This window comes from Agelaius tricolor, unplaced genomic scaffold, assembly GCF_023055355.1.
Source record: "Agelaius tricolor isolate 1412-34295 unplaced genomic scaffold, bAgeTri1.0.p SCAF_18, whole genome shotgun sequence".
Taxonomy (NCBI): domain Eukaryota; kingdom Metazoa; phylum Chordata; class Aves; order Passeriformes; family Icteridae; genus Agelaius; species Agelaius tricolor.
The window spans coordinates 6,820,164-6,890,433 of record NW_027269278.1 but is presented as its reverse complement, the minus strand read 5'-3'; the positions used below and the strand labels follow the sequence as shown (position 1 = coordinate 6,890,433).

At 42.1% G+C, this 70,270-nt stretch overlaps 4 protein-coding genes across 4 annotated transcripts; 3 read left to right on the top strand and 1 right to left on the bottom strand.

The window, feature by feature from the left end:
* The first annotated feature begins 20,113 nt into the window (after positions 1-20,113).
* CCNG1 (cyclin G1) lies at positions 20,114-25,646 on the top strand. Its single transcript, XM_071443133.1, has 7 exons — positions 20,114-20,299; positions 20,673-20,936; positions 21,952-22,205; positions 22,796-22,874; positions 22,957-23,055; positions 23,301-23,495; positions 24,105-25,646. Exons 2-6 carry the CDS (start codon positions 20,673-20,675, stop codon positions 23,490-23,492), a joined length of 888 nt encoding a protein of 295 aa, XP_071299234.1. The 5' UTR covers positions 20,114-20,299; the 3' UTR covers positions 23,493-23,495; positions 24,105-25,646.
* Positions 25,647-28,416: 2,770 nt separating this feature from the next.
* On the bottom strand, positions 28,417-32,759 carry NUDCD2 (NudC domain containing 2). The gene is made up of 4 exons (XM_071443134.1): positions 32,422-32,759; positions 30,973-31,021; positions 29,608-29,759; positions 28,417-28,754 (listed from the first exon to the last, which is right to left on the bottom strand). The coding sequence occupies exons 1-4, from the start codon at positions 32,608-32,610 to the stop codon at positions 28,671-28,673; spliced, it is 474 nt and encodes a 157-aa protein (XP_071299235.1). The 5' UTR covers positions 32,611-32,759; the 3' UTR covers positions 28,417-28,670.
* A 51-nt stretch (positions 32,760-32,810) lies between these two features.
* HMMR (hyaluronan mediated motility receptor) lies at positions 32,811-45,013 on the top strand. Its single transcript, XM_071443132.1, has 18 exons — positions 32,811-32,971; positions 33,434-33,532; positions 34,114-34,190; positions 34,727-34,807; positions 35,508-35,696; positions 35,933-36,019; positions 36,299-36,399; positions 37,471-37,545; positions 37,679-37,857; positions 38,625-38,773; positions 39,067-39,281; positions 39,892-40,008; positions 40,809-40,967; positions 42,115-42,267; positions 42,377-42,476; positions 42,725-42,901; positions 43,399-43,561; positions 44,186-45,013. The coding sequence occupies exons 1-18, from the start codon at positions 32,917-32,919 to the stop codon at positions 44,203-44,205; spliced, it is 2,196 nt and encodes a 731-aa protein (XP_071299233.1). The 5' UTR covers positions 32,811-32,916; the 3' UTR covers positions 44,206-45,013.
* A 3,683-nt stretch (positions 45,014-48,696) lies between these two features.
* Positions 48,697-59,848, top strand: MAT2B (methionine adenosyltransferase 2 non-catalytic beta subunit). Its single transcript, XM_071443131.1, has 7 exons — positions 48,697-48,862; positions 51,812-52,006; positions 52,868-52,982; positions 53,271-53,423; positions 56,044-56,237; positions 57,207-57,320; positions 58,322-59,848. Exons 1-7 carry the CDS (start codon positions 48,800-48,802, stop codon positions 58,490-58,492), a joined length of 1,005 nt encoding a protein of 334 aa, XP_071299232.1. The 5' UTR covers positions 48,697-48,799; the 3' UTR covers positions 58,493-59,848.
* The last annotated feature ends 10,422 nt before the right edge of the window (positions 59,849-70,270 follow it).

Sequence of the window (70,270 nt, the reverse complement as noted above, 5' to 3'; positions counted from 1 at the left end):
TTAATATTTTTAGAATTTCCTTTTTGCCTGGAGAAAAAAGACAAAACCAGAATCAGTCCTGGATAAAGAAGAGGTTCAGAATCACTGCCATGCAGGCTCTTGTAAGACAGCCATGGCAGGGAAGCAGTGAAAGTATTTTAGTTGACTGGCTTCAGGTGGGGTTTTAAACTGAGAGCCATTTCACAATGTGATAAAAACAAATCCATAGCAGCTCCTAGGACAAGGCTACTGAATGGTATAATTTAAAACAGCTGCCCATACAAAGAAAAAAAAAAACCCAACATTTCTCTCCACTGTGGCACTAAGATAGGAAAATGGAGTTTATTTTTTTCCTTCTATACTAGCATGCAGGTGTACTGAAAACACAGCAGTAATAATAAGCTACAATGCAAATTGGTAAGCAAATTTCTGTGCTCAGGATATATCAGTGATATGACTGAATTTCCTCCCCTACCCCTCTGGAAGAAGACTAAGATTTGAATAATTTCTTAGGCATTAACCAAACATGGATTCTAAAAATTCCTAGAGGTACTAATAACTTTTCAGATTGTTTGGAGAAACATCAGGAACACTTCATTCCCCTCGTATCCCATTCTTCAGCTGGGGTGCCATACAGCCACTGCTCAACAGGCAATAAGGGGAGACATGAAAAATATAATTCCAGGCAATTATACAGATACCTGAGACAAGGGAAATGAAATTACCAGAGCTACACTTTGATCAAGTTACAAAGATGCCACCATTGGTAAATGTTTTGTGATAAATAACTAACAGTCTGAGGGTCATTCTCTTCAGCACCAGCTCCTTGAAAATGTAGGGCAAGATGCAAAAAGAGAATTACAATTGCAAATAGCAGCAGTTGCTTGAAAAATGACAAGAGGCAACATGCCATGGATCACTGCAATGATTCACATTTATTGTGTAATTCACAAGTTAGAAGATGAAAAATTATAGAAAGGCATCTTTTTTAATACCCTTGACTATTCAGTCTTTTCCAAAAGTACAAATAAACAAAATCAAGCTCCCCATTCTTGACTATCTCCTTTAGCCTATGACAGTGTAAAATGATTCAAAAGTATTTAAATGAAGAAAGATCTAGTAAAGAGGGCAATGATTTAATATTGGTGCTTCAAATCTAGATTTGAAACACCAATATTAAATAATTTCACACACCACACTGTGTTTCTGTAGAGGTCTTGCACTGGTTGGTAGATGACACATGAAATTAATTTCCAGACAAATAAGGGTACAGTGCAAGCCAGTGAGAGAGAAGGAAAAGGGAAGTACCAGTGTGGCAGCCTGACTTTGTTCTTGCCTTGGCCATGTGTCAGACAACCTTTGTAAGGTGCCTGAACTGTTCATGTTACACCTCCAGCCTCAATCTTCTTTTCCAATGGTGCATCAGTCAGTATTCAACCTACAAAAAGGCACTGGTGTGTTTCTTTTGATTCTCAAAAAAAAAAAATCATCCTCTGAGAGTGAATTGTCAAGGCTTTTGTGTCATAAACTGCATCTCCCTTAACACTAGCTACTCCAAATTTTTCCACTTTTCTTTCCACACATCTAATGCTGTCTTCCTACTTCCTCATTTACAGATTCAGAAAAGGAAATCCTTTGTCAGCCTCTACTCTGTGCAGGCACTTCTAAATCTTCAATAATTAATTAACTGACATAATTAACATAAAATACTGGGAATTCAGGACAAAATCCATGAGAAACTTGAAAACTTGCACAAAAAAAAAAAAATCACTTAGAGAGCTTCCTCCCCTTCTCCTGTCCATAATTTGATGTGTGGTTGGTTTGTGTCTTGAACACACTTAAGATAAATGCTTGCTAAACATAATTACTGACTGTTTTCAAACATTTTATCCACACAAAAAGCTGAAATTTATGAAATTTAAACTGAAATCCTTTGCTGTTCAAGAATTGCAATCCAAACTTTGCATAAAATAAGCACTCAAAACTGTTCACCACTGCAATTTCTCTTTGGAGTACCTAAAATTACCAATATTCCAATGTCCATGTGAAAGAGCTTAACTTAACAGACAGTACCTCCTTTGAGAGCAAGGGGCTTCACCTGAATTACAGGTTAAAAAAAATTGGACTAAGTGTAAGGCAATTTTTGGTGGTGGTTTAGTGTAGGTTTAAGTTAAGCCTTCAGTGAAATTACAGCAAATTTGCACTTAAGTATCAAATCAGAACTTCATCCACTATCTTCTACTGAATTCAAATGAAAGTTTTTGTTTCCAAAGACAAGCAACCATACTTCCATGCTACAGATTAAGTCAGCACCTCTCCTACTCCTTCTGATACCACTTTCATTACCAAGATATTTTCACTAAATAGAAAACATGTGGACACACAAATCACATATTCATTCCCAAATCCCTTTAACATTTTAAGTTCCTTAGTTCTGTAGTTATTAATCATTGATTTGTACTTGCATTATCCCTAGCCTTTGGAGCTCTGGAAACCAAATACAGAATTTCTACTGCCTATCCTACTACTTTTACTGCTGAAATAATGAAACCTTAAATAAGTTAATAATTTCATTATAAAAGTTTATTTCACTCTATCTTCCAGAAAAGCCATTCAAGAAAGAAATATGCAGTCAATTATCCAATAGAATGAAATGGTAATGCTAATTATCAAGTTAATGTTCAATTAGATTTAACAAAAATACTGCTGGGAACCTGAGAAGAGCCATAATACTGATGGCTCTTTATTAATAGAATCATAACATACAACAAAGCAAAACCTGCCAGCAATGAGATGTCAGACTATAAAAGAGTCCCAAGAACAGATGACTTTTCCTGAGATTTAAGCTTCCTACAATCCTCACAGCTCCTTAGGGAGCCATGTCAATTATACCATCATCAATGCAAATGGCATTTTAAAGAGTGTCTGCAATGAACAGGGAATGCAAACGCTGATCAGAGGTGCTGGTGTTCACACATTGCTCCCAAAAGCTCTGGCACCTCTTGTGCGTCTGCTCACTGGGTTCTGATGGTGTCATTTTCTGATGAGCCACTGGTGCCCCCTCTGCTTTTGCCAGTCAAACATCACCATTAAGAAAGGCTCATTTCCCACCATCAGAGCAGTGTGGAATGCAGCAGTGGCAGCAGTAAGATCAACTCCTGTACACAGAGTGCGATACTGTGAAATCTGCTGGCTTTTGTCCTTGATAGGCTGTTCCTATTCAGATAAAACGTTTTCTAAGTTACTATCATAAATAGAAAAGTAATAAAGAACAAAACAAGTGGCAGAGCATGAAAACACAATATTGCTACATGGTACGGGCAGGAAATGAAACTCTGCCTGAAATGTAATTACCACTACTCAAAAAAAAAAAAACCCCAAATGCTCATTTTCAAAGGGCATTTGATCTGCATCCTCTTGATGCTCTACTCAGTATATTACAGGGCTCTTCTGGGAATAGATGCAAACAAGTAAAAGAAGTAGCCTTCCAAGTCAAAAGGAAAACCCAGTATTAATAAAAGAAACTAGCATATAAATCTGAAAATAAATTAGAAACCAGCCAGTCACCACACTGCAAAAACATTCACATGTGATATATCCACTTCACATTTACATATCAAGCAAAAACCAAAGAAACTCCACATCTCCTCTGTTAAGAAATTATAATGTTTACGCCAAATTTTGCAGCAATTCCTTTTGCCTTCATCAAAATTTTGTATTTGTTTTTGAATAATGTAGTTTAGTTAACTAGTATGAGAAGCTATTATCTAAATTACTTGTATGTAATAGCAAATTTTTCTTTTTCCTAAAGGTTATTTCTAATACTGGTTCATCAATGGACAAAGTTGAAGGCATTTTGATAAAACACACATTTCCACAGGAGAATCAAGAGCAAAAATAGAAAGAACTGAAAGAAGAAATGTGGGAGACAGGTGGACTAAGCATTTAATCAATTTTCCATAACGTAGAAAGAGGCTTTTGAACTGCGCAGAGTTAGGAGATGTACAGATACACCCAATTTTAACTGGCTTTTTATTCCATGGCTACTCCCTTCTGATCTGAGCTTTAGTCACACTTGGGTGTATTTCAAGACTGTTTCATCACTGAAAGCCATGGTGGGGAGAGAGGGCAGACAAAAGGGAGTGACTGACATCCAGAGATACTCTTAGAACAAGTGTCATGTGCAGGATGAGGTGTGAGGTCCCTGCAATGCCCCACCTCCCTTGGGGTTATCTGGCTCTTGATTAGCAAAGACATTCAGGAGTTCTAGTTCAAGGACTACTCAACAAAAATAGAATAGGGCACAGGAAGGTGAACTTCAGGGCATGTTTTACCTTGCAGAAAGCCATCCCATGCACACCTTTTCACAACACAGAAAAAGACATGTGCTTGTGCTTTACCCACAGAACACATATTAAGGTCATGTAACTAGCTAGGAACAAATTGCAAGCTCTTAAATTTTCCTTTTTTTTCCCAGCATGCACAGCTAGGCAATGAAGTGGCATAGTTTAAAAATGCTCATGGCCTTCTAATAACTCTGTCTCTTGAAAAAACTATGAAACTAATATAGTGGTAATCTCCCTTCTGTAAGGAATTCTGCCCTGGGAAGCACAACATTTTCCTGGCATGAACTGAACACCATTTTTGATTTTGTTGAGAGTTGCTCTGTTTTCAGCACTGAGGTCTGATACCTCCATCCACCAGCAGCACTGATCAAACAGAACAAGCACCAAGGGTTGCACTCCCCAGGCAGCAGACAAAACCTCATTTCACAGGAAATGAGTTCACTCACTGGCATCTTCCCCCTGCTGGCCCAGCCCCAAAGGCAAACTGTCCCATCCTTCTGGCACACACTTGACTGTTAAACTCACCAATTCCTACATGAAGCTAAGACATTGTTCTTTTCTGCACAATGTGACAGCAATGGTCACTGCTCACAGACTTACACACCAAAGTCTCACTTGGATGTCCACGTGGAGATGTTCCAGGGCAGCCTCAGATTCACCAGTTCATAGCTATCTGTACCTTACAGAAATATTTTAGTTCCCACACAAAGGATTTGATTGGACAGTGATACCATTAGGTATAGAATAATTTTTATGTATATACACCAGTATTTGTCATTACCAAATGCAAGTTAATTTGGGGAGGTTTTAGAGTATCTACCTAATATTTCTAAGGGCATTTAATCCTTTCATCTGGACTTGTAAAGGAAGAAAACAAGTTGAAATTGTACCCAGCTCTCCAATTTGTATTACTGTATTTATAAACATGGAAGACTCTTCTACAAGCACTCCCATTTTTCAGAATCCCAAGTGCAAAAACTTCACCAGAAGCCATATGAAGTGAACTTTGAAAGTCCTCCATGGAACAGGAATCCCTGCTGCAGATCGCTGATTTTAAATTAGTTTTTAAATTAGTGAGATAATCCCTATTTTTAATTTGGTATTTCAGTAAAGGTTTCCATCGATCTCAGTTTTCCAAGTGCACTTGAAAACTTCTAAGTAACAGCAGTAGGCCGATTTTTAATTTTGCTTTCACACCACTTGATTGGATTCAAATTCTGTGAGGCAAAATGATATTTGGCAGCAAATGACACAAGATGCCACTTGGCATCGTATTCTGATTTTTAAGCAGAAACTGTTGGAACACTTAAAATCATTTCCTTATCTTACTAGTGAGTATCTGCAATACAGGTCTAATTTATTAATGACTCCAATGTCAAACAGAGGAAGCCAGCACACTAAAACCTCCTTTTTCTGTAGATTGGAAGGATATTGATTGGATTAACTGGGGGAAAGCTCAAAATAGTGCATAAAACGTATGAAAAATAAGACCTACTACATAATCAGGAAATGCTACAGACAAATAGAGACTTTACAATCCAAGGACTCATGATGTCAGTTCAGGAGTTACATGCATATTTTACAGACCACAACAACTTCAAAACAGAATTTGATCAACCTATGGTTACATCATGAACACCATTTAAATCAGAATATTTGACTTCATTACATTCAGCCCACAAACACTTATTGTATCTCAGTTGAGCTGCAGTACCACTGAGTACTACAAATATTATTTTCATGCTTCCCCCATTCACATCCCACTACTCTTTGTTACCCTCTCTCATCTCAGTGACTTTGCCATTTGTATGGCAATTCCCTCTAATAGCTTTACTCAGATTCCACACTGTGCAAAATGCTGAACAAAGCAGAACAAGTAATTCAAGCACCTTTAAGAGGACTACAGAGCCCTTTAGCAAGCATTAGATAAGCTTCTGAACAAACAGTATTTATTTTGCAAATTATCCCTAAGGTCATTGAATTCCACAACACCCAGAAGCAAACCCAACAAAGAGGAATGCACAAGGAACACTTTTACTGTTGGGGAAAACCTCATTGAGTTGGGATACACAACCAGACTCATACTAACGGGTTTTAATGTTTTAAAGCAGCACTAATTCTTACTAAGGCTTGCTTCTGGTAATCAAGAAGCTTATCAGAAAGAGAGAAAAAAGCACAGAGCAGTGACAATACATCTCCCAGAGTTCCTCTGGTACCCCAGGGAAGGATCCATCACTAGAAACTCACATTACACAAGGTAGGACTGCTTAACATCTCTTGATATTCACACAACACAGTGGTCAAGGGGTACAGGTTTTTGCATTTGTTTTTAGCCGGCATAGATTAGCTAAATAGATATTATTCAAGATGAGACCTTTCAAAAGTAGTAATGGAATTTGGTTCTGAAGCTGAAGAAGGACACAATATTAGTGCATTCCTCTGGTTCATCAGGGATTTAAACAAGGGATTGATCAGAGCTTTCAATCTCTACTGCAGAAATGCCTAAATTGCCAAGGCTTCAAGCCAAGTTCCTCATAACTGGAGGTACAAGAGTAGGGAATATGTGCTGATGATGGTTGGGGCCCAACCTCCAAGTTCTGACCAGAAACAACATCTCAACCTTTTCAAAACAAACTGTCTGTTGAAATTGGCCTATCATAAGAAAAGCATTTTGTCAAAAACATCTTAACCAGCTCTCATTCACCAGTTAAGCATTTAGTCCCACAGAGGCAGATTATTTTGTTCTACTTCTCTTCCATACAGCTTCAGTAAGAACACCCCTGGTTCACTCAGGCAGTTCAACACACCTTCCACTCAGCTGCCTCAATTCAGCCACACATTTCAGCATTAGGCACATTCACATGAAGGAGTGAGAAACAAGAGCCTGGCACTTGTTGGGTTTATAGACAAAAAGCAAGATTTCTTTTTCATAGCTGACAAAACTGTCAAGAAACATAGATTTAGGAGCTTGAACATCACTAAATAAGCAGCAGGAAAGGAAATACACCATCGTTTCAGACTTGCCAAACATCAGCTTCATTTGCGATTCCAAGTTATAAATCTTGGATAGTTTGGGGCTGTGGGAGTGGCCAGACTGTAGTGAAACACTGACTCTTGCAAACAAAGCACAAAATAAACCAATTCTAAAAAAAACCCCAAACAACAAACCCTTGTGCCTACAAGTGACTGGGATCCCATTACAATTCAGCTTATGAGGTGTGGAACAGGAGCTGTCTTCCATATAAGAAGCTCTCAAAGTTACACTGCAACATTTGCTGCTGCATCAAAACCCCTTGCATTCACAAGAGATGGAACAGTTTTATTCATCCACTCCATGGTTTGGCCAAGAGTATTGAGAAGTCCCTTAGGTTCATCTCCTGTAATTACCCTTTTGAACCCTGAGCAGAAGTCCTGGCTCATACACACTGGGTTGAGCAGCACATTAAAGAGAAACTTGGAATAACTGTGGAGGGAACAAGTGCAAAACACTCCCTATGTGATTTTATGTTGGCTTACTCTAGAGCAAGGGCCTGTCTGCTTCTGTGTCTCACAAAAAATCCTAGTGTCCACAATATTCAAACCAAGAAACAGCACACTTGAGTTTTATCATTTTCCCCAGAACACCATCAAAAAGACACAAACAAAACATGGCCACTCACACACTTAGAGAGCTTGTGCCGGAAGGAGCTTTCAAAATGTTACATTTCAGAGTGCTAAAATGATTGTTCACAGAAACAAAGCCAAGCAACAGAGGCACAGAGCACAGATGAGCCAGCACTGGAGCTGGGCAGGAACCCAATATTTCATTACATTCCCACTCTGACTTTAGCCTCAAAAGACTTTTTGTCCTCAGCCCAGCTCACACTGCTGCCAGCCTCTCCACTGGTTTCAGCAAAAGGTTGATTGGGCCTCTGGGCTTAAGTTTCAGACATGCTGGATGTGTGTTGACTTCAGCTGTCGTGGTGAATGCTCAGCAACACATCTGGGAGAGCAAGTCCCCTGCATGCAAAGCAATTCTGGTCACATCATCACCTCACAGGACTCACAAGAACTACTTTAACAAGAAAGACAGCCCTGAGAAGGATGGTGACAGAGAACTCCAACAAATCAGTCAAGAAGAGTAAGCACAGGCTGCAGAATTGCAGAAAGTTTCAAAAATAAATACACATCCAGTAAAGTTCTTCTCCATAAAATGAAGCATTCAGTAAACTTCGAATAGAAACCAAAGCATTCTATAAACTGAAACATCATGAATGAAGATAGGGGAATTTCAGCATACCTTAAAAGCCAAGGCAGTTCTGCATGACTTGCAGTAAAACTTCTCCTTTCTTCCCATGGTTTATAGGTCTAATAAGCCAGAACTTAAATTTTCTTCTCCAGCCAAAGATATCTGTCTTCCATTGAAATTCTTGTTTCCATTAAAGCACAAAGCACTTAAGTACTTAATATTATGTCTACAATATTTTGTTTGCATCTACCCACAAGGTGTTGAACAGCACGTCAGTTTTATCCTTAAAATACTATTTTTAATACCTGAAAATTTACACAAAGGCATGCAGGAGACCATCTAGAACGGGGTAGGCATTATAAAAAACATTTCTTTCCTGTTTCTTAAGTGTAAAACTTGAGATGGCCACAACACACAGAGCACACCACCTCAGAAGGCTGCAAGCATCAGCCCTTTAGTGCTCTTCAGCCCAGCCTTTTATCCCCTCCCGCTGATGCCCTGCACCTGTGTGCCCTCTGCTCCCTGTGGGATTGGTCAGTGCCCCTGGGCACTCCATGCCTCCTTATCTCCAATATGATTCACCTGAGCACACAGCTGCAGCCAGTGAGGGATCAGGCTGGGCCCCAGCCCCACTCCCCATCACCACACACTCTGTGCCTACATTTAAGTACCTCACAGACTCAAACCACCATTTTTAAGGGCTGGTAAGATATATAGGGAGTTTAGTTCTCCAAACCTACTGGGGAAAAGTAGCTTCCTATAACTACCAGTGGTAAATAAGCAATTTCTCACATGGAGAAAATACTTGAGGTTTTCTCAAGAGATCAGTAGTTCTCTGTTCAAAGACTTTTATTTTTAAATGTAATAAATAAAATCTCTATCTTCCTTTCTAAATCCTTTTTGCCTGCTCATCAGGAATAGCCTTTACAATTACAAAGTAAATCCTGTGATGAGTTGGAGCTTAGAACCTCCCTGGAGTACTTTATGAAACCTACTGGCTTTCACTGCTGCCTCAGAGATCTTCCACATAAGAGTGATTTTTAAAAAAAGAAAGAGAAGGAAAGCATGATTCTGATGTAATATATTGAATGAGGATTTAGGGATTCACTAAAAAAGCTGCCATTTCTCCTTCACTCATAGACAAGCTCTGAGTAGTGACCAACTATTAAAGCTGGGGGTTCTTGCATTATGTCCAGTCAATGCCTGGTGCAGTGATGATGAGTACAGGTACTATTAGAAGGGTGGGAGTGCAGACATCAGTATCATAGTTCCTGGCTGGATCCTAGAGAGTTCATAACTTTCTATGCCCAGGGAAGAACTGAATGTAAGTGTCCAAAATTGTTTCCTTCAGTAAATTCTTCATCATCTATGGTTTGGTTACAAATTGTGCTGTTGGCATTTGGACATGCTGCTGCTTAGCAGAGAATCAGCAATGCAGATTTTGGGTAAAGCTCAGGGTGAAAGGAAATAAAAAGGTAGAGCTGAAAATCTTTGGCAGGGCAGAAATTCCTTCCACATTCCCAGCAGCAGGATGGGCCTTCCCTACAATGCACAGCAGCTCTTGACTGAGGCAAACAGGCCTAAGAACATTTATCAGCACAGCAAGCACTGGAAACCACAAATGTAGGCAAGAGACTGAAAAGAAATCTTGGACCACGAGAGACAAAAGCAATTGACATGACACCATCCTGACTATCTAGTTCTGCCAGAGGACAGAGAAGTTCAGCACCACAGGACCTTGGAAATTACAGGTTATATTGTTTGTAGCTCACATTTAAAACACTCAGATTATTTCTATTAGCCAGTTTTTCAACTTATTCTTTTCTTAAGTAAATCAAGGCATTAGTTGCTAATGCCAAGTTTATGGAGGTAGCTGTTAACAGTCCCTTGATTTCTGCTTCAAGTTCTAAAATACTTTCTAACAAAACCATACTTTTTTTACAAGACAAGCAAGAAACACGTTTTCTGTTTATCTACTGGGATAAACAAAGCAGGAATTGGTAATTCATATCTTCCTTAAATTATTTTCCTCAGTAGGAACTGAGACCCACAATAAGTGAGCATTGAAAGGAAGAAAAACAAACATCTGAAATGCTGCAGGTCCTTATCTCACAGCAATGATTATGAAGACAGCCTTTATAGGTCTTCCTCTGTCAGTCTGAAAAAAGTTCCACGTTACAATTAAATCAGATGTAAGAAAAAGAAAGGTATGAAACACTGAAGTGTAAAGATGCTCATTACCCTGAAAGAAAAATGAAACTGCATACAGAGTAACTGCATAAACCACACATTCTTGTGTCACCAGCCAAAACAATCTTATTGATATATATTTTTAAATCTGACATTAGCTTGTAATAACATTTTCAAACTATAGTTCTTTCCTATTGATTTTCTGTGCAATCCATTAGAGAGAATGCTATCACCTTTGAGTCAGCTACAGGGTTTTAACCTTCCAAGAAGTCTGGGAACACAAATATGACAGTTTTTCTGAGTAGCATTGATTGCTGCATATTTTAAGTTATTCTGTAGAGGAATACCAGAAAAATAGCTTCTAGATGCATAATGTATAAGCTCATTTACAGGAAGCAAGGAACAAATCAAAAAGGGAGAAGTGACACCTAAGAAACTGATAGAAGCAACAGCAATTTTGTCAAGATAGATAATAACATGGAAATTCACCCTTATGGAAAACCTCTCTTTATTCAAAGCAGGCATTTTGACAAACAGCCTTTTAATTTGCAAACTGTGCTTCCCAAGTTAATGAAGAGTACCCAAAATGAAAAGGAAGAGCATTGCCCCTTGTCTCTGAGACCTCAGCACACAACCTGCCAAAGCTCCAAAATGTAGACTTTCCTCCAAAAAACATTCAGTGCACATGGAGCACAGCACTAGGCTTCCTGGCCAACACACATATCCACAAACCTTGTGATAAATGTGAAAGAGAAGGTTTGCAAACAAAATGCTGCCATAACTCTCCATGCTTCTGCAGTTCCTCAGACCTAGACTCGTGCTGGATTCAGACCAGCAGCCAGCAGATCTGCAAATGCCTCCTAGGGAAGGGTTTCCCAAGCCAAGATCAGAATTCATTTTATTTCACAGCTTTAACCTGAAAACCATACTATGTTACAACATAATAAACATCCAGCCAGGAGTCCATAAATATTTAACTAATCAGTATTGGTTTTGTTTCAGGCAGCTTGACAATTTACAGCTGTGTGCTTAATGAAGCACAGGTTCTCCAGGCAGCCACCAAGCTCAGCAGAATACAAGAGGGGTGTTTTCCCTGTCCACTTTCCAAGAAGAGATTCCCAAACTCCTGTCACTGACCACTCTGTTCTAACCATGCATTTACCAATGACCTCAAAGGAAGGAGCCAGTCCCTGTTGGGCCCCACTACTTGAGGCACACAAAGTGACCAGCAAGGATGCTTTAACCTGCACATTCCTTACAAAGAGAACATCTGCAGGGTGCCTGAAGACGTGCAGGCTCCAAAATGGCACCATTCAGCACACAAAGTATATTTGTACTACAAACAATTCCTGCACAAAAGTGCAAGTTCAGTTGGAAAGTGCCACTTGCTCCTTTTGCACATGGAGAAGGCAGCAGCCACACAGCACAGCACATTTAGCCTGCAGTCACCCCTTGGACTGCATACAGACATACTCCAACATCCTCCTCATCTCATCAGAACTTTACTGCCTACATACTTTGAAAACATTATTATGTTTTATACAGGTTAGTTTAGATTCCCACCTCCAAGGCCCATCCATGTCACTCCTTACCAGGCATAGAAAGCAGGGAGCATTATTCTCTGGTACAGACTCTACTGACATACTAGAGGATAAATCCAACAAAGAAAAATTTAGCTGGATAAATTTCTTATAGTTAAAATTATTTGCAAGCAAAGCCAATATACTTGCTCTTCAGCTTAAAATACAAGCTTTGCCTAGCAGTTAACACTCAGAACTGAAGTGTGGATGTGTGTGCTCCCTGTCACCTCAAAGCCAGTGACTCTACCACTTTTCATCAACCAGGATTAGATATCTATCTTGCACATTGCTCTAGCAAAGCCTTCAGGAAACTCTCATCATGAGCAGTGGTGTTAGCAGGCACATAAATACAAACATCCCACCCTTCAACAGCCAGCGGCAGTTGTTCTTGCAAGGAATTACTCTTTCACTTCATTTAATAATCTGCCAAGTCTTCTGCAGAGACCTCAGCTCACTGTTCTGCACCATTATTGGCTTGTGACTGCAGAGATTCCAGACTCACTGGAGCACAAGCTTATGTAAAGCTGGGCAGACACACAGAACAAACAAAAGCAGACTGGACATAATATCAGCAGATGATCAAAACCATAATACCCAATTACATAATTAATTCTCTTATTCAATCCAGCTCTTCTGCCACCTCAGCAAGCTATCTGTCTAGTTACAATCTTATCTCATTGCCACATTAACTGCCCCAAAACCTGTGTCACTAGATGCCATGTCAAAAAAATCCTCAATTGGTAGAGAAGTCACTCTTCAAAACACAACATCCATCAAAACACCTACAACAACATAAACTGTTCTCCTGCAAATCCCTTAATGTTACTCAATACCGAAAGCCAATTAAAAAAAACATGATGGGTCTTATGTTAAGGCAAAGAGAGGAGAAATTACTCATCTAAAACTTCCATAACTGCTGCTGCAAAGCAGCCACTCGAGGATGTAGCAATTAAAAGTACAAGATTTAAGTGCATGTAAATAGATTTCCTGGGTATTGAGCTAAATGGTAAAATGAAACACTGTGTATGGAAAATAATCCTTCAGAAAAAATTACTCTTCATTATTGTAAACTTGATGATTTGAAAATCTAGAAAACTTCAGATATAGATTTGCATACTCTATTTGTCAAGTGAGTGCATCTTATTCCCTTCAGCAAGTTGTCCTGATTTTCTTCAAAACTCAAAAATCCTTCTAGGGGGAGGTTAAGTTGAAAGTTTTCTATATAAAAATATCTCCCTTCACATTCTTTTCTCGTATTTCTCAGCCCTGAATTTATAAAAGTAATTCCACAACACATTCGCTGAAACTCCTAATATAAATACAGCAAATCTCACAGTCTGTAATGAGTGTTACATGAAACATGAGCAGGGACTGTGCTATCTCTGAGCCACCACTGCCCTCATCTGGGAGTAGGCTGCATCTCCCATTCTGCCAGGAGAGATTTTAATTTTCCACATGATTGTTTGTGTACTACAGATCTGAGAATTCATACTGTCATTTACATTTTCCTTTAAGTGTCCTCTCTCAATGAAAGGATTCCTTTTAGATCCCCTAGCAAGACAAGGAGAAAAACCTGCTAGTACACCTGGGCAAACAAACAGAACAAATCACCAAACCAAGAAACCCACAGCATTTGCTTCCACACGAGTGGTAACAAGTGATTTCAGTGCTGAATCCATCTACATACAAATGCAAACACCAAATATGCAGTGCAAACAAATCAAAAACCGAAAACAACTGGGATTCAGATCAAATAGAAAGAGGTAACAACAAAAATAGTGACAATGGGAATAGCTTAAACATTCTTCACTGTTATTCAAAAAGGAATAACTACTCAAGGGAGGATGAAAAACCAACCTAAAGGGGGCAGAAGGACAAGAACTACTATTGAACAGGTATGATTTCCAAAAAATGCAAGGAAATGGAGTCATGACAAGAAAAATTTGATTAACCATAATTTCAACGAAATCTATGTGTCACCAACAATAAGGAGCCAGATGAGTTTAAAGGAGCAGAAGGACTCACACAGCCTTGACCCACTATGACACAGAAACAGAAAAAACCCAACTAACCAACCAACATTATTTTGCTCTCCTCTTAAGTAAATCATAGTCCTATTAAAATAATTTAGCATTTTAAACAATAATTTTGGCTGTTAACATTAATAGCAAAAAAACTATTTGAAATGCCTCTATTCCAGGAAACATACATTCATAAAGAGCATTCTGTGCCATTTTAAACACTCCCAACAGAAGCTGGGGTCATGATAATATTTCTAAGGAAAATATTTAGTTAGATGTTTAGTCTAAATCAGTCCCTAGCAGTATCATTAAATATTTGCTTATTTATTCCTTCAATGCACTACTCATTTGGCCCTTTCCACAAAAAAAAAAAAAAAAACCACCTAAGTCATCCCTTCTCAGACTGGTAGCCCAGTCCCTAAAACTGGCAGCAAATTCTGAGGCTCACAAGCTGAGTTTTAACTGTTCAGTAATCAGTGCTGGTTTCTGCAGAAATTACTTGTCTCAGCTGTTTCAGATCTTGCAGTGGGAGGGTGACACAAGCAGAAGCCAGTGAGGCTGCTCACAAGCATTTCTTTATTTAAGCAAGAAGGAATGTTTTCAGCAAACAGCTTGGGCCAGCTGTGAGCAGGTTGCAGGGCACTGAGTCTCACTACAGGATTACTGAGTACTCCCAGCACTGTTTGAGCCTCCACAAAGTGGTATCAGGGACCACTGAATAAAAAACTTGGAACTCTATATATCATAATTTATGAAAACTATAAAAATAGTAGGGGCACGTACAGGTCAGAGGCAAGGTGAGAGTGGCACTGAGGGGACTGCAGCATCTCTTTCAATTACCAAATTTCACAGCACCTCTCTCACCCATATATTAAAAACTAAAAAATAGACTTTCTTCACCCTCCTCTGGGACCTGCTTTTCAAGTGTGCAGCACCAGAGAAGCAGCACAACAGGGCTCATGTTTCCCTCAGAGACAACACTGTCACTCCAGCTACATTTGTCTGACATTTTACATTCACACATTCGGAGACTATGACTATTTCTGGACTGCAAAATACTATCTGAAGGACAGATAGATTATATACCCTGCATTCTAAAGTGGCAGGTTGCTATGGTTTCCCCCTGCAAGAACAAAATTCACTTCATTAGGTTATCTGAAGATCTCCACTAAAACCAAAAGGGGCCATCAGGGAAGCAGCCTGTCCTTTAATCACAGCTCTGCCTTCCTAACACCAGTCCATTTTTCTTCTGAAACAGCTTTTGAAAAGAAGAATGTAGTTCTGCACATGAACTGAAATATCCTGATACTCCAAATTCTGAGATGAGCTCTAACCACAGGGTTGGTACAACAATATGGATCCTGACTGAGTGGAGACTGCTGTACTGGAAACCTATGGTTTAGAAAAAGATATTTAACTCTTGCTTGTTTAAATTACTACCTGAACTACTTAACTCATTTGGTAAATCACATTAGGAATTAGCAGAACCTCTTTTCTTGAAAATAAAACACAGATAACAGGACAAAATATTTATTCTTTAAAAAGACACAAACCCAGCCGAGGCAAATTCCCATGACCAGGTGTCACCCTGCTTCTGGAGGGTGGCACCTGGTCATGGAAAAACGTATTCAAGTTATTTTTTTTTTCCCCCCAACCATCTTTTCTGTGTATTTTTGCTTATCTCCATCTCCTGTGTGATCCATCAAACAAAAATTACTTGCCCATGCCATCTCTTTGGGCTCTTCAGCCAAGCACAGTGCCAAAGACTCACAGTACTGCTTTTAGCAAACTGTTTTCAACCATTCAGAACTCCTAAGCACTCAATTACTGGTTCAAGTTGCATTCCTTTGGGATTTATCGAAAAGTTGACTTTCTAAAAAAGAAATAAAAGCTTCCAACTGCAAGTGATTGACTTCCTATTTTTTTTTCTTAACAAAAAAAGACAAACCGTGTATTTCCATCATGCCAAGTCTCAGCTTAGAGGGCTCACCAACTGTTATTCCAAAGCAGTCAGGAACAATGAGCCCATTATCAGTAAGCCTAAAGCAAATGTGCAGCACCCACACAACCATTGGAAACATTCAGTCCATAAGCAAAAAAAATTAAAATATTAAAACATGAAGCATGACTTTGTACTGTCTTGTAATGACTCAAGTATTTCTAACAGTTCTCTCTGAAGGGAACTGACACTGTCCCCAGGCTGCTCCTCCCCGGGTGATTAACAAAAACACACACACTTTTGCAGGCCTATTAATCATCACAAGTGCCCAGTCTCAGCTTTCCCTGTCTGTTCAACAAATTACCCTTTGTTCCAAATCCAGCTGACATGACTCTTCCTAAAAAAACACTCCTGAATCTTCTCAAACTGGGAGGAAATACCTGGCTGAAAATTATAGGTGGAGAAGATGTAACCATGAAGAGTACAGGACTGCTGCTAGATTTTAAGTTTACACTGCAGATCCATGATTCCATACCCCATCCACACCATCTTCTTCTAGGGCAGCCAACTACACACCAGTCATATTCATAATGCTTGCTGATGCTCTTAACAAAGAGGGAAAGGAGTGTGAAACAGCAAAGGATTTTCCTGAATGGTGTCAACCAAAACACCATGTCAACATGGTGGCATGTCTGGCCAAGCAGGAGAGCAGGCCAGCCATGGTCCTTCCTGGACCCTGAACTTACTGAGGCTCCTGGATCCTCGGGGGTATGGCTGTGTGAGAAATGACTGCTCACTTTTAAAAAGGTTTATTAAATCTTAACAAAAAAATACAACAAAAGGACTAAATACGGAAAAATTACAGCACTGGGAGCCCCTGTGACTCTCAGCCACGTGCTTGTCTTCAAAATGAATGCTCTGCCTTTTATACCTCTAGTCCCTCCTAAAGTCTTGTCAGTCGACTTCTTGCTTGCTGTCCAGTGGTGCAGATCACTTTCTCACACCTTGATTTGAGGTCAGGTGTTACTACAGTAAAGAGCCAACCCTCCCCAAATGCCCCAAGTACCAAGACCATCCCATGCTAACAATGCAAGGGACAGGACATACCACAGTAACATTACTATACATTTACAAAACTTCTCTTAGCATACTATAATGTTCACCCCTTAATTGTGAGAGCCAACCATCTCACTACTCACCTATAACAGGGGGAAATCTCAACTGAGCCCAGTGCACATATTTATGCCCTGCAGGTGCCGACTGTGGCAGTGAGGATTAAACAGACACAGATTTCTCAAAGACATCTGACACACGTTAAGTAGAAAAGAGGTGAAGATACCACTCTGCAACTATCCACTCTGCTTCTGTGGCAGGCTCACCACCCAGCCCTACAGCACTGCCAGCACTCCTCAGCTTGGCACAGGCACTGGAGCAATGGGTGCCCTCAGCTACCAGACCAACCCACAAGAAATGTGTGTGTCCTTGTCTCAGGCAAGACAACCACTGAAGAGGCAGAACAGACATCTAGGAGAGAAGATGTAGCATCTTTGCTATCCAGTCTGAACCTCCATCTCATCTCTGCCCTCTCTTGAAGCACCTTGCATCCACACACAGCAGCCTGCAGAGCAGATGGAGTTTGTGTACTCACTTCAGCCACTGCAGTGCGAAGTCTGGCAATTCAGAGCAAGACACTTCTCAAGCTGCTGCCCAAGTGTTCTGGGCCACAAAGGTGTTTTGGGCTTCTGTTTGCCAAATGCCTAAGCCCAAAGAACATTTGAAAATCATAACTTATATGTTATATTTAATCAACATGAACTCCTTTTCCATGCCGTCACCTCAGTCCAGAATCCTTACTAAAAGAACAAAAAACAGGCCAGTGATTTTGCCTGCTGTCAGTGGCTTCAAACCAGATCCATGGCCTGCTGCTTTTTACAGCACTCCCTTAATCTATTTTTAAGAGCAGTTTGAGAAATAAAAGCTATTTAAAACAAGCAGCATGAAAAGAAGTATCATTTGCTTCACATGATTATTATGTGCATAGTAATGACAGGAAGAATACTGCAAATGTTTTCCAACTCTTAAAAAAAAAAAAAAGAAGAACACTTCCTTTGCAATATATAATCTTGAATTTTAATTTAGATAACTCAGACTATTTACTGGCAACATAAATATCCATATTCATGACATCTGATTTGCTATAATCTTTATTTCTGATGTGCTGCATCTGTGAATACTTGAAGTACTTGAGTTTGCATTCATGGGCAATTATATGGGAATGTCATCCAATAGCAACAGATTGATTTACAGTTTAGACTTCATAGCACCAAAAGACAATTTATTTTCTCTCAGATGGGCTGTGGCATGAGACCTGGGATTGATGCTTCCACTTTCATTTTTTTAACAAATTACTTTTTCTTGTCCCATAGACATGCAAATCAAGGACAGTATAATGAAGGTCTAACCAGTGCCTTTTAGATGCATTCTCTCAGTGCATCTCAGTGGTTTGCAAAGGTCAGAGGAAGGAAGGGAAATGGACAGCAAGTGGAAACTTAGATTTCTTGTAAGTGTTTTGGAGGGGAAAGAGGCACAGGTACGGTATTTGGTCATTTCACCTTCACACCCAAGGACTCCCTCATTCTGACTTCCACTGAGCCTTCCAAAAATCCAAGCTCTTGCTATGAAAAACACATTTTTCTTAAAAACTTCTGCAAAACCTCTAACTATATTTCCTTCTAGTCCTGCCTGCTGGAAGTTATTCTGAAGTAGAAAGGTTTTTCCAATAAAACAAATTTTAATTAATTTCCACAGGCGATAGGAAGAATTAAACAAGCCCACAATAAATCTGTGGTAAGTACAATAGGAGAAGGTAGTATGAGTATCACTTTTGATGCATGTATGGTCAGAGGGGCTGGAAAGTGTTAAAGACATGAACCCTTTGATGCCTTGTACTGGAGAGGTTTCAGTCATGCTGGAGGCGGGAGCAGTAAAACACCAAACCCCTCCAGCCTTCAGCCCTGTGGGGACAGCATCTGCCCTGGCCTGGAAACCCAGGCAGGAGCCATCCCAGGGCTTAGAAGCCATTTATGCTTTAAGAGCCATTTGTACTGATGCCTTATCAAGGCTGGCCTAGAACAGAGGCTAGACAGACTCAAAGAATAAAGTAGGGGTTTATTAGGAGGCCTCAATGGACCCACCTTGGGCAGTGCTAGAGCCCAGGCAGGGCTACACCCAAGATGAACCAAAATGGTCACCAAAAAATGGATGACTGGTCACAAGATCTCTCTTTTATAAGTTCTGGTCCATTTGCATATTGGAGTTAATTGTCCCATTACAGCTTTAGGTTATGAAATCTTGTCCTTCTTGTTTTTTTCTCTTCAGTCCACGTTGTTTGGCCACGTTGTTATCCATGCTCTTGGGCCTGAAATCTGGCTGTCCTTAGTCTCAAGCTAGAGAAGGAATTGTTTTGTCTCCCTGCTCTGTGAAGAACGCTTACTAACACTTAAAATGAAGCCCAGAACTACACACTAAAGCAGCACAGAACCTGAAAAATACAAAAGTTAAAACCTAAGAGTTTTAACTCTAAGTTAATACCAGGGCTGGGTGGGTGCTCGAGGAGCTCCAAGCGCCCCAGCGAGCGGGACTATCAGAGCGGCCGGGCCGGGCCGGTCCCTCAATGGCCAGGACACACGGGGCCGGTCCCTCAATGACCGGGACACACCGGGCACTCTCCCAGTCGCTCCCGTCTGAGGGGCGATGGAAGGGCGGGGACGCGCCCCCTTCAGGAGCGGAGGGGGCGGGACCGGCTGGCGGGGGCGGGGCCTGGCGCGGCGGGGCCGCCAGAGGGCGCCACTGCGCGGGCGGGGCGGCGGCTCGCGGGCTGGGGGTGCGCGCCGGTGCCGCGGGGCCGGACGGAGCCCGGCCCGACCGCCCGGCCCCAACCGCCCGGACCCGCTCCGGACACTCCAGCCCGTCCGACCCTTGCCCTCCCGGGCAGGGAGCGGGGCCGCACAGACAAGGTAAGGGCGCACGGCCGGCTCCCGTCCCGCCGGCTGCGCGTTTGGCGTCCCCGTGCCATGTCCGTACCGTCCACTCCCGTCCCTTCCGTCCCTTCCGTGGGGTGGGCGTTGTCCTTCTGTCCCTCCGTCCCCCGGCGGAGCGCGCAGGTCTCCGTCCGCCGGCAGAGCCCGGCGGCAGCGAGGGGCAGGCCCGGGCATGTCCCGGGCGGCGCGGCCCCGCCGTGCCCCTCGCACCCCTGGGCTGCGGGGCCGCGGGTGCCCCGGGGCGCTCCGAGCGTGTGCCCGGGCTGCCGCATCTGGGCCGCAGAGTTTGTGAGGGTTTGGCGAGTTTGGGTTTCAGCTGTTGGACTGCCGGCGCTGTTTCTCGCGGCAGATGATCGATACCCCGGCGAGCGGCGGCGCTCGGGACCCGGTGCTGGAGCTGCCCGCGATGCTGGAGCAGGAGCTGCGGGCCCAGCCCCGGGCCGCCGGGCTCCGGCTGCTCGAGGCTGCCCACGACAATGGCCTGCGGATGACCGCTCGGCTGCGAGACTTCGAGGTGAAGGATCTCCTCAGCTTAACGCAGTTCTTTGGCTTCCACACCGAGACGTTCTCTCTAGCTGTGAATTTCTTAGATAGATTCTTATCAAAAATGAAGGTAAGGCTTTTTAAAGGATAAGCTCTCAGCCTAGTTCCTATTCGAAACTGGAATGTCTTGGGTTTACATAAAGGTTAAGCTCCTTCCAAAGATTCATGGTTCTGTGGAGCTAAAAAATTCTATTGGACGGTCAGATTTTGATATTGTTAAGAAACGTTTCCCCTGGAAAAGGAAACAACCCCTCATCCCCCTAAAGGATGTCCATGGGCTGGGAAACAGGACTTGTTAATGGCCTAGACCAATTCAGACTGCCTGTCCTGCTGCATAGATACAAAAAAAGTTAAATTACTTCTTATTTAACTGCCTTTTCAACCTATTCATTTACTCTGTGTATATCAAGATGCTGTTGAACACTTAAAATCTGGTCAGACATCAGTTAGCACTGCATTCTCCTGTGCAGATGTGACATGCTGATCTGAGTTGTTTTAAATAGTCTAACAAGACAGGATTATCATTGTACAATTTGGACAAGAACAAAAGCTTGTTTTGCTTGTGTGTTCAAACCAAAATGAGAAAGCTAGATGGAACGGATGGGAAAATTATGATTTCAAAGACTTGTGAATCCAGATTCAGCAGTAAAAATTGGGACAGCATTGTCTAGGGAATAAAATAAGACCATTTATACATACATGTACATACTTAAAACAGAGTTAGAAATCCCCAATTTTCTCCTATCATCCCTAATATGTACAACGCTTTAAGTCCGAAAAGCTTCTTATTAGGCTATTATAGAAATTTATTAACAAGTCATTCTACCTCAATCCAAATTGCTCTGCAGTCTTGCTTTTTAGATGAAAGAAATGCAATTTACAGTGCATAACTGTTTTCCTGTTTGGTTAAATGAAGCTAATAATGTACTGTAAAATACTTAGTCTTCAATCTCAAAAGAAAAAACAACCCCTCATCCCCCATAATTTTTGATGAAATAGATTGGTGCCTACAGTTTGATACTTGCATGTTATTATAGCTGATCAGAGGCCTTCTTCTTTGAAAATAACAGTTGACTTTCTTTTAGGTACAGCCTAAACACTTGGGCTGTGTTGGACTCAGCTGCTTCTACTTGGCTGTGAAGGCATCAGAAGAAGAGAGGAATGTGCCCTTGGCCACTGACTTAATCCGAATAAGCCAGTATAGGTTCACTGTTTCTGATATGATGAGAATGGAGAAAATCATACTGGAGAAACTGGGTTGGAAAGTCAAAGCTATAACTGCCTTCCAATTTCTGCAGCTCTATCATTCATTCATTCATGAGAATTTAAGCTGTGAAAGGTACAATAACTAATCCTGATTTTGCTATAACTGCCTAAGACCAGAAAATGTAGAATGTAGAAAAACAAGCAGGGAAATTGCTTGAGTAATTCGCCTTTCTATACTTTAAAAATTCCACAAACTTTTCCCCCTACTTGAAATTGTCATAAATGTGAGCATCTATGGTTTAATATTATTGTAATTTTAAATATTGTTTGCATAAATGGAGTATTACTCTCTGAGCCAAAAGCCAAACTTGCTCAATAATGATGATATAATAAATCTCTGCTTAGGCTGCAGCAAAGTATTGCCTCATTGTAAAGATTGCAAAAATCTGGTTTAAAAAAGATTCCTTTTGCTAGTAAGCACTGAAATTCCTTGTTAAGCCTGCTTTGGTAATGCAACTCTTCCCCAGTGTAACACAAGATTTATTTTTGGCATTGAGGCTGCCAAAACTGAACACCTGTTTGAATGTAACCCCAGAAGTTCTGGGACAAATGAGGCCTTTGTTTAGATAATGAACATTCTTGCTGCTTCTCTGAGTTCCCAGAGTGATGCTGCCTTGATCAATCTTGCATTCGTCTAGAGTCACTCATCTGTTCTTATTACAGGAGAAAATACCTTAATTTTGAGAGACTTGAGACCCAGCTTAAGGCCTGTCACTGCAGAATCATGTTTTCTAAAGCCAAGGTAAACATCTTGAAAGTTGACAGAAAATTAAACTGCTGAAACTTAGCAAAGCAGTGTCTAAAAACATCTTCTCTCTCTCCAGCCTTCTGTCTTGGCACTGTCTATTTTGGCATTAGAGATAGAAGAACAAAAGCTGCTGGAGTTGACAGAGCCATTGGAATTTCTACAGTTACATTCCAAGGTATGTGCAGATAAAATTTCAGGGGAGGGTGGCAGGAAAATGCATGGAAAGGTCTACACAGTGGGGAAGGAACAGGTGTGTTGGCATATTGGTTTCTTTTGTGGCTTTCTTGTGATGTTTTGTTGGGTTTTTTTCATTTGGCCTGGGATAGTTGGCTTCCTATCGTGTTGAAGAAGCTGAAAGTTCATGTACAAAATAAAGATTTAGCTGGTTATTAACATAGGACATTCTGTTTTGTTATGTAGATAAGCAACAGAGAATTGACCTTCTGGAAGGAGCTAGTATTGAAGTGCCTTACAGAATATTCCTCAAGCAAGTGTTCCAAACCAAATGTGCAGAAATTAAAGTGGATTGTGTCTGGACGTACAGCTCGGCAGCTTAAACACAGCTACTACAGAATAACACACCTTCCTACCATTCCAGAGAGCACCTCATAATAGGTAAGGCCTTGTGAAATCAACTTCTGATAATGTGGAAGTAAAATCAGCTGTTAACCACCTCCAGGGCCCTTACAGGTAACCTCCTGGAATCATGGAACAGAAGTGTAGTTGCCTGTTCTCATGTTCATGCTTAAACCAGTGCTGTACCTAAAGAAGGGGCTACCTAATTAATGTATGAACACTGGAGAAAGAACTGATGTGTGTTGTGGTAACAGAAATGTTCTACAGACATTGGGACCACATTGACACTAAAATGTGAAGTAAAGCTTGGAAAAGGGGAAAAAAAACCCTTTGCCTTGCTCCAATCCCAAAAAGAAAACCAGTCTGTTAGAATGAATTTCTTGTAATTGTTCACTTAAGCCACTTATAACAGACAGTTTTATACAGTTGTATAGCTGCTTAGTGAAGGCTAAAATCTGTAATTCATTATTCCTGTTACTGTTGTTGTACTCTGTAAAATGGTAAACTTCTTACCTAGACTTCACTTCAGAGGCTGCACCTTCTTCTATAACAGCCATCTTGCTGTTCTGCTGTATTAAGATCTCATGCTTTGTTTGGCTCTTGTAGAAAGCACTTCTGTTGACTGGTTTGTTTGGGGTTTTTTTACAGGAGTACAATAAAATGGGAAGACCATCCTGTGACCTTGTCAACAGGCACACAGATAGCTGAGAAACAGTCTGAACCCTGATCTTAATAATGAAGAGCTCAATTCATGGAAAGAACATGTAACATTTCAGACTAAAGATCCTTCCAGCAAATACCAGTTCTTTTCATGATGAATCCAGTACGTGGTGTCAGTTTTCATTCTTACTTGGTAGACTGTTCACTAGTCAGTGGAATAACACAATCCCAATTCAAGGAATTCTAACACCTTAGAGTTTGTAGAGCAGTTTGTGTAATCTAACCTCAGTTTACAGTAACTGCAGGTGCTGAATTAGGTATTAATTTTTAAAACCTGGTTCACTTTCTGAGGATTATGCAGTACTAGGAAAACCTGATGTGCAGTAGTGCAGTGCTGCAGTGTGTTAAGAAAAGAAAAACTAATCCAACTCAATCTTGATGACAACAGCAAATGGCTGCCAGCTCACCTGGTGTGCTGTTGGGGCAGTACCTTGTGTTCACATGTTCCTGCCAGGATGGGCACTGGCCTCCTACCACAGACACATTAAACAGCATCCTGTGATAGCCACTGAATGTGTCCAGTAGGTAGAGCAGGAGAACAGAGGAACTTTACTGTGTTCCTTTAGCAAAGACAGTCACTAGCACAGCATCAGTAACTGCAGTATTTTGTAAGAGCTGTAGTTTGCTGATGCCACACTCATTGAGTGTAAAAACTTGGTGATGCCTAATGAAGGACTAAGGCAAAGAACTGGGTCACATGTAACCCTTTCATGCCCTAAATCTGACCTTAGTTTTTCAGAGTTTTGCCTTAGTTTTCCAGAGGTAAATGCTGATACTGAACAGGCACATTGTTACAGGTACAGTAGGAGCAGGGCTAGTTCCCCCCGTGGCCTCTGTGTAGGAGTAATCCAGATGAGAAACACTGAAGATTGCTTCAACTCTGATCTCTTTATTGGTAAGCTTTGTAAAACACAACTGTTTGTTCTGAAGACCAGGTCAATATTGATGCTTCTAGTGCTACCAAGGAAGTGGATAATAAGAGTGTATTATTGCATGTTAGATGAAAAGAGGTTCTGGGAGAGTTGCTAATGTCCTCTTGAATTCTGCATCACTGTGGGACAGAGGCTGTTGGCAACAGGCTGTTAAACCTGATTGTTATATGGACTGCTGGAGTGGAGAAGGAGAGATCAGAGTGTGGGATGAGGTGTTGGCCAGCCAACCCTTCCCTGTGATGGTACCAGCTGAGGTGGAAACCATTCTTTGCATATCTCAAACTAGTTAAAGCTTTTACAGAAGACTCCATACCAAAGCTCTCTACTGGACAAATCCAATCTGCTCATGGGAGTGATTGCACTGCAAAACATGTAACTGGCTGTCACACCTGTCAGTGCTGCCTGGGCATTGTGCTGACCTGTGCAAAGTGATTCAAAGGTGTGGTCAGCCCACTGGGAGAGGATGCAGTGTGCAATTCTAATTGTCCTGTCTCAAGATATGTACCTTTAAATTAAACATTGAAATGTGCTTAACTAAGTAGCTTTTTTCCTGTAATGTATGTTATGAAACATATTAATAGGAAGCCTATAAAGGGGACTTACACCTGAACAGTACCTGGAGAAAACTTTTCAGGCAGGAGGTAAGACATAATGCAGTTTGGTTTTTTTTCACAAATTTATTTTTATAAGAGGTTGAGGCTGTGTGGGACGAACCACATGAGAAAATGCTAAATATCTTACAATATCTGTCCTGCAGCAGTGAATCACAGAATGGGTCAGGTTGGAAGGGACCATGGGTGGGATCAGCTGGTCCCATCTCCTTGCTCAGGCAGGGTCATCCCAGAGCACATGACACTGGATTTCATCCAGACATTTATTACCTCCAGGCAGACCCCATACCATCTCAGGGAAACCTGTTCCTGTGCACAGTTGCTGCACAGGAAAGAATTTGTTCCTCATGTCCAGGTGGAACACAGGCATCACAGAATCACAGAATGACTAGGCTGGAAGAGACCTTCAAGATAACATGGAGTCCAGCCCATGCCCTGACACCTCAATTAAGCCATGGCACTGAGTGCCACATCCAGTCTTTTGTTAAACACATTTGGGGATGGTGACTCCACCACCTCCCCAGGCAGGCCATTCTAGTACTTCATCACTCTTTCCATAAATAACTTTTTCCTAATATCCAAACTATTATTTCCTTTGACACAGCTTAAGACTGTGTCCTCTCACTCTCTCAGTTGCTTCCTGGAGAAAGAGACCAACTCCCACCTGACTACAGCCACCTTTCAGAAAGGTGTAGGGAGTGTTGGGGTCACCTCTGAGTCTCCTTTTCTCCAGGCTGAACAGCCCCAGCTCCCTCAGTGGTTCCTCACAGGGTTTGTGTTCCCAGCCCCTCTCCAGCCTCGTTGCCTCCTCTGCGCTCAAGTGTCTCAATGTTCTTCCCAACCTGAGGGCCCAGAGCCGGACACAGCACTCGAGGTGTGCCCTCACCAGTGCCAAGTACAGGGGCAGAATGACCTCCCTGCTCCTGCTGGCCACAGGATCCAGGCCAGGAGCCATTGGCCTTCTTGGCTACCAGGACACACTGCTGGCTCATGTTCAGCGGGCTGGCACCAGCACCCCCAGGTCCCTTTGTGCCTGGGCACTGTCCAGCCACACTGTCCCCAGCCCAGAGTATTGCAGGGGGTTATTGTGGCCAAAATGCAGGACTTGGCACTTGGACTTGCTAAACTTCATCCTCTTGGACTCCAACCGTTCCAGGTCTCTCTGCAGAGCCCTCCGACCTTCCAACAGATGGACACAGCTCCCAGCTTAGTGTTGTCTGCAGATTTACTAAGAAAAACTCAGAAAGACTCAATCCCCTCATCCCTGCCATCAATAGAGATATTGAACAGAGCTGTGTTCTCAGAGCCCTGAGAACACCACTGGTGCCTGGCTGCCAGCTGGATGCAGCACTGCTCACCACCACTCTCTGGGCCAGCCATCCAGCCAGCTCTGAGCCCAGCCCAGAGTGCTCCTGTCCCAGCCCTGGGCTGCAGCTTTTCCAGGAGTGTTTTGTGGGAGCCACACTGTCAAAGGCCTTGCTGGAGTCCAAACAGACACATCCACAACCCTTCCTGCAACCACCAGAGGGTCACCTGGTCACGAAAAGAGACCAGGCTGGTCAAACATGACCCACCCCTCCTAGACCCCTGCTGGCTGGGTATGATACCCTGGCCATCCTCTAAGTGCTGTGTGATGGCACTCAATATGAAGTGTTCCATTACCTTACTGGGTGCTGAGGTCAGGCTAACTGGTCTATAATTACCAGGATCCTCCATCCCACCTTGTTGTGAATGGGTGTCACATTGGGCAGCTTCCAGTCATCTGGAACCTCACCAGTGAGCCAGGACTGTTGGTAAATGATGGAGAGTGGCTTGGCAAGCTCATCTGCCAGGTCCCTCATCACCCTGGGGTGGATCCCATCTGGCCCTAGGAATTTATGAACATCCAAGCAGCTCAGCAGTTCTCTGACTGCCTTCTCCTGGATAATGAGGGAACCATTCTGCTCTGCTCCCTGACACCATCTACCAACCCAGGAGGACAGTTGTCTTGAGGACAAGGCGTCTTGCCACTAAAGACTGAGGCAAAGAGGGTGTTAAGCACTTCCTCCTTCTCATCTGTGGGTACTGAGTTCTCTCCCACATGCAGTAGGTTGGTTGGTTTGTGCCCCTTGTCTCTTGTCCTGTTGCGGGGCACCATGGAGCAGTCTGGTCCCTGCTCTGAGCCCTCCCTGCAGACAGGGACAAACAGGGATGAGGTCCCCTCTCAGCTGATCTCCTCAGGAGGCTGAACAGCCCCAGCTCCTAAAGCCTTTCCTTGCAGGGATATCCTTCAATCCCTTCCACAGCCTTTGCTGGACCCCCTCCAGGAGATCCATGTCCCTCTAGTCTTGAGCAGCCCAGCTGGACAGAGCACTCCAGATCTGGCCTCACCATGGCTGAGCAGAGGAGCAGGATCACCCCCCTGACCTTCTGGCAATGTTGTTCCTGATTCACCCCAGGATATAATTGGTCTTGTCCCCCAGGGCACTGCTGGCTCAGGGACAGCTCGTTGTCCTCCAGGACCCCAAGGTCCTTCTCCACAGAGCTGCTCTCCAGCAGATCAGCCCCAGTGGTGGGGGCTGGTGCATGGTGAGATTCCTTCCCAAGTGCACATCAGCAAGAATAAGAAGATATCCTTGCATTAAGACAAGTGGTAGATTTCTAACTGCTTTGTTTAGTATAGTGTTTCTAAAAAGAAAAAACCACCCACACCAAACATTCTGCTTAAAGACATTACTTTTTTATGTCCACCTTTCTCAATAGGTTGTGCCTTAGTATCATAAAGTTATCACAGCTTATAAATCAGCTGGTAACATTTTGTCTTCAGTCTGCTGGAAAAGATCTTTCTCTTCACTGAAGTAATTACTTTTGACAACAATCCATTGAAGAGATCACTGAAGTCTTCAACAGTTACATGATTCCAGTCCTTAACTGTAACATGTAATTTGTCTAAAGGGTCACATATAAAAAGTTCACTTTTCAAGACTAGAGAAGTCTGGTCCTCCTTTGCTGTAGTTTCCAGAAATTTCTGCCCCACTGAAGTCAAACCCAGGGTTCTGATGGAAGTAAAAATAAAAATTGGTTAGTAAGTAAATTACTTAAAATAAAAGTGCTTTAAAAAAATCCCAGACAACCCACAAAGAAAAAAAAAAAAAAAACTAAATTGCTTTTTGTTAATATTCTGCCATTGTAATAAGAACATGTAACAATCAACTTGTCATACATTTATCACAGCACTGAAATTCTTGGAACATGCATCAACAAATTCTGAATTGTCATAGTTTGGTTGCCTACTGCTGAAGTGACTTTGTAAAGATGTTCTTGAATTAGCAAGTAGTCAGATCTGCCAGAAAAAAATTTTTAAGGAAAGTTTAACTAGGTTCTGCTTGTTCTCTGCTGAAGTACTTAGCCTGCTGATTCAGCTGGTACATAAAATGTTGTAATTCTACACCTCTGCAGACATGTACAGGAATAGTTGTGTGCCAAAGGTATAGCAAAACAATTTAGGCAATTTTAGTGAAAGTGCAAGGAATGTCTTTTCCAGTGAACTATTGCACTCCATCTTAGATTATAAACAAGCATATCCAGTAGAGTTGATGTTCAGATTTTATTGTAAATATGGCTTTGTCATAATTCTAGATCATAAGAGAAGTTGTGTGTAGCCTAACAAGTGAAAAGTTGTTAGGAAGATGCAATTACTAAAACAGCACAGCACCTCCAAAGTCACCTGAACTTAGCAGAAACCCTGCAGACAGAATAACCTCTTCAAAGCACAGTGATAAAACCTTGTAAGCATTTTAGAGATATTGAACTAAAGCATTATTTCCATGGCATTTGCTCAGCTTTGCTGGCCACAACCTCTGTGTGCTAACAAAACATATAAGGAGTAATTATGGTGCTTTAACTTACTTCTCTTTGGAATCTCTCCAGTGTAAGTTTCCTTTGCATCTGGTCCTGTACCCAAGGATCAGCAGCATATTCATTTTCTAACAGAGAGGTCCAACAATTTCCAGCATCTCTATTTGTCTTCATTAGAACAATTCGTATCAGCTGCCTGTCTTCTGTTGAATGAAAACACAGAGAGCAACCTTCAAACTCAGTCCTATGTGCTGCTGCTTTTCTTGGTTTGGTGAATTCACTACTAACAAGCACAAGAAGTGAAGTCATTTAAATTCTTAATGCCAATGCCAACCTAGTTCTTGATAAATAAATAAACATTAACAAGAAAAAAAAGGCTGAGGCAAAGACAGCCTGTACTGTCAGCTCTCCCTTTCTGACCTCTAAGATGCTGAGGCTGTTTTAAGGGATTAAACCCAGTTCATAAGTACTTCTATTGCAAACATAAAGTAACCTCTTGGAGATGTTGACAACAAAGATTTAAGCTACTAATATAGACAACTCTGCTAAGGCAATAATGAAAAATTTAAGGTCAAGCTGTACAGAGTTATTACCAACAAAAAGCCAGAATAAAGTTTTAGCAACATATGAATAGATGGTGTGCATGACCACAGAGAATATATATTGAAAGTATGTTTCAAAATAAATGTGCAGTGCAGGGTGTTCAGTTCTACTGAAGTGAATAAATACAGCATTAGAAGTGTATTTGGAAGATTATTTGTGTACTGATAATGACTGGGCTTCACTTCACAATGTGTATTAACACTGTAAATTTTAATGGCTTAAATTACTAAATTATCAATAAATATTTAATATAAATATTGAATGGAAAAGAAAACCCTTCATAGGAAAACACTGAGAGGCACAGTCCACAAATATGATTGCCAAACCCCAAAATATTCAGAATACTTCACAGTATTTATGATATAATGGCCCAATATACTTTTCTTCCTCATTATATGTAGGAACCTCAGTGTGTTTTTATAAAATTTCTTTCTGATTCTCTTGGACTGTAGATTTTGTAATTCATTCAAAAAATGTAATGGATAAAAAGTACTAATTATGGAGAGTCATGCAGCTGTACTATAACTGCTTACCTTTAAATGAAGGTTTTTGCAAAAACCTTCTCACTATATGGAAATGTTTGCAACCCATTGATTAGGACCTTCCAGGATGTGGCATCTTCTCGTTAACCTTAACCTCAAGTGCTTTTGTAATACCTCAGTTCCTTAATCCAGCAATAATGACTTTGCCTTTTTACAAAGCTAAGGGAAGAAAGTAATCTTTCCCATTAATAAAGAGAGGGTAAATTATTCTGCAGTGTCTACTGGAAAGTTTTACTGTCTCTATATCATCACTTCAGATGTACATTATTACCTAAGGTCCACGTTCCTTCATCAGTTACTGTAGAGTCAAAAAGTTTACCCTGCAAAAGACAGGTACAATATTACAAATCAGTAAAACCTTTTCAGCATCCAGTTCACATTGAGTTATGAAGTTTTACTCACAATTTAACCACCTTGTATTCTGCTGAAAATAAATAGGGTGATTTGGCCCTACAAGTATACGTTTGCATGTAGCCTGTCAAAGAATTATTGCTTATTACACAATTATTTTTTAATTGAAGCATTAAATACCTTGTTTTAGTATCTGGAGTCATTGAAAAGGCTTGTGTTTCTTAGCAGGAAATGCCATTTTTAATAATCTTGTCATGAAAATTCAAGGGTTTTTGTCAGGAGTAACATCTAGCTCTGGTGCAGGATACAGGTAGCATAAGCAGTTCATTATAAATGTGAAAGTAAATCTGTCTTTAGGCTGGTTTTTGTTTTTGTGGGTTTTTTTCTTTCTTTTCTCTTTTTTTTTTTTTTTTTGGGTTGGTTTTGGGTTTTTTTGGGGTCTTTTTTTGCTTTCTGGAGCGCTTGAAGCCGTGCACTAAAATGCTGTCCACATTCACATTAAAATCCATATGAATTTGTATTGTTATATTTCATAGAATCACAGAATGGATTGGATTGAAAGGAATCCTAAAGTTCATCTAATTCCAGCTCCCTGCCATGGGCAGGGACACCTTCCACTATCCCAGGTTGCTCCAAGCCCTGGCCAACCTGGCCTTGAACACTTCCAGGGATGGGGCATCCACAGCTCCTCTGGGTACCCTGTGCCAGGGCCTCCCCACCCTCACAGGAAACAAATTCTTCCTAATATCCAATATAAGCCTATATTCTGACAGTTTAAAGCTTTTCCCCCTTGTCCCATCACTACATGGCCTCGTAAGAAGCCCCTCTCCAGCTCTCTTTCCACATACTGGAGGACAGGCACCATCTGTAAAACCTTGTCCAGGTGAACAAAACTGTTTCCAATGAATGCCATTTTTAATGTATCAAACCTGGGATAAAGAACAGAGAGGCGGCACAGGGCACAGGTGTGCCAACCTTCTCCCAGGCAGGCGACTAATGACAGCACACGAGGACACAGCCTAGGCTGTGCCAGGGCAGGTCTGGGCTGGACATCAGGAAGACGTTTCACAGAAAGTGTGACTAGACCTCGGATATGAGGAAGAAATTTCACAGAGAGTGTGACTAGACCTCGGATATCAGGAAGAAATTTCACAGAGTGTGACTAAACCTCGGATCGGGCTCCCGGGGAGGTGGCGTGGTCACAATCCCGGGAGGTGTTTAGGAAAGCCTGGCTGACACAGTGCTGCGTCTCAGGCTGTACTCAGTGATCTCAGGTATTTTATAACCCAGCTGAGCCCGTGCCCCCCCGGGGCCCCGCGGCCTACGCGTCGGACGGGCCGGTGCCCGCTGCCCGGGCTGCCCGCGGTACCTGCAGCAGCTCCTGCCCGCCCACGGCCAGGGCGATGTGCCGGCTCCGCAAGCTGCAGCGCACGTCCTTGGCGCGGGTGCCCGGCGGGACGCGCACCTCGATGAACACCTCCTCCAGCGTCTGGTACCAGCGGCCCCAGGGCGTCGCGCAGGGCACCACCCCGCTGCGCTCCTCGAACGGAGCCGACATGGGACACGGCGGCAGCGCTCGGCTCCACGATCCGCACGGAGCCCCGCACACACTGAATCCCACAGTGACTGAGCCCCACAGTGACTGAGCCCCACACCGCTCCGCGCTCCCGGCCCCACTCCCCGCGCCCCCCCCGCGCACGCGCACCGCCAGCCACGCCCCCCGGCAAGCCCGCAGCGCGCGTGCCCGGCGCCGGGCGCCCCGATTGGCCGAGGTGGGCGGGGCGGCGGCAGCTGATTGGCTGCTCGGCAGGCGCCGCGGCCGTTGGCCCCTTTGAATGCCGGGCCGCGGGGTCCCAGTGCTGTCATGGCCTCCGCGCGCGCGCCGCTCAGCCGCCCCCTGCACCGCGATGGCAGCGCTGGTACGTGAGGGGAGGGCACGGCGGGAGCGGGGAGCCCTTCGGCGGGGACAGAGGGCCGGGACCGGCCTCAGGGCGTCCTTTCCTGCGTGCAGCAGCCCAGAGCGCGGTGCCTCAGAGCTCTCTGAGTTCTCACAGGGGTCCCCTTCTAAGGTAGAAGGTGCCGACTTCGTGCCTAGCCCCGGCATGCCGGATACAGCCGTGAACGGGTATAATGTCCGTAGTAACTAAAGCGGTGCCAAGCCTTGCTGGCCTCTGGCTCTGTAGTACAGCGCTGTTAGAGGAGCATGCAGAGCTTGTCATGGCTGAGGCACTGCTAGCCAGAGCGTTTGCTGATGTACGAGTCTCTCACAGTGAGATTTTGGCTGTTGATTTACCCTAGATGTGTTATCAGTCTCATCGAAGCTAGAAAACCCTGTTGTTTGCTTTCATTGTTCTCTGCTGTTCTGAAAATCTCATTTTTAGCGCGTACTCCTCTGCAAGGATCCCGTAACGCTAAGCCATCAGGTGGAGTGGGAAGTTTGCTGTCCTCTGAAGCATGCCAAGGGGTTAGGAAACAGAAGAGTAAGTAAAAATTGCACAGAACACAACGATAAGATATCTTGAGATGTTGCAATTGTTAGTGCTGTTACTGCTCTGCTGCTCAGAAATTGGTTTCTGTTGCAGAGACTCGCTGCCTGCCTTCCAGCTCAAAGGAGCAGCTGTAAAAACATCTATTGGAGTCTTCCAAAAATAGCTTTATATGGGACTTCTGCTAATTAGGGGGGGCCTCTGGAGGTCTAATAAACTACTTATTAACCTAGGGTTTAGAGATATTTTCATGCCTATTTAATATCTAAAGCATCCCTCAGTTCAAAACTGACAGTATGGATCTGGATCATGGCAGGGAATCTTGGCAGAAGTGGAAATATCAAAGCTATCACCTGGTAGTCTCTTAACTTGGTCAAGTACCCAGATGAGCAATATTGAACTCACTGATTGCAATAAAAAAGTAGCTGGTATTGAGTTGGGAAGTTGATAGTCTAACAAACAGGTGGAATGTTGTCTTTTGTACATAATTAATCTCGTGTAGTTTTGTTGCATTTGCCTCACTGTGTATATGCACACCCTCTTCCTTCACCATTCCCTTCTACTTCCTTCTGCAGGTGAGACCAATCTGAGCAGTGAGAAGAGTGCACCCACCCCAGTAACTGCAAGGAGACTCACATCTCTTGGATCAACAGTAAGACTCTGCTGTGGTGTCTGTAGCTGTTACATCCCAGCTAAATCTCTGACTGCATAAACAATGCAGCCTCTCCATATAACTGTCATTAATCTACCCAAGTGAACTGTGGAACATATTGTTTTATCTGTGCTCCTTAAGACCTAAGCAGGAAAAATGAAATTGCTGCATCCTTGGGACTAGAGAGCAGCTTGTTATTTTTGGTGTACACTCTTGTTCTTTTTCCTCTTGCTCACCATGTAAGTATGGTGTGACTCCTTTTTAAGGAGATGGTGTTCCTGCTCTCAGGGGCTGGGCAAGGCAGAGTGTAAACCTGGTGGTGAAAGGAACAGGTCACTGCATGTACAGGTTCTGAATGTCCTATGCAGGCATATGGATTTTAAGATTAATAGCTTAACAGGCTGAAATGGTAGCCCTCATGTGCTAATTAGGTTCATGACTATTGATGATGTAGGATGAAATTCTGTAAATTCTTGTGTTTAATTGTGTTCAGCTACTATGAAGTTAGAGGTTTCTAACACATCTCTCTTCCAAAGCCGGCTAATGGGATTGTGAAGACTAAAAAAGATCTTCTCCTTATGAAAGAGAAAAAGAAACAGAAGGCACTGGAGAAGGAGGTATGAATCAATTGTGTGAGTGAAATCTTGTTATGTCTCCTCCCCCTTACAATAATGAAAAATACCAGCTGATAGAATTGGCCTGTTTTGCATCAGACAATGCACAAGTAGTTTACAAACAGCTCTGTGCAAAATAAAGATTATCAGATATTATGGGTGTACAAAGCTCATGGAATTGCTTTAATTCTGCTGATTGTGAATTACTATTCTGTCAGTCTTCTCAAAAGCAGAACAAAATCCTCTGTTGGCTACCCCAAAAAAGTTCTGTTTTATTGAGCAATCCCTAGCTGAAATGTTTTGCTCACTAATTGTCATACTTCAATGCTGAAGAGGCACTCTAAACTGTATCAGTAGACTTCAGTGTGGTAATTGGTGCCTTGTGTCTCAAATGTCACATTCTGCCTTTTTCTCTCTCACAGCCAGAAAGGCAAGTTGACTTCTGTTGCCCATTAAAGCTAAGACAATTCTAATTTTAACATTTTGTACTGGCTTGGAAGCATAAACTAAGTCGGATGAAATGTTCCTATTGTATGGTGTGTAATAATGGAGAATTGTGGTAATTGTGTGATTTCCTTCCTGTGAATGAGAGTTGCAGATACATATTCTCAATGAAAGTAAACACAGTTTGGATACCTGTGCCTGTGGTTTACTTGGCTAAACTAATGATAGTAGGAAATAAAGAAAATACCTCATGTTTTAGATTCGTGCATTAGTGAGAGAACGTGGAGAGCAGGACAAAAAACTTCGTGCTCTGGATGAAGATCTTGTAAAGATGGAAGCAAAGCTGAGTGCTGCAGTTCAGGAGAAAACCTCTCTTGCAGCAAATGTTGCATGCCTGAAGAAACAGCTGCTGGAGTTAACAAGAAGCAATGAGCTACTTAAGTCAAAGGTATGCAGACAAATAAGTGCATCTTTGCTTTGCCTTTGCTGTTCTTGAGCTTCCTGTGCAAGAGGAAGCTTTACTTGCTGATCAGCAGGTGTTTTGATGTAAGCCTGTCTGGTTTGGGATCTTGTACCCTCCTGTCTAAACACAGAGGGGGAGGGGAGCACTTACAAAGGGTTATGTGAGCAGCAATTCATACAGAGGAATTACACTGAGTGGTTTCATCTTCTTTTTCTAACAAGCTGTCTGAAGATGGCGTGCAGAAGAAAATGAGCAGCTTGTGCATGGAGTTGATGAAGCTCAGAAACATGAGGGATGCCAAGGAAAAGGTATGACCATTTGTACAGGACAGTAATTCTGAGCTGCTCAGGAATAAAGCCAGTGATCCTCTGTTGAGCTTGAAGCTCTTGGTGGCAGTTGTTGTTTAACAAGTGGCTGATATCTTTACAGAGGGGTACTTGGAATCACATTTAGCATAGTAGCTGGTTGCTACCATTAAACAGGAGTGATGATTAAATTTTATTTCACCACTGTCTCCCACAATATCTTTTTATTTAGTAAATCCCATTTTAATGTTAATATGGTGTATTTTGTTTGGTTTTTTTCAGAGTGCATTGGCGAAGCAGGAAAACATGGAAATGAAGCTGCAGGAAGTGCAGAGGAATCTAGAGCATTCAAAAGGAAAAGTAGCACAGTTACAAGAAAAATTGTAAGTACTACAAAGGTAATTAGATGATATGATATCATGTGACTTGGTTGTGTTTCCATGACTATCCTTTGTAGTAACCACAATCAAGGCTGTCTCCCTACTGAGAAGGAGCAGACATTAGCAGTGTTTGGAATAAATACAGTGGAATGAAATTCAAACAACTGCTGTGGTCTGATAAATTTACCATTAGAAACATTGTTTCTCTAGTGTATTTAGCCATTTTTCAAAACACAAACTGTATCATGTCAAGCCTTTGTCTTCCAGTGTGGTATGGGTGGGGAGGGAAGACACATCTTAAGGAAAGAATTGTTGTTCAGGTGTGAGGAGGCCATTTGTATGGATGGGATATTTCTGGCCTTTAGACTACTAAGTCAGGAATAAGCAAGAATAGAAAAGCATTTAGAGCAGGAGCTGAAATCCTAATTCAGCAGGCATTTAGCTTGGATTTGATGAGCACATTGATGTTCTCCAGAGAAGTGCACTGAACAGCTATTGTGGTGCCTTCAGAGCTGCTTTGGTGCAGACACGTGCTCTGAAGAAAGGCAACTGCAGAATCTCTTGGTTTCAGCAGCTCTAGGTAGATGGAGTGGGTTCTATCTCAGCACTTTCTATTCTGCCCAAAAAATGTCGTGTGCTGCACAGGAACAGAGCACTAACATGCAGCCTTTTGCTGAGGATGGTGACCTGGGATGAACTTCCAAGCCATGTTCAGTGTCAGGTTGGCACAATTGACACTGCAGCACAGACTTGGCTGTGAAAATACACAAAGGGAATAATGCAGGTAGTGCAGGTCACCAAGGGAAGAGATGCTGATTTGCTAAAAAAGCTGCATTATGTTAATGCATTATTATGTTTGTGGTGTATTGCTTGTGGCAAAATGTGGCTTAGCATCTTTACTACAATAAGAAGACTATGTGAAACAGGGATGAGAAAAGGGTAGAATCACCTCTTATCCAATATCACCCAATATCAGTTTTTCAGCCAAACTGGGAGATGAAAAGTATGTCTCTACTACTTAACTCTGGGGTTTTTTTTTTAAATACATCTGTCATAAAAGCTGTCTGCTTTTAGGTCTGCTACTGAGAGAGAGAAAGTTGAAGAAAAGTCTGACACTGAAAAACTCTTGGAATATATTACAGAGCTCAGGTAACAACAAATTGTTTTCAGGAAGGCAGTTTTCCTCTTGAAAACCAACAGTCCTAAACATTTTCCTTTGTGTTGATGTGTAAGCTTACAAACAAAATTTAGTGGTAACAAGTGCCTGAATTTTCTTCTACAGCAGTGTTGCAGAAACAGCAGAGAAATACAAACTAGAAGTTGCCCAGATGGAGGAGACACTGAGTAAGAAAGACCAAGATATTGAGATCCTGAGGAATACCCTCAAAGCAAAAGAGGAAGAGTCATGTAAACTGATGCAAGAACTTAATGAGAGGTGTGAATTGCTTCAAAAAGAGAAAGGTGATTGTTAGTTCTTGTACACTGTTCCATATGTGGGATTGCTCACGTGTCTTAAAGCACCTCAAATAGGTGTTTTCTAAAAGGTCTGTTTGGACTGGTTTGTTCTAAAAGAGAAGTCAAGTCTCTGAGCTCCAGCTAGAAACACCAAGGCATGTTTTTAACAGCAGGAAAATCACATCTGACATCTTTTAAGTCTGAATTGGTGTTTCCATGGAGGGTGACTTAGGTGCATAATATACAGTGAAAATTGTAGGAGTGGCTTTAATCTGAAAGGTGAACACTAAGAAGATCTTGTTCCTTACTCTTCACTGAGAAGCAGTATAATATTGTGTGAATTCACTGCTAGCAGCTTGTTCACAGATTCACTGAGGTGTTGGCAATGTGGCAAGGATCCTTCTTCACCTCCTTACTCCTTCCCTCCCAACTCTAGCAACTCTGCAATCTGAGACAAGTACTCACTTTCTGTACCAGCTGCCTTCTGTGTGCTAGCTTGTGGAAGAAGCTTTGGGCAACTCATGGAGTTGCTTTTCCCTGCTCTTCTGGTGGAGGCTACTTGCTTGGTCCAAACACTCCTGCTGTTAAAATGATTGTAAAGTGCTTACCCTGAGCCAATTTTGAGGAGGTCCCAGATGGGTAATAGGTATGGATTTGTTTCCCTAATTAGGCAAGGGAAAAACCAAGATAGAATGCAAGTATTATGATGAATATGTTGTAGCTATTTGAAGATAGAACAAATTCCCTTTTCTGTTGACCATTTTTCTATGCAGAGAAGGAGTCATCTGAGGCCAAAGAACAGTTCCTGAGTATGAATGCTGAAATAGAAGACCTGAAAAAAAAAATTGATTTGGTGGAACAAGAACACCAGAAACTGCTTCAGAAACATGAGGAGGTCATCTCTCAGCTGCAGCAAGAGAAGGTAAATACAGGCTATGAATTAGTCTAAAAATAGATTGTAATCCCAAGAACTGGCACTAAAAATTGTTGTTTGCACATGAGATGTGCATTCCACAGATTAGGTTATAATTAATATGGTCAAGTGGGTACTGTGGCCTGCTGAAGCTTGTGTGATCTAATAGGTCTAAGAACCATTCCTGGTGGGATGGGGGTTTTGGTTCTTCACATAGATTTGCAACTTAAACACTGCAAATTAACCCTGAACTACCCAGGAAGTACTGGTAGTTTTAAAATCTGTGGTATTCTGGCATGCAGGAGTCATCTGCATCAATGCAGCAGAAGTTACTAGAGTTTGAAGATGAAGTAACAAGTGAGAGACATCTGCTGGAACAAGAGCTGAATGGAACCATGAAGGAGCTGAATAAATTGCATGCAAAGGAAAAGAAAGCTGAAAAGTTGGTGAAGCGACTGGAACAAGAAATCAAATCTCAAGGTCTTGAACTGACACAGATGGAAGAAGAGTTGAAAGGGTTTGTGAAAGAAACTTTCTGATTCAAGCTTTGAAAGGAAAAATGTTAAATTAGTAGTCTAAGCAGAGCTTCTGAGCCCAGTTCAGGCTTTAGAGACCTGAGCAGATTTCAAGTTATTTCTTGGTGATTGTTGATTACTGATACTAATGAGATCTAATCACTAGCACTAGTAACTTGAGTCAGTATCAATAGTAATTTGAGTCAGTTTTACATTGTTGTAATTTAAAACAAAAAAGTCAGTTGGGATTTGCTTGAAAGGCTGGCGTTGTAGTGCTCTGACTTTGCTGTTCTGGATAAGATATGTGCATGTTGTATTGGCTATTTCTGTCCTGCAGAAGGTTATGACAAAAATATTTTCGAGCCAGTTGTTTCTTGTTTAAGTTTACTATTAGGTCTTCAGTCTATTCTATAGCTCCCTTGGAAAGTAAGGGGAGGGGAAAATCCTTAGCAATACCTGTTATGAAGAATGTGCTTCAGTATGTGAGAAGTTACTGGCTTGTCACAATTAATTTCTTGCTGCTGCTTCAAGCTTGCTGTAACTGATAGCAGCATTTGGGGATGTGTTCACATGTGCTTCTCTCCAGAGTGCAATGCTGAATTTTTATTGCAGGAAGAACACAGAGCTGGAGCAAATCAAGGCAATGCATAGCAGTGCTGTATTGAAAATCCAAGAAGAGCACAGCAGTACACTGCAGGAACTTGGCAAGATTACTGCTGACTTTGAAAGGTATTTAAGTTTTATTAATGTATAAGACAAGCATTATGTCTAAGATGACAATAAAATGTACTGTTCATTTATGTGCCACATGTAAGTGTTGGCATGGCATTTGAGCAGAGGATTTTGTGATGGTGTTTGGTGGCATTAAGATTTTATTTCTTGAGTACTAGGCTAGTATAGTGACACAGTATTGCTATCTAGTTCAAGAAGTTGGATATTTCTTCTTCCAAACTGTAACCACTTGGAGGAGTTCAGTGGTCTTGAATCACCAAGAGATTTGTAACTAGTGATGATGTTCTTGGCACTGAAATATCTTGCAAAAAGACATTTATAGACTCAAAATTTGCACTGAATTGAAAGTAGTTTCCTACAGTTACTGCAATTCTTTTACCTTAAAATATTCAGGTATAGAAAGTATATAAAAAGTGATACTGTTATTACTAGGTATGTATCACCCATGAGGGATCCTGTGGGATATTTGCCAATGCCAACTACGGACAGTAGGTGCTTTACTGTTTAAAACAAGTTTCAGAGGGATTAGGTCCTATGTTTTAAAAGACCTACAAAATATAGCAATATCTGTATCACAGAGTTTGTCATAGTGTTACTGCTCATGGCTTTAGGGAGCTGTGTTGTGGTTTCTTTCTTACCTTTGGATTTATCAGTGCCTGTACACTGCCATATTTTCAGGTTATAAAATCTTTGATACATGCTAGCATAAGCTTGTATTGCTCTTGTAAGGTGTGAACATTTCCATCTGTATTTTGCCTGAAGTAACAAGGTCTTTCTCATTGGTACTGTAATACCAGCTACAAGAAAACATCAGCTGAAGAAATTTGCAGTTTAAAACTGGAGAATTCCTCTCTGCGAGAAGAAGTTGCCAGCCTGAAAAAAGCAGGCCAAGAGAATCTGCAGTTGCTTCAAGAAGCAGAATACACTAAAAACAAAGCAAATGAAGAGTATGCAAGGTACTACACAGACAGACCTATTCTTAAGCTAAAATGCAAACTGAGGCTTGCCTTTCTAACTAGAACTTCATGTGATGCTCTTAAAGGTCAGATCAGTATTTTGTGTGAACTGAAGTTTCTTGCTTTTCCCAGTGCAGAAGGTTGAAAATACTGAGAGACAAAGTTCATTAAGTTTATATGCATTAGAAAACTGGTCTGTCCAATCAGTTATTTTGACTCTTGTTTATACATAGAACATAGAGGAAAAGGAAAATACTTAAATGAAACATGTAGGAATATTGTCTGTTCCAGAAATATCAGTTACAGTGGCTGTTCTGCAAATGAGATCCCCAGGGGTGACAAGCAAATGCTTAATGCACAGCTCACTCTGTGCCACTCCAGTCTGAATGATGTCACCTCAAATTCTGCTCACAAGCACATGCCAATTCATCATCCATGAGATGCTGCACTGTGATGATATAAACTGAGGTCCTTTCTCTGCCTAATATGAGGCATCACAGTGCAGCTGATGAGAAACAACACCCAAGAAGTTGTGTTAGGCCGGTAGCTGAGGACATGGTTCTGACTGTCCAACAGCAATTTAATGATCCCTGTTCTCTGTGGTTCTGTGCTGTTAAGATGCTGCCCTTTATTTTCTCCCACCTGCTTCATGTCTCTAGTTTTCATTAGAGCTGGTGAAAGAAAAACTGAAGAGCTGTTTCCTGGCTGAGGTGACAGGGAAGGGATGGAGCAAACAGCTGGGGCTGAAGAGGGGTCAATGCTTTTAGGTGTAGGGTTTTTCAAGTCTTGCATACATCCACACTGAACAGTCTTGATTAGTTCCTGCTTGAGCAAATCTCTCTATGAAAAGCGTAACTACTAAACCATCCCTGCTAAAAGCTGTTGGCTTGAACAACCTTAAATGAGCAACATGATCTTTGCTTCAAAAGGATTGCTTGCATCTTTATAGGAAAAGGTAAAAATGTTGTTCATCTTAAACTTAATTGCCTTCTGTACTTCTGTTTTCTTTGTGGCACTTTTTATGCAAACCTTTATTTCAGTTCTACTGATAGCTTTTCAACCATGGTTACTTGTGGGTTTTAGATTTAGTGTAGTGGAAAAAAGTAAAAATCCAAGGCTCATTAAGAAATTATGGTGTCTTCCTCAGGATGCTTTTAGAAGTCCAGACCAAGCTTGCACTAAAGGAAGCAGAAACAGAGAGAACAAAAGAGTCTTGCCTTGCACAAATGACTAAACTTCAGGAAAAACTTGAGGAGCAAACTCAAGATCTGAAAAGAGAACTTGAAGCAGAAAGATCAAGGTGACTTTCTCAAACTTAACCTGCATGTGATGGCACAGCCAAGTTTTGTTGGGAAGAAGTGCTTAGAGCTAACCAAGAACATAACAAAACTCTGCTTCTTGCATTTCAGGAAAACCATAAGTGAAGATGTGACCTCTAGCTTAAAGAAAGAGATCCAGACCTGGCGTAAACTGTATGAAGATTTGCATAACAAAGTTAAGCCTTTCCAGGTGTGTTGTGAAGTAGCTGTTTGTTAATATTTGTTGACATAAGACTTTTACACTTGGCTCAAGTTCTAGTCTTGGCAAGTCAATATGCTGCTTCCCATTCAAAGGCATTTATTCTTCAGTGGTTTCCTAAGTTCCTATCCAATGAGCCAGCTATTCCCTTTCCCAAACTAATCTTCCTTGGTAGATTTCAGTTCAGTAAAAAGTTATGCTTGGTTGAAAGGTTTTTAAGGTGTTCAAATGTATTTCAGCAACAACTAGATGCTTTTGAAGCAGAGAAGAATGCTCTCCTAGAGGAGCATGGGGCAGCCCAAGAACAACTGAATAAACTGAGTGATGCATATGCTAAACTACTTGGCCACCAGAACATGAAGCAAAAAATCAAGCATGTTATGAAGCTGAAAGAAGACAATGTCCACCTGAAGCAGGTTGGTGAAATGAAAAATTATAAATCTGCATGTTACTCATGTGCTTGATGCCTTTGTTAATTACTCTAAATCTTTATAGACTAGTCCTTCAAGCTACTTATTTCTTAGGTTTTAAATTCCCTGCATGAAACAGATTACAATAAACCCCCAGACTCCAGAAATGCCAGGAGTTTTATTTTTAACTGAATTTACAATATACAGAGGGATCAGCTGTACAAATAAGTACCTTTACTCTTAGCTTGGTTGGCTTTTCTTACCTTTTTTTGGGGTCCTAGACTTCATAAACTATCTGCTGAAAGTTTCAGACTGCCATACTGCTTGTTGGTGTTACACAGTACCTGTACATGCAGGTTTCTCTAGACCTGCATGTTTGGGTTGTGTTTTAATGCCACCAATAATTGTCTACATGTTTAGCATTAGCTGAAATGGCTCCCTCAGTAAATGATGCAGAATCTTCTCCTGTTCTTCACCTAACATGCAAGTCTTGTTTTGCCTAGGACGTGTCCAAGCTGCGTGCATTGCTGGCCAAGGAGAAGCAAACCAACAGGCAGCTTCAGGAGCAGCTGTGTGCAGTGCAGGGCATCAAGCGCTTTGATCCTTCCAAAGCTTTCCAGCATGACAGCAAGGAAAATATTCCTCCAAAAACACCTTTAAAAGAAGGTGAGTGTGAGATTGATGTAGCCTTTGTCCCTCTTAAGCTTAACCAAGGAAGGCATGAGTGTCTTGCATAGTCTGCTGCACCTGAGGGGGGTGAATGGCATCTCTTGTTCACAGCAGATGTTGGAGGCTGCCATCAATGGGGCACTCCCAGGGTACGTTCCAGCCCAGATCCCTACAGCCTGGCAGGAATAGGTGCTGTGCCAGGTCAGACTGCAGAACCATTTTCCTTCTGCCACCAACTCACATGTTCTTGCTGATGAGGTGGCAGGAAGTGTCTCCTGCACAGGTGATGGGGTACAAGTGGCTCAGCCAGACCCCTTTGCACCCTGGTCCTTTAGCTGCTACCTGGCAGGACCTTACACCACTGAAGGTGTCAAGGTAAGGTGCAAAAGGTCTGCAGGTAAAGGTGGAGTGGAGGAACAGATGGAGAGAACATGGGAGAACACCAAGGGAAGCCGAGTAGGGGAGAGAGTTTCATTATAGTGTCAGTTCCAGGGTCTGAAACCCTGGCTTGCCTGTGAGGTTCAGAGTGGGGCCTTCTGCCCCCCAGGAGACAAGAAATGACTTCATGTGGTGGGAGCAATACGTGAAAAACTGAAACTTAGTAACATTTTTCCATTGCAGGTAATAAAAACAAAATTTGAAGTCTTCTTGGCACCAAGGAACTAAATCACCCATAAATTTGTGTGCTCCAGGAGACTTCAACAGACTGCTTCTCCAAGGTGAACTTGGATGCTGTATATAATGCAAATCAGTAGGAGCTCTAGAGAAATGATCTAAAATTATATATTTTTAGAAAAACTGTTCTACTGAGAAGCAACAGGTGACAGCATGTTCCTGATTCCTGTTAACATCCTTACAGGCATGAACTCTGGAAAGTGTTCCCTGTTGCACATTTTGGATATGCTGAGGCTGCTTAGTTAGGTTTTGAACAGAGAATTTTAAGCATTGCAGATTAAGATTACAAATGAAATCCAATTTCATGTGAGTTTTTTGATTATGTTTTTAATTTTTTTTTTGCATCTATCCAGTGTATACAATTGTATGTTAAATTAATTTTGCTGTTTATAGCTGCTTTGGTACCAATGGCAGCAATTCTGCCAAGGGTCCTTTTTACTTCTGTGGCCTACACACTATAGAACTGAGTAGAAATGGCACTATACACTTAATTTTGATATTTTACAGGATCTATTTTCAGGATATGTGAACTTAAATCCTGGGGCTAGGTGTTGCAGCTGTTGATCTTCAGAAGAGCATTTTCAGGTCCAAGTCAAATTGACTCCATTTATCTAAAAGATGGTGTCCTGTGACTAAGAGTAGTGTTTTAAGAGCAATGCTTATCCTCTTAAACTGCCATGAAATCTTTGTAGCCAGCTGCTGTAGTGATCAGTGCCATGGTGACAGGGAATAACAACAGAACTTCTCTCACTTGGGTGGGAGGACATCACAGAACTCACATGCATTGTACAGACTGGGACTTTGACAATGGGGAAAGAATCTGTTAAACTTCATTTAAAATGAGGAACATTTTGGCGCAATAAAAATTTGAAATTCAAGAATTTGTCTATTTCCTTTGCAAACCAGGTATAGAACCCGAACTTACATTACAGTGGGATTCATCTAATATTCTTTTTTTCTAGTCTTGTCTTCGAAACAAAGCCCAGCGTCAGTCTTGCCTCAAAAATGACACCTTCTCTAGTCTTAGGGAAATTATTTAGCTGAACTGTACTATACATAGAACCTGTAATTCTCTTATTTCTCTTAATACAAAAGCAAATACTGAATTCAAGTCAAAGGTGGACCTGTGTTTTTGTTATTGAGTGTCTGTGCAGCTCCCTTACACAGAGGTGCAGTACCCAAAGCTTAGCTGGTAGAATTAATTTGCATTTATGCTGACATCATGAGCTTACACAGATGTCATAATTCCTAGGAAATTATATACAAAAAATGCACATTAAGTCCAAGGAAAGAAGTTGCTAGATGTTTTCTCATAATGTCATCTTTGTGTATTTGCTGGATTACTTGATCCTTTGAAGATTGAGGATGAGGATTAGTTTCAGTGTTTTAATTAAGAGAGCACTTGGTATTCAGCCTGAAGTTTTGAGAGATTTTGATCAAGTTGCTAGAAGTATTTTATACTGGAGGTCTCTCCTTGTGGAGAAAAAAAATTAAGGTTTTCTTGTCTGAAGGGTGTAAATTGAGTAAAAAAAATTGTAGAGGAAACAGGCATTTGTCTGAATATTAATGCAAGGTTCCACCAAACTCAAAAACTCAAAACATAAAAACGGAGACAGTGATGTAAGGTACTTTTTTTTGACTGAAGGTACAAATATGCCAAGGGAAGCCGAGAATGGCAGGTGTCACAGGACTGGGCTTTTAGGGATCATACATCCTTGTTTGGTACAGCTGCCATGAGCAGGCTTATACTGACAGAAAAAAAGACAAACTCCAGCAAATAATTCTGCTAGCATTACAGCAAGGGTGATCTTTGAGCTTTAAAACATTGATAAATCATAGATAGAGCAGAGTGGGGAGAGAAGCAAAGAGTGGAAGTCAAGGGGAAGTTGAGGGCTTTTAGTCACCTTCAGCCTAGGAGGCTTTTTTGCTTTCCTGCACTGTTAAATGAAGTAGTAAAAACTGAAACCTTGATGTTTGTAGCTCAACTGACATTAGTATTCACTTCAGGAGTCCATTACTTGCATGTTGTGGAAGATTTTTTTTAATTGAAAAATCCATGATTTAATGTAAATCTCTGATCATTTGTCTTGCTGTATGTATTGTAGCAAAGCTGGGCTGTGCTCAGTTGAAATGTAACATGAAGAGCTCCTGGAATTGTCAACCTGCCTGACCTAATTAGAGCCCTCCTCCTGTTTGCCATAAAAGACAAACTGTATAACACTCAGTGCCAGTGCTTTGAGTGCATCTCATGCACACAATGGCTGTGCTTGCTCCTGCTGCCTGTTATGAGGTAAAAATTTCAGCTCATACTGAGCTGCTTAAATGGTACCACTGGGACCAGACCAAAAGCTTAACAGGAATCAGAGCCACACGTGATGCAGGGCTTGGATGTGTGTTTGGGTTCCAAAGGTCAGCAGAGCCAGTGCTGCTCTCAGTCCATGTGCTCTCTGCAGGCACAGCAGACAAAGGGACAAGTGCACAGTTGAGCTGCAATGGTTTCCCAGGCTGCTAATTCCCTGTGTGCTTTGGCAGTGCCTGCAATGCTGCTGGAAATGGAGCAGGTAAGGCTCTGCAGATTTGCATTAACAGGTTGCTACCACACTTGGGTTACAAAATCAAGGGAAAAACAAATGGGAAGGAGAGAGGGAGACTTAATTATGCTGTAGTCTCTGTGAATTACAGCCTGAAATGTTAATGTAATGAGTGGTCCATTTAATCACCCAGGGATGAATAATGCTTAAGTGACTGTGATCTAGACAACAAGACAATTCTTACTGTAAAATCACTGTGCTTCCCAAAGTAGATGTAACAATAATAAAGAATTTGAAAGTATAGGCAGAAAACTACGGAACTTGAGGTAAATATTTGAGGAAAAAATAGATTCTATTATATAATGAAGATACAAAAGCTGCATATAATTTAACTTAATCTAGTGACAAAGATGGTAAGATCTTTTAAGGCTGATTGATGATTGTAGCTTAAGATTTCAGTGTTCATACTTTTGCTATTTTTCTCTTGCTCTGAGCCCAGAAGACAAAATTTTTATTTCTCTGTCATGGTTTTTGTTAATCTGCACAGGGAGCTCTTCCCAGATGTGCTGGGGGGAGATGGTGTGACATCAGGTGGAGTGGGAGTTCTTGCCTCCATGCTACTAAACAGTTTGGTGTTTCTTTGTAGTTCCTTCTTATTTCAAGTTATGAGTTACTGATATTCTGATATTTTGAAATAGAATTCTAAGGTTAATGGAAAGAAATTAAATGTCAATAGTTTGTTACAGGGGCAAAAAGGGCATCTGTATTCCATGAAGGCAGAAACTGGCTGCAGTGGTTTAATTTTTTTTAGGTATATACAGATTTTTGTCCTTTAAATGTTAGTTATTTTTCATAAAGGTAATTTACAATATTCTGTAAGATTCTAGGATGATTCTATTAAATTTTGTTAGACTTTTCTGGTTTTCTTCCTTGAGTACCACCAAACAAAACTCTTTTAATTAAGTCAAGTTGCAGTAAATCCATTGGCATAGATACAAGTGTGAAGTAGCTACAGTAAGTTCTGGCCGATAATTTTTATGCATGTACTGATCTTCAGTTCTCTTACTAAAAAAAATCTTGCTGGGCACAGTCTTTGCCTGTGTGGGTCAGAAATGGTACAGTAACACTTTGTATACAGTATCCTGTTACCTTCAAAACTTTGTATTGAAAAAGAAATCAAATCTGTCACCTTGTAAGCATGTAAGGATACATTCAGGATCAGTACTGTAAGCTGGGATTGCTCTCTCAAAAACAACCCTCCCTTCTCTGTGGGACTTAGCAGTTGCTTTTATATCAAACTTTGAGTAAAAGTGATTGAAAATGCTTCTTTTTCTCCACTCTAAAACGAGGAATTAAGTAATTTATAGTGAATATATAAATTCACTATAAATGACTGAGCTATATCCAGGAGCACATGGTATATTGGTCTAATTCTGAAGTTTTTTACAAATGAGAACTCCCAAAAAGAAGTTCAGAGTTTCAATAGGGGAAGTGTGGTGAGATGTTCAAAGGCAGCGCCAGACGTGCTCGGTGCAGTGGCTTTTGGCACTGTTTAGAGCACCATGAACACGAGAAGCGGAGCGGCCCTGCAGGTAAGGCGGCCACCGCGCACATGGAACCCCCTGAGGTCCAGCAGCGTTCGGTGCCCGTGGCGTGTTGCCGTGGCTGTACCGTGGGGCGGTGCGGGGCTGGCTGCGGCCACTGACGGCCCCGCGGTCCCTGACAGCCCCATTCTCGCTGGCAGCTCCCCTTGTCCCTCACAGTCCCCCCGGTCCCGCCGCTGCCCCGCCCGCCCCGTGCGGGGCCTCCCTGTCCCGCGGGGCCGCTCCTGCCCCTTTAAATGCCCGTGCTGGCCCCGCCCCCTCCGGCGCGCCCCGGCCAATCAGCGCGCGGCAGCGGGAGGCGCGTGCGTGGGGTGCGCGGCGCGGCGAGGGCGCCCCCCTGTGGCTCAGCCCGGGCGCGGAGCCTCAGTCGCGCAGCGCCGGGAGCCGCGGGCGCGGAGCGGCCCCAGGCCCGGCCCGGCCCCGCCATGGTGGGCCGGGAGAAGGAGCTCCGGATCCGCTTCGCGCCGGGACGCTGCGAGCTCGTGGAGGTGAGGGCGGAGGGACCGGTAGCCCGCCCGCTGCGGCTATGCCGCTGTACAGCGCGGGGCCGGGCGGGCAGGCCCGGAGCGCTGACGCGTTCGCGGCGGGGCTGGGCCCGGGGGGCCGGGGCTGCGGCCGGAGGGGCCGCGGGTACCTGAGAACCCCGGCTGGGAGCGGCCGCGGGCTCCGGGGCTTGGGTCGGTTTGTATCCGCACGGCCCCGCGGAATGGCCACTGGGACGCTGCTCCCGGCAGCCCGCGGCGCTCGGGGGTCGCGGCGCCGCTCTCGGCGGGCCCGAGGCGCGGGGGAAGGCTCGGAGATAGAGACCGAGTGCGGTGGTTCCACAGAGGATTCATTCCTCGGGGAGGCGCGGCCGTGCCCGCTGTCCCGGGCGGGGCCGTGGTGAGCCACAGGTGAACGTGAGCTGCCGCAGCAATGAGGGTTGGGCGTGGAGGGAGCGGCACAACAACTTCTGGCAAGGCCAGTGCAGGTTCACCTGTCAGTGCGAGCCTTCGGAAAGCCCCAGGCTCTGTCTTTTGCTTTCTGTGGCTGCAGGGCATGTCAGAGCTGCGAGCTCAGTCTCACGTTCCCTTCCCTGTACTGACTTGGATCTGGATCTCATCGGATTGTGTTGCGAATCTTTTACACCAGTGGCTTCCGGGTTTTGGTGGCCATTCCTTAAAATTGGTGTTTTCAGTTCATCATGATTTTCTAAATAAAAATATAAAGCTTAAAAAGCTTTATAATAAATTTCAAAACTATCTGTTTCTGGTTTTCAGCTTTGAAATGCATCATGTGTTGTTCTTTTTATAAAATATACTGTTACTTTATATTTTGGTAGTGTCTGCAAAGTGATCTGATGTCTCATAAATGCTGTTTTTAAGTCTGATAATGCTGTGACTTGTTTATGTGAATTGAGACTTCTAAACACAATACTTTTTTGTTCTTGGTTAATATCAGATTACAATAAATGGGATGGTTCATTATAAACCTCAGAATTGCCTGTTTTGGTAGTGTTAGAGGACCATAGGAAGGCTGCTGCAGCTAGGTGATGTCCTGTGAAGGTGCAAGGCAGCATACAGGGAAAGAGTTCATCTGTTTAGGTTCTGTATCACCAGAATGTTAAAACTTCTGGCAAGAAGAGGTTCAAACTGGTAATTAGTTGGTGTTGGATAGATAAGAACCATCTATCATTTGTTTGCTCTTTCAGAAACAAGTGATAGGAATAAATTAGTCTGGCAGACAATAGCAGTAGCATGCAAGCTGTGCTTGGTGAAAGCTGTGTTTGTGTCCAGTTCAAGCTGTGCTGCTGATGTAACATCCTCTTCACAATATGTAAAATAAACAAACTTAGATGAATGAGGTTCTAAAACATCAGGTTTTGCAAATGACACTTGGTTTTGGGTTGGTCACTTCCTACTTACTGAAGATACTCAGTGATTCTTTGATGTTTTTAGAGAACCTTTTGACTTTGTTCTGCAGCAAGTGTTGGATGCTTATTAGTGAGCACCTCTGGCTGTGGACCTCTGATAATAGATCCTGTGACACTTTATGCAGACTTTGCTAAGAGAAGTGGTACAGAAGAAAATAGTTCTCGCTCATGTTGTTCAGAGAAGCCTGGGTAGCCTTAGAAATGGTAAACCACCTGTGTTCTCAGGTAACATTTAAGGATAAAAGTAACTTTTTGAAATGTCACTTGCTGTAGTCTGTCCTTTTCAGGCAACTATCCAGATGTAAATTATTAATTTTCATCTAGTACTAATGGGAATAAATCAGCCTTCATCTGGAGATTTAGAGTTGAGAAAAATTCCTGCCCTGTGCTGGGAACTTGGAACAATTGTTTTGGGTAGGCTGTTTCCATCATGCCCTCTACCCTTATGGAACAAAAGCTTTGTAACTTCACAGGTGAAAGACAGTGAGTGGGAGTGATTGCTGTGGCTTCCTGTGCTGCAGTCAGAAAGTACCAGTGTGGTACAATGCTTAGAAATTACAGGGCTGTTGAGACTGCATAGCAGAAAGCATTCTATCATGTACAGAATTATAGTCATTTGTCACAAATTGTCCTTTGGTCAGGAAATCCAAGATCTGTGGGTTCTGCACGCAAAGTTTTTTTCTGCACAGGCATGGTAAAGATATGCTTTCATTTTTGTTTTTAGCAGGTGGTTTTTGGTTTATTCATGGCAGATACCAAAGGAAAGCATTAAAGGAAAATAAAGATTGCAGAAACAGACATGGATCTTGTGTTTGCTGTCTTGAAAAGCTGATGTTCTAGTGAGAGGTGGGATGAAATTCATGTGTGCTGATGTTCACAGCTGTCCCAAGTAGCAAAGTGTGCAGGAGCTGAAGTACAGCTTTAGTCTGTTGTATAGATTGAGAGCTGAAATTGTCAAATTGCTTCCAGGTGCATTTTGTAAAATTGACAAGAGATCCTTATCTTGGTTTTACTTACTATTAGACTATTGTGTTGAATAACAGTGAATTACTCTTCTATTTGATAATAAAATTCAAGATTTTAATTACTGCAGTAAGTTACTTTGTATTCCTGCAGCTTTTACCAGGCACAGCCTGGTAACAGAGTTATTTGCTGTAGGATTTGGACCCTATGTGTTACATCTTTTGGGTCTGTTTTCTAAAGAAGTCAGTTCTCTCCTTTCAGATTGCATAAAGTTATCAGCTTTTGAATGAACTTAAAATTCTGTCTTTACTAGTGGTTTGGATTGTTGTAGAAGTAAATGAGTTTCTCACTGAAGTTTTGTTTTCATTACCTATGAGTATGTGGTTCAATAGTTCAGTGGCTGCAGTCCTCCCAGATGTTGGTGTTGAATGAGGCACTCCAAAAGACTCAGAAGAGTCTTTTTAATACAGTAGCCTTTGACTGTAGTTTTGCATACTTTTAAAGAAAAAAACAGTACAAAATTACAGTAGAAACAAAACTTTTCCTGTTGCTATTTCCCTAGGAAGATGTTGACATTCCCAGTAGGCGAGTTTTGATCACCGGTGCTACGGGACTTCTTGGCAGGGCTGTGTTTAAAGAATTCAATGAAAACAATTGGAACGCAGTTGGTTGTGGATACAGGAGAGCTCAGCCCAGGTTTGAACATGTTAATCTTCTGGACTCTATTGCAGTTCATGACATTATCCATGATTTTCAGGTGAGTTTCTGGAGTGTAAAGTGGATGGGAGGGGTACTTTATGTGTGCAGTGGTCAGCTGGTAGTGCTGCTGAGTTCTGGGCTGTGAGTGGGGCTGGTGCTTTGGCAGAGCTCTGACAAAGGTGTGTGTTCTGCCCCACCCAGGGCTGAGGTTTGCTCTGTGGGTACAGACAGTTCTGCCTTTGCTGTGCTCACCACAGGCAGGCTGCAGGCACAGCTGTACCTGCAGCACACTGCACAGGAAAAGATACTTTGGAGTTATTGACACAGTCATTGTCAATATGCAGTTCTGGAGAAGTGGAGGAGTATTTAAATACAACAGCAGTAACTCTGTGTAGTGTGCAGTGTTCACTGTTTTTTCAGTCTGAGTGCCAAGAGGAATCTATAAAACCTGAAATACATGATCCAGGGTGTCATTCTATAAAATAGTAAATATCATCTTAATAATCTGCAAAAATCAAGTAAGCCATGTGTAAATAGCTTACCTAAAAATTTTTAGTACTCTTGCGTGTATGAGAATATATATTATATAATAATAATAAATATTCTCATACACACAAGGGTATATAAATATTATATATAATAATAATATATATTTTACTATACAGAGTTAGAAAAGAAAAAAATCCCCACAACTTCCAAACTGCTGCAAGATTGAAGCTACTGAAGACCATAATTTCACAATTAATGTCAAATGTTATTCTTATCTTGAAGTACCATGGTTTTATTGTGAAAAGACACTAAGGAAAAGGTGTTCCTCAGAATGCCAGCATTAAAAACAACAATTTTTATTACTTAGAGTTAGGGTGCAACTGCCATCTTTTGACATGTTGGTTGTTTAAAATTAGTCTTTAATTTCCAGCCTCATGTTATAGTGCACTGTGCTGCTGAGAGAAGGCCAGATGTTGTAGAAGGTCAACCAGATGCTGCTTCTCAGCTCAATGTGGCTGCTTCAGCAAACTTAGCAAAGGAGGCAGGTAAGGAGATCATCTCATGGATTTGGTGTCTGGTTCAAATCCTGCATCTGTTTATACAGGGACATCAGTGCCAACAGTGCAAGTGTTGATGTCACTTCTGCCATCAGTGTGCTCTTGATCTGTTTTCCATAAGAGTAGTGTGCACAGCTCTGTGAAGGATCAGGGAACAGACAAAGCAGCAGGAATGAATGTGCATGGAGGATGAGATCCTTGGGAGATTTAAGTGTCTATTGGGATTTCCAAGAAGGCATGAATTAATATAAATTATCTATGAACATTTCTTCCTAGCTGGAGTTAGAGCATTTCTGATCTACATTAGCACAGACTATGTATTTGATGGAACAAGCCCTCCATATAAAGAGACTGATGTGCCAAATCCCCTGAATTTCTATGGTAAAACCAAACTGGAGGGTGAAAAGGCAGTTCTGGAAAACAATGAAGGTAAGACACTCAATGCAGGCTTTCTATTTTTCCTCACTTCTGTATTAGCTTAGTAGGCTCCTAAATCAATGATGAAGTTGCAAAACCATGGAAACAAGTTTCAGAGCAGAACGTGATTAGGGGTTGGTCTCCTTGCTCATGAGCAATTCCTCTTGCTTATACCTTGACTAAAGCTTTTATTTCTTACCTGTTCCAATCTTCATTCATGTTATTTATCCCTTCCTGATGGACATTCATAAGCCTTTGTCTACTGTGAATCTGCTGTTCCTAAGGAAAGATGAAATACTTTACTCAATATATAGCTGCAGTAATTATGAGGATGCATTACAAGTGTTATTAATGTATGTTTACTTAAAGGGAAAACCAGACTTGGGGTTCAGTAATAATACAGCTCAAATCAACACAGAGCCTTATTATTCTTTGGGTTTTGCTCTATTGTGCATACCAACAGGCCTCCCATTTTGGTTTACACACATCTTATTCCTACTTGTAACAAAAGGTTTAATAACATATTTATGGTTTTAAGCAACCAGATTTTTAAAATTTGTTTACGTCTTTTCTTAATGAAAATTTGGCACATGAAATACACAGACGTAATTTTTAATGTTCTACTTAAGGGAAAAGAGCATGTTCTCTTTAATTTAAAATTTAATTTTTGTATAAAAGAGAGATTTGGCTGTTTCCAGGTAGTGTGCTCTCAATGTCCAATTACAGATTATAAGGAAAGAAGCACTTGTATTTTATCAAAAACTCTGAAGAAAGTAATCTCAGTACACATGCAGAACAGGCTTCTGATACTCACACTGTGGTTCTGTGCTTCCCAACCAGAGAACCAAGCTATTGATGAATTAGTGTGATGGTCTTCCAGTAAGTAAACATATGCTGTGTGTGATGGATTTGGCATTATTAGTAATAAAGAAACTTTGCTAAAAATAATACTTTTGATAGGAAAAGTCTAATTTAAGTAAAAATAAATTTAAATGACAAGTTATTCACTCCACCTCTAGATTAAATACCATCTCTGAATTTGACTGTGAAGCTGTTTGCTCCCTGTTCTACATTGGCAGTGAAGATAAGACTTCACCAAAGCCAGGGATGTGTGGGTATCCTGCTGGAGCCTTCCCCCAGCCCAGCACTGCAGTTTGGTTTTGTAACCTTTTGGAGCAGGATCTGTCAGGCAGCAGTGGGATGCAGCAGTGGAGTGTGGAGTGGTGATGAGTAAAGGGTTTGAAAAGATGAGTTCTCTTGATTCCTACAAATACAAGTATTTTCCATGCTCTGGTGTTTCAACCACTAATTTACTGATACAGAGTAGGTGGAATTCCATTGGTCAAATCTGTAGCTGTGTGAAGAACTGCCCTATCCATTTCTGTTGTAAAATGCAAAAATCTCCAGTCAATGGTTTTAACATTTTTTAAAAGATACTTTACTTTGGTTAGAAGGGGATACATACTTATAAATATATATGTATATGTATAAAGTCATGCTTATAGAACTACAAATTGTCAGGAGGTCCTCAGAGCTGTTAGTCATGAGGCTGATCCTCTCCACATCCGAGAGAACTGAGAACAACAGCAAGGCAGTTGTCTTCTCAAGAAATGAATATTTTTAAAGCAATTTTAAAATAGATGTTTCAACCAGTATTTAAAGAGAAGAGCATATCTGCTGAGTGACCAAGAAACTGCATCTAGAGCAGCAGGAAATCAGTGTCCTGTTGGGTTTTCTATTTGTTTTTCTTGCCTTAGTACTTATTCTGGTTTACTTCTCTGAGAATAATTTCTGTGTTAGCTTTTTCTGTTTGTCTCTCCAATAGCTGTAGCATTTTCCTCCAAGTGTATTAAGAATGGCAATGTGTTGATGACTTCAGCTTCTAATTTCAGGTCAAATGTTTTTGTTTTCTCTTTCAGCAAAACTATTTTTAAATAATTTGTCATAGCCTTGGATTTCTCCTCAGAGGCTTTTTGAATCTTCATGACAGAGATAGACTAGTATGATGTATTCCATCATAAAATATGCTTCTCTTTGCATTTTGTAAATTTTTCAAATCACTGTCCTGGAATCTAACATTGTTTACTGTTGTGTTCTGTGAACCTGTTCCTTATTTGTCAAGCTTTTCATTTATTTCAAGGTTCATGGTTGGTTTTTTTTTTTCTGGTGAATAATATCCTCCTTTTTTCAGGAGGCTTCTGCATGATGGGTGAAAAAATCTTTGTAATTTATGCCAAATATGATGACCTGGGATTGGTGGGAATTTTTCTCCTTTGCTCTTACCCAGAGGGGAGTGCTGGAGAAACTGCTTAGAGTAGTTGGGTTTTTTAATTTTTAATTTTTGTTCTAACCCACACAGGCATCTTTATGTAATAAATGAAAACTTGTTAACTTTCTGGAAATCAATGGCATAAATGAGAATAAATAATAATAATACAATAATTTCTATAATCTTAGTGTTTATAAACTGGTTTGGATATAAATTAAAATTATATTCTGTGAGCTAACATACTGCTTGCATTTTATTTGTGATTTGTAGCTGCTTAATCAGCATATTTCTTAACACTTCCCCTTTTCAGATTGTGCTGCAACATTGGTACCCACCCATGATCTAAAATATTCTTTCTTTTAGACACTGCAGTACTTAGGATTCCTGTCTTGTATGGAGAGGTGGAAAGACTGGAGGAAAGTGCTGTGACAGTTATGTTTGATAAAGTGCAGTTCAGTAATAAATCTGCCAACATGGACCACTGGCAACAGAGATTTCCTACCAATGTCAAGGATGTAGCAGCTGTTTGCAGACAACTAGCAGAGAAGAGAATGTTGGTAAGAATGGCAAGAAATGAGCCTCTGCAAGGTGAAAACAGTAGGAATTGTCAGCTTTGCTTCTGAACAACTGAGAACTGCACATCACTTGGATTATTGGCATTGCTGGGATGCTGGGAGGGAGGAAGGAACTGGCTGTAATATTACAGGATCTGTGCATGACTGTGATGGTATTGTGATCTTCACAACAAAAGTGGTTCAAGAGATTGGACAGAACCTTCTGAAAACTGTCTTGTGTCTGTCTCCTGGTATAGAGGAGAGAATTAGAAATGCCAACTTACTCTGATATGCCATTTACAAATTTCTAGTTTGAACTAAAAAACCCATGTGGTTGAATGTAATTCTCAAAGATGCCCTTGTTTATTGTATTAACTACACTGAAGTGGCCAAACAATGCCCCTGGACTAGAGTAAATACTAGAATAAATAGAATAAATAGAGTAAATACAAATACTTCCTTGTATTTGTTCATTACAGCACCTTCAGATTACAATCTTTGCAAGGTAACAGAACCAAACAACAAGCAGCCACCTTTATGGTTTTCACACAGTAACTTTGAAAACATGGACTGGACTTGTACAGGGTTTGCAGTTTAACATTCAGAATGTGTGTGATGCCTTTTGCCTTTGTTTTTGAGTAAGTGAACATCACAGAACAGCTGAGTTCCTCCCCCCCAGCTCTTTGACCTTGCTTGGTTGGTGGCAGCTCCTTTCCCTCCTGTTCATTCTCCAGGACACAAACTGTCTGTGAAGTCAGGTCAGATAGAAGTAACACCATTTTCCAGTCTCAGGTCCTGGTCAAGTGTTGTCTGAAAGGGTACAGATGTTTCTAGAACACCACTGAGGTGCTGTAAGATGCCTTTTGAGATAGGGTCTTGCTGGATGCTAATTCTGCACAGTTCTTGCCCAGGAATTAGCCTGAGGGCCAGCTCACTGCTTCCTTTCATCTGTGTTTCCTCGTTCTTCTCTAGGACCCATCAATAAAAGGAACCTTTCACTGGTCTGGCAATGAACAGATGACTAAGTATGAGATGGCCTGTGCAATTGCAGATGCTTTCAACCTTCCCAGCAGCCACTTGAGACCAGTAAGTGATGTGGTGTTGGACCTGTGGCAGACAGATGTGCCTGATCATTGCAAGTAGCAGGTCTCCCACTGACTGTAGAAGTTCAGCTTCCTCTTCAGGACAGGCTGTGCATGTCCAGCACAGCAACTCTGTAGCTGAGGGGACTGGCTGGTATCAAGCTCAGGAAAAAAACACCTGCTTTGACCTGCTGAATTAGGAAAATTATGCAGTCAGTTACTAGTTTATAATGTAGTGGTATTTCTGCAGAACAGTTCCCCTTAGTCACAAGCAAATCTGTACTTTTATGTTAGATTGATAGAACCTTAACTTGAAGATAGGGCTCTGTAAAAGTTGAGCAATGTCCAGATTTATTTCTGAGTACATGCACTTAAGAACTGCAAATTATTTTTGCTTTGCTTAAAACACTTGTCCTACAGTTTTATTGACATTTCAGACTACACTTGAAGACATACTGGTAATGTGATGGGCGTATGACATGTCAGAGGATTCTGCCTATGTACAAAATAAATTCTAAGGATTCTCAATTGGTGAACACTGGAACTGAAATGTGACTTGAAGAGACGGAGGGAAAACAATGGAGAACACTTAGTCTTAATTTTTTCTGCTATTTCTCTTCAAGACATGGTTGTCTTCATATTGATCAAGACATGGTTCTGTTTACATGCTGGACTATTCCTTTCCTTGTGATGATAATTGCAGAGTGAAAATAGGAATAAAATGTGGAAAGCCACAAATAGTAGCCGTAAAGAGAGTGAGAAAAAGGTGCCTTAAGACAGTTCACATGGCCTGGTGGGTTGAAATAAATTTAACTATATAACAAGCAAATAGCAAAAAAATCCAAACCATAGAAACCCCCAAAAAATAGAAGGGAGTGAGACAACCATACCTATATAGAAAGCTGTGAAGAACAAAGTTCTAATGTACATGTACAAGCATTTTTCTGTCACTTCTGTTTACTTACTGGTGTGGATTTTGTTTTTGTCTCCTGTGCCTGTTTTTAGATTACTGACAGTCCAGTCGTGGGTGCTCTTCGTCCCAGGAACGCTCAGCTGGACTGCTCCAAGTTGGAGATGCTGGGGATAGGTCAGAGAACACCATTTCGAGCTGGCATCAGAGAATCACTTTGGCCTTTCCTTGTTGACAAGAGATGGAGACAGACAGTCTTCCATTAGTTTGTAACTTTTTTAGTAAAAGTATGGTATGTGGCACTTTTTTAAAAGAAAAAAAATAGTTTTGTATGAGTGTTCTTAAATCGTGACATTTATGAGCTTTCATTTAATTGGGTAAACAAGTGGTCTTGCACTAGTGAAACTTAGCCTAAAATGTTCAGTGACAAAAACTGAGCCTATTTGATGTCATGGATTTTTTCCTTCCATTTATACCAATCTAACTTGATATCTGTTCTTGGTGGGTTGAGGTTCTTAGTAATGAGTACTGTGTGATGCTAAGAATGACTCAGATCACTTGCTGACTTACTTTTGGCTGAAATGTTGCTGATGCTTAAGGTCTGTGCCATTGTTGTATATACCATTTCTCTTCATTAAAGACATGGTCAGTTACTTTATCACCAAAAATCTGAGGTTTTTGTTTTTAATTTCTGAAGATGGTGTTCTTAGGGAGTTAAGCTGAGGTAGGAATCCTTAAATGTTTGTTTTGCTTGAGCTCTGATCAAAATGTTTTTTAAAAAAGTGAAACTTTATTTTTGCAATTATCAAGTGTACTTTTTATGCTTGAAATATTTTCAGAATGTTCTGTACATTGAATGCCTGCAGCTTTGTATTTGTACAGTAAGTTGTATGCATTTGTTTTCATGGTGACTTATTAAAGCTAGGGGAGGGTGGGGCAACGAATAGTTTTGAACTGGGGTTTTTTTGGGTAGGGGATTGGAGTTGAAGGATTTTTTTTCTGGGTGTTTGTTTTTTGTATGAAAGCACAAAATATCTTCATCCTTCCCTTCCCTTTTTGGGGACAGCATTTGCAACTTCTTAAATTAATGGAAGATGTTTGTTAGTCAGTACATGGGAGATGGACAGGAAAGTGTTCAATAATTTGTAGCACTGCAGCAGCTTTTGCACAGACTGTCAGACCTGGCACTGCAGTAGTCTAATATAAGACAGTCTTTAAAGCTGGACTCAATAGCCAGGTAACGTGGAGGAAGAACATTGTAAGGCTTTGCTTTGTTTTGAAGTTGTAGAAGCAACAATATCAATGTTCTGATACTGCTAGCAGATTATTAGTAAAGCTAGTAAAAGGTCCAATTGGATGGTCATTTGTTTTTCTGAGGCTGAAATGAAGGGGGAGGGAAAGATGTTCAGATTTATTTTTTTTCTTTAAGCGTGTGGGGGAGACACATGCAAAAATAGACCAATTGAAGGTCTTGTAAGGGTGAGCTTTACATTCAGCCATTTCATTTCAACTGGCATATGCTAAGCAATCATAATCCCAATCTGTTTTAGTCTGAAGTCCTGATACACACATGGTAACCTATCTCCAAAATGACAATAAATATATATTGCCAGCATGAGAAACAGTTGTTGATTCTTTCTTTACCATCAGAATTTGTATATCTGAATCAGAAATGTTTGCAATTCTTCTTGAACCTGTGTGCCCTTTCAGCATTGGATTTTTTTCCTTCTTTAATTCAGTAATTATTTCCAGACTTGGATTAGATTGGATCAGTTTCTCTGTCAGTATCACTGCCTTGGAGATGTGATAAATGTACACACCAAAGATGCAGAAGGTGTTGAAAATGTGAGCCCTGAAACATCTTGGACCTCAGGGCTGGATCAGGAAGATTCTATGTCTGTTTCCCTTGCAGAGAGCAGTTTGACCAGGAATGAGAAAAGGATGGCTTCTCTCCCAAAGATAAAGGACCTAAGTGAGATGAGTTGGGCATTTTACTGGGAGGAAAAAATTGAAATATTTCAACTTCTTTTTTCACACTGAGCAAGTAAGAGACTGAGACTGAGTAAGTCTCCCTGTCCAGTTGTAGCCTATCAGAGGGGGGATCTGTGTCCTCAGCATCCCCCTTGGAGACTGCAGTCTTGAGGCATTTTGCTACTGGACAGACACCTTGGATGACATTTCCCTCCTTTGGTTATAGAAGTGTAAGACAGCACCAATAAATATTGCAAGAGGCAGTGGAACTAACACTGTCATTTTCCAGTCACTTTAAAGATCTGTTGCTGTTGAAATAACTTGTTATGCTCTTCCCTTTTTGTTTCTGGCTCCATGACACTGGATGTGTTTGTTTTCATCCACAAGGGCCCAGGAACCTTTTAGAGTCAAAGCTGTTGTTCTTGCATGAGACACAGTCTTGGTGTTGAGAGGAAAGTGCGGCCTCTTTTTACAGAAGCAGTGCCAGTTTCTGCCAGGTTAGTGCTTGTGAAGTATGGCAACACAGAATTCTGCTCCCCATTTGAGGGTTGTTGGAGGTTCATATTCATTTATTCATTGCTGTCTGTCAGCAGTGGCCATAAAGGAAGAAAAGTCACTGGTTGTAAAGTCCCATTTTCTGTTCAGGCTGGCAATGCTGTGGAGGCCCAGCAGAGCTGGAGCTGATGTGTGTCTCAAACACCAAGAGCAGAATGGCTGTGGAGCCAGCCAAGAGCCACACAGGGGTTGGGCAGCACTTTCCTGGGACAAATCTCCTTGTTCTGGCTGCTGGACATCAGCACAACACATAGAGCACAAGCACAGGAGTGTAGCCCAGAAGTGGGTGTATATTTTTCAAAAAGACCCCAAAGCTCCCTGACCCATTTCCAGAAAGGTTTAGGAAAAGGGACTGCAGGGTAACTAATTTGCATAGAAAGTGATAAACTCATCTCTAGGGCAGGGAAAACTTACCTAGAGAAAGGATCCCCACCAGGCCCAGGACTCAGGGCACATCAGCTGGAGCAGCACTGGAGCCAGGACTGGTGATCTCTTCTCCCTTTTTTCCTCTCTGCCCCTCTTCCATTCATCTCTTTCCTTTCACCCTACTCCTTTATGCAAAACCCCCTGCCATGTGCTTATGTAGTAGGTCAGGGACTAACTGGTATCAATTTCCATGCCAAGTGTGTAATTCAGTAACAAAACTTGAGAAGCCTTTGCAGGCCTTCTGGCTTTTGTCATCCTTCACAACCACGAGTGAGTCATTTGAGGAAGTTCCTTGGTTGTTTGTGCCTGAAGGGACTGCATGTCTCTCCAGCAAACACCTGCTTGTGGAGAGCAGGATGGCAGCAGGGGAACACCTGCTCCAAAGCACCTGGAGGTACTGCAGAGCTGTGACTGTGCCTGTGGGGCACCTGGCAGGGCAGTAACACCATCTCCCATCATATCAGTCATTTCTGCCCTGGTGTACATGAGGCTGTTTTACATTAACTCACTAATGACATAAATTATCCAAGTTTTAACTGTTCTGGTCCCACATACTCTGTAATTAAATTGGAACTGGATGTTCTTTTAAGTGGCACATCTTTATTTGAGCTACTTGCTTCATGTGTTTACTTTACAACCAGTCCCTCACATACAAAACTGCTTGTGCATCTGGCAGGAACTTTAAATGAACTGTATAACGAGATGAAAATATATTGCCTCCTACAATATCCACTGGTTTTGATGAGCTTTTGGACTTCAGAGATGCATTGAATGATAAGCTTAGTGCTGTCTTGAGGGTCCCTGAGTTGCAGCTTTGAGTTCAGGGAACTTGTGGCTTTGCAGTGTTGCTTGTTTACTTTATAACAACTTTATTCAGTTACTTGCCTGAGCTAGTATTTAATTAAAACCTTAGAGAAGTGAGACTTCTGTCTGAAATGGCTTCTTTATAACCTGAAAGAGGTCTCTTGAGTAGGATTGACTGTTCAGTGACACTGACTTCCAAAATAATGACTGCTGTGTAATGTCATAGGGCATTTGCCAGCATGAAAAAATGTCATTAATAGGTATGGAGAAAGAAAAAATGTGTAGGCAGCAGGGATTAGGAATTACATTAAGAAAACTATTACAGAAAAGATTTCTCTCTGTGCTTAATGTTTCACTGATTTCAGTAGGGTTCCTTCCCATGCTTACATTTAAGTACAGGATAAAACTTCTAAGCATCAGTGCTTGGGAGTACCTTGATGAGAGGTGAATAAGGATACAGATTATGGACTTCCATGTATTTTTAAGTTTTGATAGTACTCTGTTGGGGATGCTGTAATTCAAATTGGTATCAAAGAGTGCAGCAGTTAAGTTCCAAGTCTTTTCACTGCACTCAGGCAGTTCGTGCAATCACAGGGGATGCACCTGATGAGATCCCCAAGGCCACTGCTCCTACCCCAGCTCAGTGACCCTCACGCTGAGAGCTGCTCTCCTTTGTTCAGCAGGAGCCAAGTCCAGCTTCTTCAGCTTCCAGAAACCTGATTCACCCAGCTGTGACAGGGGGGCACTCCTGTAAGTGCCTGCATACCCCACAGATCTAGAGGATTCACTTCTGGAGGATAATGTTAAACTAATGGAGAGGAAAAGAAGAGAAAGATTTATTAATGGCAAGTCCAGACAAAAGGAAGGGGACTATGAAAACACTGGCTCTGAGCCTTTCCCAAAACACAGCAAAGGACTCTTATTTCTTCCTTTCTTTGGGGCAATACAGGTGGAGTTGAATGGAAGTTCAGCAAAATACCTTGGTATTCAGGCTTTCTTTTATTTCTATTTTAGTTACAGTTGTCATGTTAGGATTGGTCTCCTCCTTGTTTGATTTTTGAAGAGAACTTCCAGTAGGAAGAGATAAAACACAGAAAGCTGAGAGTATGGAAATGAATGACTGCAAGGGGTGATGCAGGAAACAGAACAAATACTGAACTGATGTGAAAAACACAAGCTCATGTTCTTAACAGTGGAGTGAAAGGTGCAGAGACACGATTTAGATCAGCAGGGTGCACTGCCAACACATGTCAGGGCTCTGAGGGAGCCACTGGCCCTGCAGCCCCTGGCCCTGGGCTTGCCTGCAGAGTAAGGTCAGCTCTAGGATGGGCTTGAGTGGGAAAGGGCTGTGGGAAAACTCCCTGGGCCTTTTCCCTGTGCCTGTGGTCACAGCCCCTGCCCTGTCAGCTGGGGACAGGCTCTGGCCAGGGAATGAGGAGCTCAGCCTTCCTGCCCCTCTGGCTTCTCCCTGGCCAGGGAAGTAAGAAAGCCTAGAGGAAAGAAAAAGCTTCTAGGCTGGGTGAGATCACTGAACCAACTTAGAATGTTTCCCTTCTTGAGTCTTAATGGTGGCTATTTTGACTTTTTCTTTCTAAAGTGTGTATTTTCCTGATAATTTATTAAAGGACAAAACACAGCATTAGGCACCAGTGAGCATCTAATAGCAGCAGAAGGAGTAGAAGATGATTGAGAACACTGTGGGCTTGTAAATCTGATCTCAGCAGCAGAAAATGCATGGAGAGCAATTATGCACACAGAACATTTAGATATATGTAATTGCTTAAGGGGAGTCAGCATGGATCCTGGAAAAGAAGATTAGGCAAGATAAATGTGCTGGCAGCTCTGAGTAGGCAGGACAGCTAGAGTGGATACCATTTATCTGGATTATGGGGAAGGAGGGGAAAATTTCTTAATTTTGCATAAACTGAAAGATGACTCATTTTCCAAGTCCATAAACATAGCTTGAGAAAGGAAAGCTGGTGGCCTGGGTTATGGCAGGTAGAGACAACAGGCATAAATATCATGTAACACTTTTACAAAAGTTCCCCATCTGGTTTTCAGAGACTACTTAGTGAACCCCTGAGGCTTTGTGTTTCTCTCCATTGCATTTAAGTAACCCCCACTGGCTCTAGGACTGTCCTAATATAACCAGGGCAGGTTATATTAGGATAACTGAGCCAGGGCAGCAGTTTGGCAGGGGCTGGAGCCTCATTCACCTGTGAATATCCACTGCCACAGAAGTGGGGATGCAGGAAGGGTCCAGCTTGGCATCAAGGCAGTAATTAAGTTACCCATCTGAAGGTGTGGTGGAACCTCTTTTAAGACCACATGTTGCATTAACTCAGGGGTGGAAAGCACTGGATCTAGGACAACTCTCAGGGCCTCCATCATCTCCAGCAGCCATTCTTATGATTTCGCTTTTATTCTACATGAAACATTTCAGAACTTAGAGCAGAGCAAGGACATTTTCACTTTAGAACATACAGCTGAGCTGGAAAACTCTTCACAGATTGGACTCTAGTGTGTTTTCCATGTCTCCAGTTGGAGTGGTCACAGACACCCATCCATGGCACATTTATGGCCTCACTGCTGCCGTGCCACCACTCCAGAGCACGTATCCAGCACTCCTCAGGAATCAAAACCAGCTGCAGCTTTAAAACTCAAGTCATTGCAAAAGCTCATTTTCATTCTGCACTGAAGGCTTCACCCAGTTTACACAGAGGAATTAAATTGATCAGAGTACCTTTCACAGGGGACAGCCTCATTTCTAGCTCCCAAGGGAGCTTTGGGTTTCTTGGGTGCTTCTGGCACTGGGATAAAATATTTACATACACTGACTACCTGAAAATATTTACATACACTGACTACCTGCTTTGTGCCTCCCACACATGGTGAGCACTTCTGTTCCAGCTGTGCTTTACAATCATTTCCCTACACAAAGCTACACTTTGTACAAACCAATCCTCAGTCCTGAGGCACCTTTGCTCCTCAAACCGTACTGCAGCTTTGAGTTAAAATAGAGCAACTTTGCAAGACAGTTTTCCCCATTTTTCCCTCCTGGAAATGAACCCCTTGGATGTGTACCACAACCACCAGGCAAGGAGAGCTGAGGGTGAAATGGAGAGCTCAGATCCCTCACAGAGGAGCAGCCTGTGAGCTCCAGTGGGGTGGAATCTGTGTAAAGCTGGTGAGCCCCAGATGCTGGCTGGGGAAGAGCCCTACTCAGTGCCAGCCCCAGTGCAAGAACAGGCACAGCCATCCCTGGAGGAATTCCCCAAGTCTGTTCTTTAGACCTGACTATCCTGGAAAATGTGCTATCTCCATGAATATCTGTAACACTTCTCTGGTGAAAAAGCTGAATATTTTATGTGTGTTGGAGTGCATGGGTTTTTTTGGTTGCTGTTGTTTGTTTGGGGAAGGGAGGAGGCATGTTCCTGATTCTGTTACTTTCTTTTTCTGTTTGTTTCTCTTAGTTTCTGGGTTTTTTGCTTGCTTTGTTTGGGTTGTCATCTTGTTTAAGTAAAGCTCTCTGTGCACTGCGAAAGAGACGGAATAGACTGAAACTGAAGCACAGTAGCAAAGATGGTTGGCAACAACCTTTCCTTTTCGAGTTGCCCACTTGGTCCAGAATCAGTGTTTGAGAGCTGGGGCGGTGTTTGCTTCGACTTCCGAACCTGTCTGAGGCCGAGAGCCCCTGCCTGTGACCCGAGCCTGCAGCCACGGCGCTCAGGGATGGGGACAGCGTGCGGGACAAGCCCGGGTTTATGGCCATGAGCCAAACACAGCAGGGACTGCGGCAACTCCCGTGTTTGCAGCGTAACCGAACACAAAAGCAGCCAGGGACAAGAACGGGCTATTGAGGAATGCCCGCATTTGCCTCAATTAGCCAAACACGTGGGCGGTCAATGCCGAGGTGGGACGGCGGGGCTGGATTCCCCGTTTGGGACAATTATCCGCACCCGCGGTGCCGGTTCCAGGGGGATCTTGGGGCTGGGTTCCCCGTTTGGGACAATTATCCGCACTCGCGGTGCCGGTTCCGGGGGGATATTGGGGCTGGGGTCCCCGTTTGGGACAATTATCCGCACCCGCGGTGCCGGTTCCAGGGGGATCTTGGGGCTGGGGTCCCCGTTTGGGACAATTATCCGCACCCGCGGTGCCGGTTCCAGGGGGATATTGGGGCTGGGGTCCCCGTTTGGGACAATTATCCGCACCCGCGGTGCCGGGCTGGGTTCCGCGCTGGCCGCAGTTGCCGGGCGCGGGTGCAGTTGCGCAGCGCGGCCGCCGGAGGGCGCTGCTGCCCGCGCGGCGCGGCCCCGCGCGTCGGGGGCTGTCGGAGGCAGAGCGAGTCCGCGGTTAAACATTTCCATTGTTTATTATTTCTTTATTATTTCTTCCTGTGTTTACATTGATGCAAGCGGCCAAGCAGATGATTTATCCTCATTTGTCAGTTTGACGACTCGTGCTAATTGCGTGAGTAGGGCGCTCGTTTCCCCGCCGATGCACGGCTTGTACAACCGGTGATATTTGGTTGCTGGTGCACATCACCTGCGGGATGCTACCTGCCAAACCTGTCATTAACATTTCAGGTGTGTTTTTATACAGGCAGAGTAAAATGGCTGGAGGCAAGAGGATCAGTTTTTGGGGGGATGTGTAGTAATGAGTTTACTTGCTCCTTTTCTGCTGGATGGCTGAGAAGCAATAACAATGCCCAAAGTCTGAAAGTTTGTGGGCCATCAAGCATGATGTTACACTGCAGCTTTCTCGACTGGTAAGGAAATCCTGAGCACAATTGGTTTGAGAGTTTTCTTGTAAAATATACTGTGAGGAAAAACTCTGCAAGATTTAGTTTTGTTTATCTAGCTTAAATATAAACAATCTCATTTTCATAATGTGTGAATTTTCTCTGTTTTAAAAGGAGTGTTCGTCTGCTTCGTCTGCAAGTGTCAGTTACTCATACATGATGACAGAAGTGCATTAATAAGGCAGTCAGGAACAAAATGCCAGGGCCTTCACATTCTGTCTCTTGACACCCTGAAATCCTGGTGTTTAGTTTTCACTTGCTATGGCAGATTGCGTAAGCATCGAGAAGAAACGCACCTAATCCTGAAATGCACTTTTGACCCCTTGTCTTTGACCCTGACACATGTTGACATTGGAAATTAAATTTTGGCAGTTTTGCTGCGTTCAGTAAAGGGAAGTTTGCAGAGGCAGACAGGAAATCCATTCCTACTCTGTAGATTTATCACAAAAATGCCAAAAGCAAACAACAAAGCAAGTTTGCTTTACTGGAAACAAACTCACACCTTTGCTCTTTCAAAGATCCTGTTTACACGTTAAAGCCATGGCTCAGACTGTCTTTCTTCTTAAACTACCAATCTATAGGTGCTGCCTGAAGGCACTTGCAAAGGAAAAGATCAGGAGATATCCTGCTGCTATCATGGTCTAACAGAAGCACTTGATGTTCTGAATCCTGGATGATTGTGTTTCAGCAGCCTGAGAGCCTGGAGAGCTGAGGCTGAAATGGAGGCACAGGGGTGCTGTCACCAGCAAAACGATTGCTCTGTGTAGAAAATCTCCAGCTGACGTTACCCAGACCAATAGAAATCTTTCTGGCTCAAAGTATGTTCCCAATAAGCCTATTAATGGGTTACATAATAAAAAGATTCTAAAAAGGTCACTTGAAAGGACTCTTGATGTTACCTTGCTCAAAGGCTCTGCCCATGCCTGGAATAAAGCTCTGTTGGAAGTGGTGGTGAGGCACAGTTTGGGTTCAGCTCTGGCTCTTCCATCAGCAGCCTGGCAAGAGCCTGGATGAGATGTTAGGAACTATATTTTCTTCTTGGAGGAGGAGGGGAAGGTTTTGAATTTTGTTCGAATTAAACAAGGTGCTCTGAGGCACAAGTAGCTTTATTTTTTAAAATTTTATATTTATTTTTATCTCTTAATGTGATTGGATTTGTGCTGAACATTTTTCTATGTTACAGGTCATGCATGACACAAAATTCATCGTAGATTGCTTTTAAGACTGTTGTCAGCATGGAATTCCTTCTCAGAATGGACCCAATCTGTATTTGGAGAGAATTAAATAAAATCATTATAGATTGTGAAACAGACCTAGCCATGAAAGTGTTATGAGAACATGACAAGAAATTGCTCCTGTCACATGGTGATTGTGCAAGTTAATGCACAGAAAGAAGAAAGTGATGAGGGAGTAAAGGTTTTGATTTGTTATGCTGGCTAGAAAATAAATGCAATAAGTTTGTAGTATAATTGGGAAGAAAACCCAAGTATTTCAGTGCCCAGTTCTGCTCTCTGTTTGCTGGCAATGACTAATTTGTATTTTGGCACTCCAAGGAAGGTGTACATGGAGGTGATTTGTTATGATTGCTGATAACTTGTCAGGTGTCCATTGGGCACTGTTGTTGGTACAGTTTCTGGTGTGAAACTCCATTTTAAATATAGAAACAGATACATTAAAAAGAAGCAAAAATTTCTCTTTTTCCTTTCTGTCCAGGAAATTGCTGCTAACATTTTTCCAAACTGTTTCCTCTTTCCAGGAGATTTGTTGACAGTCAGTGAAGTAGGCAGCATGGTGTAGTCAGGACACCAAACAGAAGAGAATCTCCAAACTTTACATCCATGGAAGCTGCTGACAGCTGCTTTTTCCTTTGCATTGCCCCTGGCTGGCTGGTTCTGCATCATCTCTCCCTCACATGGGTGTGTTTATACCATTCTCAGTTATGACATGGCATTTCTTACTGGCAGTTCAACATCACCTACAAATACAATGGAAATATAAGGGTATTGTTACAATGCCTCACCTAAACTTGTGCTCGAGAACAGGTGCCTTATCTGTAAAATCCTCTGGATGGCACTGAAGGCTTAGATATATAAACTGAGAGTCTTCTTTTGGGTACCAAATCCTATTATCTAGGTTAGCTCATCTGTATTCAAAAGATCAATGTTGCATTATTACAAAGATCCTTTCAAGTGTAAAAAGGATGGCACTTCATTACAGAAAGTAAAAGAAACTAATCAAACTTTCTTGGTGAAATCATTGACTTTTTATAGTAAAGGGCAAATTTAAGAATTTGAAAGTCCGAAATGTAAGAGTCTTACAGTTGGGGCTCTGTGCTGCTCTGACTTAAATCTTCTGTAGCACAGTCCTTGGATTTTCACATAATCTGGAGAGGAAAGTGGTGTGATGTAACTCTCCTGATGGCTTCTGGCTAAGCCAAGTTGCCATTTGCCCTGCTGCAATCTGATATTCTGTGTTGCTTAGGAAGTGTCCAGCATGCAAAGAGGGTCTCTATATGAGATAATCTCTTTGCTGAGGACAGTCAGCTGTTCCTTAGCAGGTATTCAGTTAACCTGAAATCCTAACGTGTTTGAGTCCTTTCCTAGGATGTCTTTTAGCTCTGTGCAACTTGTCATAAGAAATACTCGGCTATTTTTTCCCTTTTTGTCATGTTTCAGTAGTGAAAGGACAGCACAGAGTTACACAGTTTCCTGGTTTATTTCTGATAGCCAGATCTCCTGTCTCATGTTTCTTCCCTGTAGCTTTTCAAATGCTTTGCTACAGAAATGGTTATTGCTGCCTTACCTTGCCTGAGGTCAGGTCCAGGACTCAGACCACTGAACTTGCACTCCTCAGAGTGCTGATCAGCAGCTCCTCTAGAAACACCTCACTGTCAGCATTGGTGATCACTTTTTTTTTCCTTTTGCTTATTTCCTTGCCTGATTAGGTGACTTGTGTAACTCACCAGCCATTGGTAGGCCTTGCCATTGAAAATTTTGCTTAGAATTCCCTTTTGTTGACTGAGTACTCAGTTCATTTTCATGAATAAATCTCCAGCATCTGATCATCCACAGAAATGAATATAAATGGATTATGAATGCAGCCAAATCAAAATTCAGCTTTAGTTTGCATGCATATTCATGAATGTTTCTTCTCACCAGCTCCTTTCTCACTGACAACAGGCACGAGTGGAGCTGCCAGAGGTCAGTGCAATAGCAGATCTCAGCAGCACTTACAGCAGATCAGTCCTACCAGCTTTACCAGTTTGCACTTTGAACTCTCTTCCTGCTTCTCCATCACATCTCAAACACTTTTACACTTCCTTTGTGCAGGGAACACTGGACTGCCTGTTTTGGAGTCAAGGTGAGGTGTTGGAGACTGCAACCCTGAAATAAATTGTAATTAACATGATAATCCAACTACTCCATCCTCAGTACTTGAAGGTGGTTGCTGGAAAAAACTGAGCATAAAGTAGAATTTACCTCAAGGA

What these genes read in the sequence shown, in the direction of transcription:
- MAT2B (XM_071443131.1), top strand. Translation starts at nt 48,800, where the DNA reads ATGGTGGGCCGGGAGAAGGAGCTCCGGATCCGCTTCGCGCCGGGACGC. An exon ending in ACATTATCCATGATTTTCAG is followed by an intron (nt 52,007 to 52,867) that starts GTGAGTTTCTGG and finishes TTTAATTTCCAG; the next exon opens with CCTCATGTTATAGTGCACTG. An exon ending in CCAGCAGCCACTTGAGACCA is followed by an intron (nt 57,321 to 58,321) that starts GTAAGTGATGTG and finishes GCCTGTTTTTAG; the next exon opens with ATTACTGACAGTCCAGTCGT.
- CCNG1 (XM_071443133.1), top strand. Translation starts at nt 20,673, where the DNA reads ATGATCGATACCCCGGCGAGCGGCGGCGCTCGGGACCCGGTGCTGGAG. An exon ending in GATTCTTATCAAAAATGAAG is followed by an intron (nt 20,937 to 21,951) that starts GTAAGGCTTTTT and finishes ACTTTCTTTTAG; the next exon opens with GTACAGCCTAAACACTTGGG. An exon ending in TCATGTTTTCTAAAGCCAAG is followed by an intron (nt 22,875 to 22,956) that starts GTAAACATCTTG and finishes CTCTCTCTCCAG; the next exon opens with CCTTCTGTCTTGGCACTGTC.
- NUDCD2 (XM_071443134.1), bottom strand. Translation starts at nt 32,610, where the DNA reads ATGTCGGCTCCGTTCGAGGAGCGCAGCGGGGTGGTGCCCTGCGCGACG. An exon ending in GCGGGCAGGAGCTGCTGCAG is followed by an intron (nt 31,022 to 32,421) that starts GTACCGCGGGCA and finishes TGTCTTTTGCAG; the next exon opens with GGTAAACTTTTTGACTCTAC. An exon ending in TGGAGAGATTCCAAAGAGAA is followed by an intron (nt 28,755 to 29,607) that starts GTAAGTTAAAGC and finishes TACTTCCATCAG; the next exon opens with AACCCTGGGTTTGACTTCAG.
- HMMR (XM_071443132.1), top strand. Translation starts at nt 32,917, where the DNA reads ATGGCCTCCGCGCGCGCGCCGCTCAGCCGCCCCCTGCACCGCGATGGC. An exon ending in GCACAGTTACAAGAAAAATT is followed by an intron (nt 36,400 to 37,470) that starts GTAAGTACTACA and finishes GTCTGCTTTTAG; the next exon opens with GTCTGCTACTGAGAGAGAGA. An exon ending in GAATATATTACAGAGCTCAG is followed by an intron (nt 37,546 to 37,678) that starts GTAACAACAAAT and finishes TTTCTTCTACAG; the next exon opens with CAGTGTTGCAGAAACAGCAG.